A 72089-nucleotide genomic window follows, 5' to 3' on the forward strand; every position below is an offset into this window, starting at 1 on the left:
CATGTATATGTGCCTGCGGACTGAGGGGCGCGCTGTCATGATTGCCAGTACCTGGTGTAGGCAGCGTGACTGCGTGGCCTGTGAGACCCCCCCCACTATGGCAGTGGTCCGCTGAAACGACCCAGTGGCCAAAAAATGCAAGACATTGAGCAGCTTCTCCAAGGGGCTCAATGCTTGGGAGCAAAGGGTGGGGGATGTGAGGTCATCTTCCCACTCCCTGACCAGGTCTAGGATGATATGGGGTGGAAACCTATACTTGCCGTAGACCTGGTCGTCAGGCATCCCAAAAAGGCTTGTCCGTGGTCCAAAAATGCGTGCCCTGGCTATTCTCCTCCTCCTGCGGTGTCCCACGATCAGTGCAGCAACAAATGGGGCATTCATCGTCGCTGTGTATACGCGTTTGTTGTTTGCGCGCACTTTTATGCTGTCCGCGCTCCGTGTGGGCGGACTCGTTGACGCCTGTGCACGTCTTTTGCCATGCACGTGTTTCCCGTATTCGGGTGTCATCGCGTGTGATCGGAGGGGAGCGAGCGTACACGCGATTGGCCTGGGTACGTGTGTTTCCGGGTGCGCGGGTAGTTCCACACGCGATTGGCCTGGGTACGTGTATTACAGGGGTGCGCGAGAAAATCTACACGCGATTGGCCTGGGTACGTGTATTACAGGGGTGCGCGAGAAATGCTACACGCGATTGGCCTGGGTACGTGGATTTCAGGGGTGCGCGAGAATATCTACACGCGATTGGCCTGGGTACATGTGTTCCGGGGTGCGTATGCGTGCAGACGCGCTTACGCGCTAAGGGCCTTTCCTCGAATTACACGCTGACGTGCAGATTTTTCACGTGCCAAATCACTCCGTATCAAGCTGGCCACGCGAATACACACGGAAGACCACGCTCCTGCCCTGAAGGCCGAATCACTGCCCCCCAGTGCCCCGAGCAGCCTCCCACGTGCCATCTGCTGCTGCCTGACTGCCTGCCTGCCTGCCTGCCTGCTTCCACCGTGCCCTGCCGTTTGGTGCCTGCACATCAGCCATCTGCAGGGGTCCAGTTGCTGTGTTGACCCCTGCTGGAACAGTAGACTCCCGACTGGGATACCATCGCTCCACAGCCCAGCCCCAGGACCCAGTTGCCCACCCACGCCTGCCTCGGGGGTCGCCATGTCGGGGCAAGCACCATCTGAGACCAGTGGCGACCCCCAGCCAGAGAGGCAGAGGGCCACCAGCTGCAGTGAGAAGGAAGTTGGTGTCCTGGTGGAGCATGTCTTGGGGCATTATGATGCCCTCTTCGGAAGACCACGCGCCAACAAGGAAGGACGGGAGAGGATCTGGGACGATGTAGTGGTTGCCATCAACGCGGAGGGGGTGGCAACCCGCAACATCAAGCACATCAAGAAGCGCTGGGAGGACTTGAGGTCCAGGACCCTCAATAAGGCCCGGCGCCTCGCGGAGGGGGGCCGGGCACGCCTGAGTGACATCCAGATGAGGGTCCTGGAACGCGTAGACCCAGCGCTCCACGCCCAGATCCTTCGGAGGCAGACCCATCTGGAGTTGGCCGGTAAGTGGCCAAGCATTACTGTGTGAGACAGGGCATGTTGCAGTGTGCTGGTTGTCTGATACCTGCCTGTATTTGTGACATAGGCCATGTACGTATGTGTGTGTGCAGGGACATCATGGTCAGGCATGTGAGTACAGTGATGTGTGAACCACATGGTTGTTGCATGTGTTCTATTGCAACATGGGGGGCTCTGTGCGGAATGGACACATGGAAGCATGGCAGTCTCTGTTCCTGGACATGGGTGGGGGTGAGGGATGGGTGCTGGTCCCATGTACACGTATGGTGTCCATGTGTGTGTGTCTGACCTGCGTGTCTGTGACTTGTAACTGCCATGGATGCATGACACATGTCTGTGACAATGTTCAGATTCACTGATGCAGCCTAGTCATCCTTGTATCCACTGCGTCTGTGGTGTACGAGGCCAGATGGATGGAACTACGGTGAGGTGTGTGCATGTGATGGCAAGACCCATGATGCATGTGAGTTTAAAACCAACATTGTATGAATCATGAGTCCCTTGGTCATGTATGCCAATGTCCATGGCATGCGCCATGCCTGTTACTGTATGTGTTTTGCCTGCACTGACCCATGTGTTGTGGAGGGACATGATGGAAGTGATGTATGACAGTGCCACTCATCTGCTGTTGCTTCCTGTCTAGGGGACCATTGTACAGTACCCTGATGCTTGTGTTCTATGTCTCCCTCTACACAGTGGCAAGTGAAGAAGAGGGCGGAGAAGGTGCTGTGGAGCAGAGCGGCGGGGAAGCCACCACGGCTGCAGCGGAAGGGGTGGGTGAGCCCCCACAGGGGCTTGCACCGGCAGAAGACGGCGTGGAGACATCCAGGTTGGTGGTTTCCACAGAGGGGGATGAGGCCGCTACTGAGCCACACATGGGGCCTGGTGGGGGCATCCCTGCTGGTGCAAGTGGTGCAGTCCAGGGCCAGGGGCAGGAGGCAGCACAGGTCGCCGTGGAGGTGCCTGTGCATGTCACTGTCCCTGACACTGTGACTGCACCACCATGCACCAGCAGGGATGCCCCATCCCAGGCCCGTCCGCAGGTAGGGGAGATGTCCATGTCATCTGACTCTCCTCTACCTGCGGACGAGGGGACCCCTGGCCGTGTGGAGAGGGTCCTGATTGGTGTCGCGTTGCGCACGGCTGGCATTCGTGATGAGGTGCATGCTTCCCGGGAGGAGCATGCACATCATCAAGAAGAGCACCGTGCGTACGTGAACCATTTGGGAGCCGCCATGGTCGGGGGTTTCCTACATGTGTGTGGCCTTCTGGCGACCCTCTCCTCCTCTGTGGTGGCTATGCGCCAGTCGTGCTCCATGCCGTCTTCCGGCCCAGATGCCACCAGGGCCCCCTGTGGACCTGCCCCGACCAACGCAGCCAGCTCGGTGGGGACCCCATCCCTGCCACAGTCGGGAGTCGAAGGTCCAGCAGGGGTGGACACACCAGCAACTGTCCCCCTGCAGATGGAGGATGTGCCGGCATCATCTGGCAGGGCACGTGCACAACGGCATCGGTGGATTCCATCAGCCTGGATGCCGTCGTGCTGGCAGAGGCAGTGGCGTCGGAGGCAGCAGCAGGCTCGACGTGGGAGGCATCATGGCTCGGGGCCATCAAGATCAGAGGGGCAGGCATCGGCCGGAGGGCAGGAGAACCCTGGGATGGCAGTGTCTTCCGTGTGGGAGCAGTTGGTCCAGCGGATAGGTGCGGAGCGGCAGCGGGCGGAAGAGGAGTGGCTCACCATGGTCAGGGCGGAGTTCTCCATGCGTCGGGCGTTGAGGCGGGCTGAGTGCCTCGAGGAAGCTCGCAGGGAGTTTGAGGTGGACACGGGGTTGTCCCTGCGAGACCTCGGGGCCAGGACAGAGTCCCGCCTCCGGGACATCGACATGGAGTTCGAGGATGCCCTGGCCGGCAACATCACAGAGTGAGCCGCATGACTTGCCCGCTGCCATTGTATATAGTTCTTTAGTTAGTTAGTGTTAGGTTTCCTTTATTTTTTAAGTTTTTTTTGGACCGCTCGGACAATGGCCACTTTTCTGTATATATTTTTATTATTAGTTAGTAGTAGTAGGTTTAATTTATGGTGTTGGGCTCATGGACCCTGGGATGTTCTTGTACATAGTTTGATGTTTGGAAAACATTTGTTGGATTTATATTTGTGTTCACCATGAGGCAATGGTTTTTCCTTATTTTTCCCCCCATTATTTTGCTTTGGACTACATTAGTTTTTGGATTCCTTTGTTTTTTGATTTTTTCTATTAGTTCTCGGACATGGACCATTTGTTTTGTCATCCCCATTGTTGTGTGTTTTATTTCTTTACTTCATTTTCATCTTTAATACATCTATTTATTACTTATATTTGTGGTATTTTCTCATTGGTTTCATGCATGCCATGATATGGGTTTTGACATTCACTTGCACCCATTGTGTATGTGTGTGTGAGGGACATGTGTTCATTTACATACTTGCCATTGGGGTTGTATCATGTAATTGCATCTACTATGTGGGTGGATGCAATCCTTGGCTGGGTGTTTGTGCTGGGTATGCTGCCCATTACTGCCATGATTGCGTTTCATCAGGACCTGGGGGCAGGGGGACATGAGTGGGGGCCTGCAGGGGGGTGGGGGTGCAAGGGGACATGAGTGGGGGCCTGCTGGGGGGTGGGGGTACAAGGGGACATGTGTGGGGGCCTGCTGGGGGGTGGGGGTGCAAGGGGACCTGAGTGGGGGCCTGCTGGGGGGTGGGGGTGCAAGGGGACATGAGTGGGGGCCTGCTGGGGGGTGGGGGTGCAAGGGGACATGAGTGGGACATGGTTGGGGGCCTGCTGGCAGGTGCCCCACAGTGCTGGGGGGTGGGGGTGCAGGGGGACATGAGTGGGGGCCTGTTGGGGGGTGGGGGTGCAAGGGGACATGGTTGGGGGCCTGCTGGCAGGTGCCCCACAGTGCTGGGGGGTGGGGGTGCAGGGGGACATGAGTGGGGGCCTGCTGGGGGGTGGGGGTGCAAGGGGACATGGTTGGGGGCCTGCTGGCAGGTGCCCCACAGTGCTGGGGGGTGGGGGTGCAGGGGGACATGAGTGGGGGCCTGCTGGGGGGTGGGGGTGCAAGGGGACATGATTGGGGGCCTGCTGGCAGGTGCCCCACAGTGCTGGGGGGTGGGGGTGCAGGGGGACATGAGTAGGGGCCTGCTGGGGGGTGGGGTGCAAGGGGACATGAGTGGGACATGGTTGGGGGCCTGCTGGCAGGTGCCCCACAGTGCTGGGGGGTGGGGGTGCAAGGGGACATGAGTGGGGGCCTGCTGGGGGGTGGGGGTGCAAGGGGACATGAGTGGGACATGGTTGGGGGCCTGCTGGCAGGTGCCCCACAGTGCTGGGGGGTGGGGGTGCAGGGGGACATGAGTGAGGGCCTGCTGGGGGGTGGGGGTGCAAGGGGACATGATTGGGGGCCTGCTGGCAGGTGCCCCACAGTGCTGGGGGGTGGGGGTGCAGGGGGACATGAGTGGGGGCCTGCTGGGGGGTGGGGGTGCAAGGGGACATGAGTGGGACATGGTTGGGGGCCTGCTGGCAGGTGCCCCACAGTGCTGGGGGGTGGGGGTGCAAGGGGACATGAGTGGGGGCCTGCTGGGGGGTGGGGGTGCAAGGGGACATGAGTGGGACATGGTTGGGGGCCTGCTGGCAGGTGCCCCACAGTGCTGGGGGGGTGGGGGTGCAGGGGGACATGAGTGGGGGCCTGCTGGGGGGTGGGGGTGCAAGGGGACATGATTGGGGGCCTGCTGGCAGGTGCCCCACAGTGCTGGGGGGTGGGGGTGCAGGGGGACATGAGTGGGGGCCTGCTGGGGGGTGGGGGTGCAAGGGGACATGAGTGGGACATGGTTGGGGGCCTGCTGGGAGGTGCCGCACAGTGCTGGGGGGTGGGGGTGCAAGGGGACATGAGTGGGGGCCTGCTGGGGGGTGGGGGTGCAAGGGGACATGAGTGGGACATGGTTGGGGGCCTGCTGGCAGGTGCCCCACAGTGCTGGGGGGTGGGGGTGCAGGGGGACATGAGTGGGGGCCTGCTGGCAGGTGCCCCACAGTGCTGGGGGGTGGGGGTGCAAGGGGACATGAGTGGGGGCCTGCTGGGGGTGGGGGTGGGGGTGGTGGGAGACATGGTGGGGGGCCTGGTGGAGGCTGCCCCTGGTGACTGGAGGGGTGGGGGTGGTGGGAGACATGGGTGGGGGCCTTGTGGAGGCTGCCCCTGGTGACTGGGGGGTGGGGGTAGTGGGAGACATGGGTGGGGGCCTTGTGGAGGCTGCCCCTGGTGACTGGGGGAGTGGGGGTGGTGGGAGACATGGGTGGGGGCCTTGTGGAGGCTGCCCCTGGTGACTGGGGGGTGGGGGTGGTGGGAGACATGGGTGGGGCCTTATGGAGGCTGCCCCTGGTGACTGGGGGAGTGGGGGTGGTGGGAGACATGGGTGGGGGCCTTGTGGAGGCTGCCCCTGGTGACTGGAGGAGTGGGGGTGGTGGGAGACATGGGTGGGGGCCTGGTGGAGGCTGCCCCTGGTGACTGGAGGGGTGGGGGTGGTGGGAGACATGGTTGGGGGCCTTGTGGAGGCTGCCCCTGGTGACTGGGGGGTGGGGGTGGTGGGAGACATGGGTGGGGGCCTTGTGGAGGCTGCCCCTGGTGACTGGGGGGTGGGGGTGGTGGGAGACATGGGTGGGGGCCTTGTGGAGGCTGCCCCTGGTGACTGGGGAGTGGGGGTGGTGGGAGACATGGGTGGGGGCCTGGTGGAGGCTGCCCCTGGTGACTGGGGGGTGGGGTGGTGGGAGACATGGGTGGGGGCCTTGTGGAGGCTGCCCCTGGTGACTGGGGGGTTGGGGTGGTGGGAGACATGGGTGGGGGCCTTGTGGAGGCTGCCCCTGGTGACTGGGGGGTGGGGGTGGTGGGAGACATGGGTGGGGGCCTTGTGGAGGCTGCCCCTGGTGACTGGGGGGTGGGGGTGGTGGGAGACATGGTTGGGGGCCTGGTGGAGGCTGCCCCTGGTGACTTGAGGAGTGGGGGTGGTGGGAGACATGGGTGGGGGCCTGGTGGAGGCTGCCCCTGGTGACTGGGGGTGGGGGTGCTGGGAGACATGGTTGGGGGCCTGCTGGCAGGTGCCCCACAGTGCTGGGGGGTGGGGGTGGTGGGAGACATGGGTGGGGGCCTTGTGGAGGTTGCCCCTGGTGACTGGAGGGGTGGGGGTGGTGGGAGACATGGGTGGGGGCCTGGTGGAGGCTGCCCCTGGTGACTGGAGGTGTGGGGGTGCAAGGGGACATGAGTGGGACATGGTTGGGGGCCTGCTGGCAGGTGCCCCACGGTGCTGGGGGGTGGGGGTGCAAGGGGACATGTGGCTTGGCTGGGGGGCATGCCCATGGTGGATGGGCTGCCTGCGGGACATGACCAGGGGTGCAGGGTAGTCCCCTGTGGTGTGGGCTGCCTGCAGAGGTCGTGGAGGGGGTAGAGGGGAGACCTGGGAGGACCCACACTGGCAATTCACCTCTTCAACTTCCCGCACACCTACGTAATACACTGCCCCACTCGCACAGGCCCAATCGCGTGTAGGATTTCTCGCGCACCCCTGAAATCCACGTACCCAGCCCAATCGCGTGTAGATTTTCTCGCGCACCCCTGAAATCCACATACCCAGGCCAATCGCGTGTAGAATTTCTCGCGCACCCCTGAAATCCACGTACCCAGGCCAATCGCGTGTAGAATTTCTCGCGCACCCCTGAAATCCACGTACTCAGGCCAATCGCGTGTAGAATTTCTCACGCACCTCTGAAATCCACGTACCCAGGCCAATCGTGTGTAGAATTTCTCGCGCACCCCTGAAATCCACGTACCCAGCCCAATCGCGTGTAGATTTTCTCGCGCACCCCTGAAATCCACGTACCCAGGCCAATCGCGTGTAGAATTTCTCGCGCACCCCTGAAATCCACGTACCCAGCCCAATCGCGTGTAGAATTTCTCGCGCACCCCTGAAATCCACGTACCCAGCCCAATCGCGTGTAGATTTTCTCGCGCACCCCTGAAATCCACGTACCCAGGCCAATCGCGTGTAGAATTTCTCGCGCACCCCTATAATCCACGTACCCAGCCCAATCGCGTGTAGATTTTCTCGCGCACCCCTGTAATACACGTACCCAGGCCAATCGCGTGTAGAATTTCTCGCGCACCCCTGAAATCCACGTACCCAGCCCAATCGCGTGTAGATTTTCTCACTCACCCCTGTAATACATGTACCCAGGCCTATCGCGTGTGGGGACACCCGCACACCCCTGAAATACACGCTCCCCGCTCTGCGTTTGCTGCTGCCCTTTGCGCTGGATTGGGGATTTTGATGGCTTTTCCCTGCGCAAGGGGCGTTCTTGGGGGCGTAACTGACGCTGCTGCAGGGTCGCTGCGCCACTCTGCGCCACAGCTGGTTGTGGATGTTGGAATCCATGAATACGCTGTGCGCCTGAATGTGTTTCGGCGCACGCGGCTGGCGCAGACTACCGCACGCGCACACTGTGCGCCAGCCGCGTGCGCCACTTGTGCGCCGAATTCTATGAATTGGCCCCTATACGTGTTGTCAGGATTGTTTGCTGCATTTCTGTGAAGTACTAACATTTGCAAACACAATGGGTCTACACTGTGTAAGTAAATGTTGTCAACAATTGGTGGTAATTGAAATAGAATATTCATTGCTACATTTGCGTAGCAACATACACCAACTATATTTGAGAGTTTAAATGGAACATGTAGTTCTGTATCTGACTGCTTTTTTGGAGTTTGTCTTCCTTCTTTGAAGAAGTACCTGGTTTACTTTCCCTAATTGATTCCTTTTTGATTGTGGTACTTGATGAAGTTTTAGTTTCATTTGCTCTTTTTGGAGGATTTGCAGTGACATCCTGTTGCATTTCTGTTTGATTTAGTTTTCTTTTAAAACATTTTCCTTTTTGTGGAACAGGATATGTTTGTAGATGGGGGTGTATAGTGAAGGAAGTCTATTGTATTCTAAAATGCAAGGAATATCAGCGTTTATTTTACTTGCATCAAAGTTGATTAGAAATAGACCGTCAAGTGTACGTAAGCATAATAGTGCTACGTAGCTCATGCCTTCTTTAAAGACTGTGTTACCAATGTCTATCATTGTTTTGTCTAAGGTAAGACCTTGTGATTTATGAATGGTGACTGCGTATGCAAGAGTTACAGAAAATTGTTCTCTGCGTACATAGATGTCTTTGAAGAGAAGGAATCGAGCTGTTGATTCTGAACTTCTGAAAGTTTGTCAAAGAGAATGTTGACAAGCTGAATTTTGTTGTCACGTGGGTATGTTTGAAAGCCAACAACTGTACACATTGCTCAATTAACTAGTCCTTGGTCTACGTCAAGGTTACGTTTCAACATTACTCTGCAGTTTAAGGATAATTTTAATATCTTTTCCAAGCCTGCTGTGTTTGAGATTCATTTTTCTAAACTGTTTAGTCTTGCTGTGGCTTGGTCACACATGGGTAGTATCATTCCATGTACATCTAGTTTGTCTGTGGTGCTAATTTCCATTATTGGTTGCATTTCTTTACTTAACATGATTTCATTGAATTTGAAACAGCTTGCAAGAGTTGGCATTAAGGCCATACAATTGACATTGTTGTAGGCTAATTGCTCCATAACATCTGTAGCACATGTATTATCACCATAAAGTGCATGAATGTGCCGGGTTTTCAATATTGCTTCTGCTTCTCTAGAAAGTATACGAACTCTGATACTTTTTAAGATGTTGGCATAAGTGAGATCTGCAGATTGGCGCATGTTTTGTATTAATTCTCTGTATTGGAAATGTTGCCAAAGGTTGACATTTCCAATGCCGCCAACAGTTTTACGACAGAGTTCGTGTCCTAATGTTTTAAAAATAGGCTCACCTTTTACAGGTTTCAATTGAAGAAGATCTCCGAAAACAATAATGTGTTTTCCTGCAAAGAACTCTTCATAGTTTGTTTTGAGTACTTCCTGTAATCTGAGGTGAATCAAAGCCAACATTAGGTTGGGCACCATGCTCACTTCATCTATTAGTAGCATTTTCATTTGCTTTAATACTCTGTGTAGTTCCATTGCAGATTCTGCAGAAAGTTTGTAATAATCTAATTTGTTTTGGTGTTCTACTGGCAGGAGTAGTAATCGGTGTAAAGTGACACCACCTATGTTGTAGACAGCTAAACCTGTGGGGGTAGTGACAATAGCTGACAGTTTGTTGTTTGTGAATTGTTGAAGGAACTTACTGATGATTTTGATTAGGAATGTTTTGCCAGAACAAGCTTCACCACTGACATACAGTAGTATAGGTTTGTAATTTTGACAGGTGCATTCTTTGTTTTCATGTTGTACACCATGTGCAATTTCTTTTGTTACTTCTTGAAAAATTCTACGTTGCTCATTCTTTAGCTTTGATTCTAGTATAGTTAAGTCTTCTTTATCTTCATACTGACACATGGTGTTTTGTACTTCCATCATAGCTAATTCTGCCTCATTTGTTATTAGTGGGTCTCCCAGTGGTTCTTGGCTTCCTGTGACAGATGGTTGACTGCTGTCAGGAGTGCCCTTATCTAGTTGGGCCTGGAGTTCTTCTTCGTGTTGCTGTTCATTGTGCAACATTGTTTTGTACTGTGCAAAGTTTACATCAGTTATACTGCTTTCATATGCTTTGAAAGCGTCTTCATATGAGTCATAGTTATCTAGTATTTCTTCTTCTTTTCTCCATGGTTTGAAGAGTTGTAGCAGGGACATGTAAGATACTTCTTTATGTTGAGGAGTCTTTAATGAAAATTTGATATGATTAATTAAATTTGGTTTGGTGAGTTTTACTAAGCTGCCTTCACAGTTTGTCACTTTGTATTTACGGTTTTGTTCATCAGGTTTTATATTATTTTTGTATGTGTAGTTTTGGGATATGTGGTATAGACTCATGGTTTCCAAAGTGGTACTCCTGTTTGGGTAGTATGTGTCCAATAAATTGTTTTTTAAAATGTCTTGGCTGTTGGGATCATGTTTGGCTATTGTTTCTATATCTTCGTATGATTTTAGAACTCTTTTTCTAGATTTAGCTGGACCAAGACTTAGCCATACTATATTTGCAGATTTACCATACAATACAGTACCAGTTAATCGATCAGCTGCTTCATAGGATCCACATTCTCTATGGGACAGCATTTTTATGCCCAAACTGTATAATATCTAAGACACTGTTTTATCTGAAGACAGGTCATTCCAGAGGTCTTGGAGCTCGGTCTATTCTGATTTGGTTAAGTATGCTGTGACATATCGTGCAACTGCAGTAGAATTGTCTGCAATGTACTGCACGTCTATGTTTGCATTCCATAAGTAGGCAATGATTGCATTGTAATCATTGATATATTTTTCTTCTTCTTTTCTTTTTATGCAATATGTATTTTTAGGTGACTTACTTTTAACACTATGTCTAACTGAAGACATGAGGTTGTTCACTTGACCTGTATTTGTGACTGGTCTAGGGAAACCAAATCGGCATTTGGTGTAGTATTTCCCTTTGTTTTTGTATTTGCGATGACAATATTTGCCACATTTGTGTCTTTGGAATTGTAAAGTTTTTGCATGAAGATCACTATTTGTGGATTCTGATGGAATTTCACAAGTGACATATTTTTCAATAAACTGTAAAACAGTGGCATCACTGTCTTGACCAAATTTAGGAGAATCTTTAATCCATAAAAGCATGTGGATATGTGGTGCTCCTCTGGCTTGGTATTCTTTTCTCCAAAAGAAGTGTTGCACTTCTCCAAGGGCAGGAATAGTTTTGTTACAAATAAAATGTAGCATAGCAATTAAGCGATGGTGAAAATATTGTGAAACATTAACAGAATCCTGTGAACAAAGTTCTCCAGGTGTTAGTATATCTATGTTTGTTTTGTTTACGTTTGATATGCGTAGGAAAGCATGTAAATCTTCCCATGCATATTCTGCGCAACTTAATGTAACAAACCAAGTGGGTGGGCCAAGGTTTCTGATCATACAACGTACATCTCCATGACGTCGAAACCAGTACTCTTTAGTACCACGCATATTTGCTAATAGATTTGTAAGATTTGCTTGTAAAACCTCATCTTTTTGTTGAAATTTTTTTAATAATTGTGTAGCTGTCATATTTTGAAAGTGTGATCCTGATTTTAATATGTGTGCAACTCCGTAACATAAAGTTGCTAGTTCACTTTCAAAGAGTAGCTGGAATATGTATTCCACATTTTGTCGAAATCTGGGATATTCAGAATACATTCGTAATGAGCGATATTCTGATGCTGATATTTGAATAGGTCTATCATCGTATCTTCCTCCTTTGCCAGTAGGAAAGAGTAGAGGAAAAGCATGTGCTTCTATACTTTTTTCCCATATGCTGATTGGTGATCCTTTTGTTTGACGCATTTGGTATGTTTCCAGTGCATCTTCTATGGTGTCATTAGACTGCAATGGATGAATTGTATAATGGTCTAAAGTGTTTGATATTGTAGCAGGATCTAGGAGCTCAAATTGACCAGCTTCTTGTGTCTGTTCAATTATTTCACTTGTATCTTGCAAGTTTTCTTCAGTATTAACTTCTTTGTAATATTCATTGTTCTCTTTAAGATATTGTAGGGCTTCTATAACTTTATATAAATCTACCAGTTGTTGCCAATTTTTTTTTGTCTTTTGTAGGTACTCCATTTACCAAGATAATTAAAGATTGCTGAATTGGACGTTGCACTACGAGAGTGTGCACATTTTCTTTTAGATCTAATGGTAAATACACTACTTTTCCACAAATACCTTTCACTAATTCAGAGGGAGGTAATTTTGCAGTTTTTGGTTGAAGGCGTATTATTGCTTGCAATGGGTGCACTGTTTGAATTATGATGCTCTCATATAAATTAAGTTGTTCAAGGGGTTTTGGTAGTGGATACAATTCCAAGTTATTTGTGATAGCACGTGAAGGAGTTTGGCTGTTGTCAAGTTTTGTAGTGCAGTAACTGCAAAGTATTATGTGGTCAGTTATTTCGTATTTGTTTTCTGCTATAAGGTAGAGAGCTAATTCAAACCATTTAGAATCTTTATTGTGTTCTATTTTGTATGGTAGGTCTATAGTTTTTGTGCTACTTTTATATAAAGTTCGGCGGCAACATACACACACGTGGTTTGGTACTTCAGCTGAAGTGCTTTCAAATTTTAGTATTTGTTTTTTGTATGTTTGTAGTGAAAGGTTGCCATGCGCAGAATTGTTACGAAGTTGGTTGACAGCTAATTCATCTTGTAAGTGGGTTTCACTTCCAAAATATTTTGTCTGGATATAGTCGATTTCTTCTACGAGGTCTTTTGCTGTACCATGTAGAAGAATGTTATTTAAATTGGCTAGTACTAAAGCAGGACTTTTAGCATAGTACAGTTTATAAACTAGATTTCTTATACTTGCATGATGTGTTGATATCCTTTTGATATCATGGAAGGGTGTTTTGCAAGTAGGTCATGTAATGCAGGCCAAGGAATGTCCTTGTAGTCCTGTGTACTTGTGTATTGGACAAGCATCCATATTTTGCAGTAGTTTAATTTTGATTTTGTCTTTGCTTTTCACATATTGATTGAGGAATTGGCGTAAAGACTTGAACATTTTTTTGGGAATGTTACACATTGACGTGCATGGCCATGTGTAAATTAGATGTTCTGATTCAGTTGAATGGAGGGGTAAATCTAAGTTTTCAGGGCATATTTTTAAAAGGAGTACTTCTTGTTCCATTATGGTATTATTAACTTTTTCATAACCTCGACACCTGCTATGTATGGCAATTGTATTTGTTTGCTTTTGTTTGTATGCTTCTTCATTAAAGTCTGGTTCTGTGCTTGTAGTGTGACTCCATTCACCTCCACAGATATTTAAAAAGTTATTTCTGTTGACATTTCGTTTATTGAGAAGTCTTTTTTGTAATTTAGTTATTAGTTTTGTTAGTGGTTTCATTCTGTTTAACACTAAAGTAAATAACTTTGTTTTGAGAAGAAGTGCACTGTCTATCAATGCTTCTAAGATTACTTTCCTACGATAGGTTTGAAGTCTTGAACCTGGTTTCTCTCCTGTTTTCATAAGATTTTGAAGGACTTTGTGACAGAACATTTTGGCTAAAATACTTTTCTTGGTATGCTTACTTTGTACTATATCAAGATTTATAGAAGATGTTTTATTTGTAGTGATAGTTGATTTTCTGTTAATTGTTTTTTGGGTTGTTTTACTTTTTGATAGAGGAGGGAAAGTTTGTGTACGAGAAACTTCTTTTGTTTCACTACATGACTGTATTAGCTGTTGTGTTTCAACTTTTTTTTACAAATTCTGCTATAGATGGATGTTTATGTTGGAGACTTTTCTTTTCATTTGCTCTACTTCTGCGTCCCTTTCTACGGAGTTGCTTTTTGGTAGGCATTCTTTAGGGTCTGTTGAAAAAATACAGAAGGTATGGGTTGGGGTGTTCTGCAATGCATGTGTGGTGTGTGCATGAGTGTTTGAGTAAGGTGATAAAGATGTATGTAATGGTGTGTGGTTGTGCATTGGGAAGTACAACTAGTAGGGATGGCTATTCTTGAATTAATGTGTTACTAAACTGGGGTTCATATGACAGAAAAAAGTAAACTAGTGGTGTGGAGAAGTATAAATAGTATATCTAAAGCTATACAATTAAAACAGTTGTTTTTTCTACAACATCTAAATTCTAGCGGCTGAGTTGGGTAATTTGGGTGTCGAAAAATAGGAATTTGTGGGGCATTCTGCCAGTAAATCACTGTTTAAGACGGGGGGATTTTTGGTCAGAATGGTGCAGAATCTCTATTTTTAGGCACAGAAATGCCATGAATTAAGCTTACAGTGTGAGTAATAATTCAAATATTATGGTAACATTCTCCTTACTTTTTTCTAAAATGAGCAGTTTGATTCTTAGTTGTTCTTTGTAGTTCTAATTTGGCTGCTTCTTTTCAGGAGAATGGTCTTCACTGCAATTGTAAAAGAAAGAAATTAGTAATTTGGTTTGTATATAGCACTCTTTTTAATTTAGACATAGATTTTTTAAAATTGAAATGCTCAGCGCCTTCCTTAAAACCATTAAAACTATTTTATGACTAACTGTAGGAAAGAAAATATCTTCACTATGGCTTGTTAAATTCATAATGTACCACTGTATACCACTATTCCTGCAACTAAGCTTTTCAACGTAATAGTGAGTCCGTGTCATAGCCTGCTTTTCCACATAATAGTGAGTGAATGTCATAGCCTGCTTGTGCTATATAAATTTTAAGTAATTATATAAACTAAAAAAAGTAAAACCAAATATGTGTTTGTACAAATATTATTCTTTGAGATTTGATCATAGAGTGTGCATGTAATTTTGTTTGATTATATGTAGTCTATATATTTTATTTGAAAAAGATTAGTTTAACATTATTTGCGTGTGTGTGTGTGTGTGTGTGTGTACGAAGAAATTAAACGGTATAAAGGTTTGTAAGTCACAGTTCATTTTAGGATAATGAAAAAATGATTGTAGATTCATTTTACAGATTATACAATTTAAAAGTCGGTTAGAAAATGTGTTCATGTACTGTATAGAAAATATGCATACCTGTAGTTTGTGTGGACGAAGCTGCAAGTAGAAATCTTGGAGATTTGTCTAGTATTTCTCGTAGATTGTGCTTGCCAATGGTATGAGACTTGTAGTCCGAGAGATTCACCGTACATTTGCAGTGCTGATCTATGATGATGCAGTTACATGTAGAGGTCGTGGATTTGATTGGTGGATGGTCATGTGATTTCTTAGCTACATCCAATGAGGGAATGGCACAGAGAGTGAAGTGGAAATGGTAGAAGGGCTGTCCATGTTACAATACGTTTGCGGACATGGCGGTAGTTCCAGGACACTGCGTATTACAACCGGAGAATTTGGGGTGGGGAGGCATGCAAATGAGATTGAATGTAGCAAGGGATTGGTCAGTAAAGTTTAGTGAGTGTGTTGTGCTAGGAGAGGTTTTCTCTGATATTCTTTTTGGTGAGAGAAGAACAGATAGCTATGGCTGAGTGTTTCAAAAAACAGATTGTGTGGATTTTGGGAGACTCGTGGATACATTGGTTGAAGGTGCATGCAGAAAGCTGTGGTGTATCTATAGATCTTGGATTCCCACATGTGGAAGTGCACTGGCATGGAGTGCGTGGAAAGAAGTGGCTGGACTTGCTACCTCTCTGTGCAACTTTGAAGATAGAGGAACATCCAGACATAATTGTAATTCATTGTGGAGTGAACAGTTTAGGACATGTGTCTGGAATTTCTTTGCAAATTGCAATGAAAGAAGGACTTCAGAAGATCAGGGATATGTTTCCAAACTCCAAAGTAATTTTTTCACGGATTGCGCAGAGACAAATGTGGCTTCGTTCTTTCTAATATGGTCCACAAATGGAGAAAGCAAGGCGTAATGTCAATAAGGCTGTTTGTGCTTTCCTAAGAGATTTTGGCATGTTCTCTTTTCACAATGAAAATATTATGTTTCGTAGTACATACATTTTTCGCAGAGATGGAGTCCATCTTACTTATGCTGGCAATCAGATTTTTCTGAGAAATGTACAAAATGCATTGCGACCTTTTTTAGAAATGCAGCATCTATTTTGAAGTAGGTGTTAAGTATTTATAATTTTTGACATACAAACACCTCCCAAAGGCTCTTTTCAGAGCCACCACTTCCTCCCAGAGAAAAAAGCAATGGTTACAATAGGGCAGAACCCCAATTTTTTTTATTTTCGCGAACTGTCCGTGGACTTTCAAGAAATAGAAAGGGCTCTGCATTCTTTATCGTTACTTCTATTTTTAACTGTGAAAGGCGGCTCTGAAAAGAGCCTTATTTTTTTTTTGATTTTTGTTATTTTGTATTTTTTTGGTTTTTTACACACGACATACTAGGAGAGGAGGGGAAAGGAGGGGAAAGGGGGGAACACCAACCACAGGGATAAGAAAGGGCGAGCTGAGAGAGTAAGATGTAGAGTGGGTTTTATTTGGGTAGTGAGCAGGTCTTCTCGTGCTCTGAGACGATAATCTCAAAAGCACTCCGAAGTCGCTCCCCCCTACAGAGTACTGTGTCACAGTACATACATACAACTGTGACCCTCGAAAGGTAAGGGTCATCAGAATTCTGTATGGCCTGTGAGGCAGCTTGAGGAAGACGCTGTCCCACAGAGGTGTTCCTTGTGGTGACAGGATCAGAAACGGAGGATGAAGTAGAGGCAATCAACCTACTACGCTCTTCGCAAGGTACAACCTTGCGAATGGCCCCAGTGTGGAATGAGTTCAGGTGTCGCTTCATGGTCGTAGTCCCAAAGCTATACGAACCATGCCTCCCGCGACTGAGTACCATTTTGCACTCGTTGCAGGTGACACGGTTCGCACGAGCCTTAGGACCATTCCCATGAACGGTAAACAACCGCCACACCCAAGAATCACGCCGCGGGCGGCTAGTAGGGATTTCCTCTACCTCATTCTCGTCATCCTCTTCTTCCTCCTCTCTATCCTCACTCCTGGTCCCCTCTTCAGGCCCTTGGGGAAATGGTGGTGGTGGAGGGGGTGGGGGTGGTGCTGAGGCAGATGTAGCACCATGTGGTAATAGTCGAGCCATGGATGTCATAGGCTTGGAGATGGAAATCTCAAAATCTGCAGCAAAATGCAGTGTGCTGTGTGGAATAGTCAGAAACACAATGAGAATGCGCTCTAGGGTGTGGTCTTATATAGGGGTGCTTGTGCGCGGGTCGCGGACATGCGGGCCGTCCGCAATACAGATCATGACATTTGTGATGTAATCTTTGATGTCCTGGCTGTTAGTGTTAGCAGTGCACGGTGGCGCGAGTTATGGTTGCTTATCTTACCATAACTGCCGAATTTCAGGGGTTTTTCGGTTTTACTTTGAACCATAATGTCCCTTTAACAACATTTTTTTACTGAATTTCATAGGTTTTTCGTAGTGCAACTTAACCATAACGTCCCTTTAACAAAGTTTTTTCACTGAATATATATATGTGTATATATATATATATATATATATATATATATATATATATATATATATATATATGCGGTCAATTGTGAAAAGGTCAATTGTGACCCTTTAAATTCGGTCAATTGTTCATTCGAACAATTGTAAACAAACAATTTGGGTAATACCGCTGCAAGCAGGGTGGGGTGAGTCCAGGGACTTTGGTGGGAACATAGTCGGAAGAGCCAAAGGTCTGTGGTGGGGTGGGGAGAACCTACGGACTGGGCTAGGAGCGGGATGAGGGAGTCCAGAGACTGTGATGGGAGCGGGTCGGGCAGCCCAGGGACTATATTGGGAACAGGGTGCAGTGATGGCGTGCAATAGTTCTTAGCAATTTGGATTTAGTATCCATTTGGCATTTTTAGGGGGGCCCTGCCGACCTACATTTTGCTCAGGGGACATCCAGGCCAAACTTGTTGAAGACCATTGCCTTACATTGACTGTTATGTGATAGCAAACACCAAAACAACTTATCAGTCAACACCTGGGTTCAGGAAGCTCATCACGTACATTGCACCCTCCTTCCACCATTCTATAATTTCTTACTCCCCATCTTTCCCCCGTGCCCCTCACAATGTGGAGAAGTTGTGGATTATTCCAAGCTTATAATAGTACTGTTCTCTCTCGCGTACATGTTCCTGAAATGGAAGCCATACTCGTTTCCCATAGCAAAAGCAGTCATTTTTCCCTTTGCTTAACTCACCACTGTGCTAGAACTGGGCCACTGTTAGTTGTGCCGCTGTCAAATAGTGTGTCAGTAGTGTTGACAAGGCCACCTTCATCGGATATGACCCTTCCACATCATTACCCAAAACCAGAACCAGCGGATCAAGAGGAAACTCAATGCTTGTTATCTCTTTAATATGTCCAAAGATTTACAGAAAATCTGGGACTTCTGGCATGTCCACCACATGTGCTCCAGGCTTCCCACTTCCCTGCATCCCCTCCAGCACAGCATCAAGACCTCTGCATTAATTCCATTAAGTCTCTGAGGAGTGAGGTACCACCAATAGCACATTTTGCAAATTGTCTCAATGCTGCTGCACCTCTATGGTCTAAGTGCTCTTTCCCAGATGTGTCCCCAGTCCTTCTGTGTAACAGTCAGTCCCAGCCCCTTTTCCCGGCATATAATATAAGGCAACTTATCCTCCAGAGGAACCCCGTCCAACAATTTATATGCTATTGAGAGCCTTGTTTGTTCTATTCTCTATTCAATGACACTTCAATACCTGGTGGGGGCCTATTTCCTGCTTGCCACACCCTCCCATTTGTAATCCAATGCCTAATCCCGACATATCAATGGGCTCTTCAATTATGGATCACGGGTGATGAGACAGCATTTGGAATGATCTCACTTTGCATTTATTTGGATTTTAGATAATATTAGTGCTGGTGTTATGGTGTGTTTGACCGGTATTAGCCTACTTGTTCAAAAAACATTTGACCTTTTACAATTTACTGAATTTTCTTGATTGTTTTCTTGGTTCAAATGCAGTAAAATTGTATTAAATATGTATATGGGATGGGGTAGCATTGTACTTGCTAGACCCAGAACACCCTATCTAACAATAGAGTGCTGGAGTATCACTTAGTATCCCCTGTGTCTAAATGCTCATGTAACATCTTATATGTTACACTTTCCTCTCAGAATGGCTGGTGGCAGTGGTTTTGAAATGAACTACCATGATTTACCCCGACCGCAAACTGTTCACAGCTCCGGTAACGTTAAATCTCGGGAGACATGTTTTTCAAAATGGCACTGAGCCTCCTTTTTTAAAATTGTCCCTGGTCTTCTTTTTGCCATTTCTTTGTGCAAAGGTCCTTCTCGAGTTTTTCTCTGTGCGCCAAACCAAGTTTGGTCTCTTTGTTTATTCGCCTTTCTCAGGCTTCAGGAGTGAGACCCGCCTCTGGCACCAGAGTTTCTGAGGTAGGCAGGAAGTGAGGGAGGTGCCCGAAACTCCCTGTGCTTAGTCTCTTAGGAGACCCAAATTACCTCTGTAACGATTGGCTGGATGACTGTCCGGCAAGGAAAGCCACCCTGTGGGGTGAGTGGCAGCTAGGCTGGAATGAATGGGCGAGAACTGATTAAAAGGTGAGTCTCTTGGCTTGGAAGGCAGAGTCGACCACTGGACGAAGGAACCGAAGAAGAGGACGGCGGCTGCAACTTCTGGACCGTTGCTTTGGCCGATGAAGCCCTGCTGAAGGTCCGAAAAGCCAAGTTTGCATCGACAGAGAAACCCTGCAAGGACGATTTCTCCCTTTGAGTTGGTGGGACCAATCAACTCCCAAGTAAGCCACCTGGACGCCCATCTCGGAGCTAGTTGAATTTCCTCAGAGTTGCTGCAGGAAACCATAGAGCCAGGGAGAGGGACACCAGATTGTGTGCATTGCTTGTAAGCTGGCCTAAAGCTTTTGGAAGATCCTCCAGACTCCCACAAAGCAGGACTGGCCAAGCCTGACCCCCCTCAGTTGAGTGCAGGACCTCAGATGTGAGGAAAGTCCACCTTGACAGCCAGGAACCACGGTTTTTGCTATTTGCCATGCCGCAAGGAACTTGAAATGCGAAACAACCACTGGAAGTAAAGATTGCCGGTTGCCAGCTTTAACGGTGCCAATACGGTGCAGGAGTTCCCCACCATACTCCCTCTTGTCCCCACGACTGAGGCCCAGGAACAGTGTGATTTGCAGAGCTGTACAGGAACAGAAGTCTTCAGCTGCATCTTTTTCTTCTTCACTAAGGTATTGTAACACTAGCCTAAGAGAAGTTACCTCTTACTTTGGAAGTGCTTGTAACTTCTACAACCCACAAGTCTAATCAGCTTGTGGCCCTACATTTGATTCTTCTTTTCACCAAAGACTCTTAAGAACTTGTGCAAAGACTTTTCCATTTACTTACCTGAAGTGCTGCATCCTATACAAAGACTTTGGCCTATTGACTTTGGCTTAACCTATTGAATTGAATGACTCTTCTAAGTCCTATCTGAAAGGATGTGCCTTCCTTCTGAATATTTCCAAATTCTTGTGTTCTGATAACCTTTGCCTTTTATTTACTTGTTAAAAAGTATTCTGAATGCCAACAGTAAGGTATTAATCCCCCCAGCACCCTTGTCACTGAAGTCACCTGTGGTTGTAGGTTGTGTCTGTGGGCCATCCCAAAAGGGCCTTGCCTGATCCAGAAACTCAGAGTGTACAGTAGTGAAGTGTATTTGTGTGTTACTGTTGTATTGCTCCCTTCTGAAGGCTTTATCGCTGACTGATACATAAATTATTAATTGTTTATGCAAGAAACCTTGAGTGTAAGAGTTTATTTGAATACCTCTAACTATGAATCTTTGTGTAACTCCACAACAGCTCACACTTCCCCTCTTGAGATAGGCCTGGCTGCTCAACACGCTACCAAAACTGTGTAGTACAAGCGTATACCAAAGGTTGGGTTGCCTATACCTGTAGTCATAGTTTTTTGTAGTGTTCCCAGAGGGTACTGCATACAAACCTTGCCTAACATGCAGCCAAGGCATAGATATTTTGCACCCAGTGTCCCAAACCCACTGAGTGAGGTACTTAAGGATTTTGTCCTTTTACCGGGGTAATGCTTTGCATAGATGGATAATGAGAGTGACACCCATCAAGTTCACAATTGAACTTACCAGATCTGTTGTTTCAATTCTAAATGACCCTTGTTTACCTCCCTTGCACTCCTTTCCCTAACAATACAACTAATTCTTCTACATTTCTTTCTTAGAACACTCCTTCTACATCACCCAATATTTCAGAGCAGCACCACAAATGCTGGCCACCCCAAACAACCCCACCATGCTGTACCTTCAAAACCTTGTGAGTGACACCACAGCCACCACTCCCCCCGAGCAGCCCCACATTGCTGCTCCCACACCAGACCACACTCCTCAGTCCACACCACAACTTCATGACCTCCAAAGTATACATGAATATACACAAAAATGTCACTTTTCACAAAACCTAAGCTGTCTTATAACATGCGGCTGGCGCCAGCAGCTGCTACATTAATAAATACACTGCAGCTGTCTTCTCAACTCCTGGTGAGGTTATCCTTCTCTTTATTATTACCCTGTAATGAGGTGTACCATGTGATCTTTCCTCAGCCTTCCCTAATGCTATCTTTTCATCTTTAATCTTATCATTTCATTATTCTTTTCCAATATACAAAACAATCCCATGCCCTCATTTTGCCAGGCCTATGTCATACTTACTAATCCATGGATCCGTTGAGGGTATTTGGTATCGGATCTCCCTTAAAGGCCAGCTGCCCTTCGCCCTACGGGTCGTTTTAGGGATTCCAGACAAGAATTTTCTCCAAGGAACTCCTGCGGACATCTTCTCTGTTACATGTGATACTATGCTCCCTACAAATCACCTCCGCAATCATTGGGCAGCGCACTGTGGGAAACCCTCGACAATCCGAGGACTCTAATGAACCATCACCTCTGCTACCATTTGTAAAGATGGCCTGGGAAGTCCCCAAAATTAAACAGAGGTTCTGGTGCTAGAGAAAACTAAGCACAATAACGGAAATAGACAATGTGCAAAGCAAAATCCAGCTTTACTGACAACAAAATAAAGCAGGGACCGCAAACAAGCATACAAATCTTGAAGCTCTCCGTGTGCTTATCAAAAACAATTTTAAAAAAATATATATTTTTATTGATTTTTCAACATGTAAATGCATAAAGAACGACAGTTCTTAACAATACAATTTCATTTAATTGTTCCCCCCTCCTCCGTAGCCCCCTCTCCATCTCCCCCCTCATTGTCCAGTTCAGGGGGATCCTGTAGATTTCTCCATGAAAGCATCACCGCCGCCTGAGCCGCTCTGAAGTACCTGGACACAGAGGGGAGGCCCAGGCCACCCAGCTCTCTCCCTCTCATCAAAAGCTTGCAGGGAACCCTCGGTCTCTTTCCCTTCCAAATAAACCAATTTATCTCCTTGTGCATGTTTATGAGCTCGGATTCAGGAATGGAGATTGGTAATGAGTGGAACACATAAAGCAGTCTCGGGAGAAGTGCCATCTTAACCGCAGTGATGCGGCCTAGCCATGAGATTTCTTGGGACTCCCACCGATGTAACCATTCTTTTGCCTCTTTAAACAAGGCAGGGATATTCGCTTTATATAGGCCAGCATAAGTCGGGGTCAACTTTATCCCCAAGTACGGAATTTCCGTTGAGGACCATTGAATGTGTGATGTTGCCTGTGTGTCTTTCAATCTATTGGGGTCTTCAGTTACAGCCATCCCTATGGATTTGGTTGGATTGACCTTGAAGCCAGAAATCAAGGCAAACGCACTATGAGGTCCAAGAGGGGCGGAATTGAATTAGAAGCATCATTCAGGAAACAAAGTAAATCATCCGCACATAAGGCTACCTTATGGCACTGCCCCGCTACCTCAAAGCCCAGGATATCTGGGTGCAATCTAATATGTTGGGCCAGGGGTTCCATCGCCAGGGCTGAAAACTAAAGGCGACAGGGGACAGCCCTGCCTGGCACCTTTGCCAAGCACAATCTTCGGGGTCCAATTCCTATTTACTTTGACTTTGGTTGAGGGGATTTAAAAGTTTGAAAGTACTAATTTAGAGAATCTTGGGCCAAACCCTTTAAAACCACCACTAAGTACCTCCAGGACATACTATCAAATACCCTGTGGGCATCCAGGGATAACAATGATAGCCACCCTGGGATCCTCGGTGCGAGAGCAATCAGGTCAATAGCTCGACGGACGTTGTCATATGTTGATCGATTGTGTATAAACCCTGTTTGGTCATTCATTATCAGGGAAGGGAGAATCCCACCCAGTTGCCCCGCAATTATTTTCCCAAACAGCTTTGCGTATGTGTTTAATAGCGCAATTGGCCTGTAAGAATCACAGTCTGTGGGGGCCTGCAGCATCGTAGTCGACTCAGCTACTACTCCAGCCTTCCAGATGGTATTAAAAAGCTTTGTTAAGTGAGGAGTGAGGACCGCTCTAAAGGTCTTGTAAAATCTATTTGTAAAACCATCTGGCCCCGGGGCTTTACACAGCGGAAGGGAGCGGATCGCCATGTCCGTCTCCTATGTTGTGATCAGAGCTTCCAAGCTCTCAGACAATTCTGCTGAAATACATGGAAAGAGTGCCTTTTGTACGAGATCTCGGGCCAACTGAGGGTCAGTCCCATGCGGAGCTGATTAGACCCTGAAGAAATATTGTACTATCTGGAGTTTCTCTGGCTCCACATAGACTTGCCTCCCATCCGCCCCTCTCAAGGAGTTTACTTGTTTTTTGAGTTTGGCTGCAAGCAGCCGATTGGCCTTGTTCCCTTTTGAATAGTAGTATTGTTTAGTGCGCATTAACCCATATGCCGCCCGGTTCATGTGATGAGCCTCACGTGCCTTCTGAGCCACACGAATGTCTCTGAGGGCCTGCCGCGAAGGCCTATTCTTATGTATCTCTTCTCTTCTTTGGACCTCTAATTCCAGTTGGGTTTGAACTCTCCTTTTGATTTTCTCACTTTCTACTGTCTGAGCTATAAGGCCCCTGATCACTGCCTTTGCCGCATCCCATACTACTGCATAATCCATCCCCTCAGTGTCATTTTCTGTAAAGTATTGGGTTATATTATCTGAGATGCAGGAGCAGAACTGAGGGGCTCCCAAAATTAGCTCATTCAAGCGCCAGGCGTGCGGGGGGTCTACCTTGTCAGTAAACAAAGCCATGGTTACCAGTACTGGGGCATGATCTGACGGGGCCTTTGGGAGAATCTCTATGCCCATTGTGTGAGGGTTAAGATTATCTGAGAGGAAGAACATATCTAGTCTTGAGAACCCTCTGTGCACCGCCAAATAAAAAGTGTAATCCCGCTTCCCTTGGTGAAAGAAACGCCAAGCCTCTTTTTGTATTTGTATTTGTATTTATTTATTTATTTGTATTGCGCACCTTGCCCTGGGGCATCTGGGCGCATAATTGACATACAAGTGGTTACATACATGAAAAAATGGCTTTCATCAAGGAAAGGGCAAAATAACAATGACGGTGCAATTCCTAAAGGACACACAAGAAAATAAACTAGTACAGTGAATGAGTGGTGACTATTAAGATTGCTAGGAACTGATAAACAGTAGATATAAGTAAAGTACAAGTGTGGCTAGGAAGAAGCAGCTGCATCACACTCATGGAGCCATAGTTTGGTTTAGTTATTAAAGGAATTGATGGAAGGTTCTGTTATGAGTGTAGTGGGTATGGTGTTCCAGAGTTTGGCCTCGAGCACTGGGAAACTGGATCCCCCAGCTGTCTGAAGCTTGTAACTGGGTATAGACAATGTGTGTACCTGGGCTGACCTCAAAGGTCTGATTGCTGTGTGCCTTGTGAAGTGATTGTTCAAGTAGGTGGGAGCCAGATTGTTCTGGGCCTTATGGGTTAAGGCAAGGGTTTTTAGCGGTATACGATGGACAACAGGGAGCCAGTGTAGATTGCATCTTGTTTCCGAGATGTGTGATATCCTCGGGAAGTTGAGGGCCGCCCTGATTGCATTATTCTGGGTGACCTGTAACTTATCAATGTTTCTTTGGCTAGTCCCTAAGTCCCTAAGTAGAGGGCATTGCAGTAATCAATTTGTGATATAATGAGAGTTCTTGCGAAGATAATGCAGTTGTCAGTCGTCAAGAAGGGTCTGCAGGCAGTGATAAGTTTTCAAGTGTAGGTTGAGGCCGAGAAAACAGCATTCATTTGTCTGGTAAGGGATAGTGTCGGGTCTAGGTAGATGGCAAGTGTTTTCGTAACGTTAGACACTTTGATAATGTTGCTGTCGAGCATGAATGATTTGCAGGCTGGGTCAAGTTCAGAGATTTTGTGGTGAGAGCCGAGGACAAGTAGATCAGTTTTTTCATCATTGAGGCAGAGCCCATGATGTGCCATCCAAGCCTGGATAACTGTGTAGACTTCATTGAGTGCTTTAGAGTCAATTACATAGTCACCTGTGATAGGGATGAGTATCTGGGTGTCGTCAGCATTGTTGGTGTATAAGACACCCAGATAGACAAGTATGTCAAAGAATGGCTTGGTAAACACATTGTAAAGTGTGGGAGATACACATGATCCTTGAGGTGCTGGTTCAGCAGAAGGTGAAAAGACCCTCATGATTCTGTTAGCCAGGAAGGAGCTAATCCAAGATGTGTCTGAGAAATGGGCAGCTAGTTTGAGGTGATGACAAAGGATTCGATGGTCTACCAAATCAAAAGCTGCTGAAAGATCAAGGAAGGGGAGGAGTGCCAACTTGCCCTTGTCTTTTAGATCCTCGATTTGTGTTTTTAAATCAATCAGGGTGGTCTCTCTCCCGTGTCTGGGACGGAAACCTGATTGTCTAAGGCCCAGTGGTTTATTTGTTTCGAGGTAATCCTGTATTTGTAAGTATGGCGCTCGGTCTAGAATTTTTATAAGCACGGCACAGTAGTGATAGGCCTGTAATTAGATGGGTTACTCAGGTCAAGAGTAGGTTTTTTGATTAGTGGGATGACCCAAGCATCCTTGAGGTTATACGGGACAATACCAGATTTGAATGATGCGTTTATAAAGGTAGTAATAAAAGGCGGAAGATCATGCACAGCCTCCTTGATGATAGGGGCAGGGCATGGGTCACCTTGGCAGTTAGATGGTTTGAGCTTATTGATAATATTTTCAACTTCCCAGATAGAGAGAGGTTCAAAGCTGAATGGTTTAACGGCGTGATTAGGCGTGGGGAGGTTGTAAAAAGGGGTTAAGTGCAGAGTCTGCAAGGTTTCTACTTTTAGCATTGATTTTGGCTTGAAGCATAGAGATTTTTGTATGTTAGTACACCAGGCAGTGTCAGGGGTGCATGTGTCCAGAGGAGCTACAGGAGACTCTAATTCCTTGAGGATCTTAAAGAGTTCCTTGGTGTTTAATTGTGCTAGCAGTATGCGTTTGTTATATACATCTTTTTTAGCTGACAGTAAAGAATTTTTGTTGTAGAGGTGGCATTGGTCAGGTTAATTTTGTTAACTAGTGATGGTATACTTTTCCAATAAGACTCAGCCTTTGTCTTTTCTTTTCGGAGGTCTCTGAGATGTGAGGTAAACCAGGTATTGAGGTGCAGGCGAGGTTTTTGTGTATGCAGTTTTAGTGGTGCAATGGTGTTGAGGGCTTATAAGTATCTACTAGAATGTTCCCGAAGGAGTGTGGTAATCGCCTCAAAATGGCTTTTGTCAATCAGGGTAGGTGGAAGGAATTTGCCCTCTAACGGATTTATCACTGCGTTAAAATCTCCCCCTATTATGAGGTCTCCCTCAGAGTGCTCATGTAACATCTTTGACACAGAGGCAAAAACAAGTCTTGACGAGCATTCGGTGCATATAACGATACCAGTGTCACTCTTCTCCCCTGAAATGTGGCTATCACTAAAATGTATCTCCTCTCTTTATCCTGCAAGGTCTTATGAACCTTTAAGGATGCCCCCCTTACGCACTAGAATGGCTACGCCGCATTTCTTTAACCCTGAGGAAGCGCAAAATTTAACGGGATAAAGCCATTAAGTCGAAATTTGTCAATGGGTAACAAATGAGTTTCTTGCAGGAATAATATAGTGGGATTGAGTGTGGCTAGACGCTGAAATAGAGCCTTTCACTTTAACGGAGAGTTTAAACCCTGTACATTCAAGGTAAGGCATGTTACATTCAGAGTAGCCATTCCAGTGGTGACCTAATTCCCTTACATTTCAAACATAATTGGCTCCTCATGCATACTTCCACCCAAGCAGTACCATTGTTCCCCCCCTTCGGCCTGGTGATCATAATTCTGAGTTTACTGAAGCTTCCACTATATAACCTTTTCCAGATTACCCAAGCTGACGAATGAAACATTTCACTTTATGAGATGCCTGCAATGAGGCGTAAGCATTTCCAATCCCGTGGACCATTCCTCCGACCAGACTCAGCAGTAAAAACCCATGTAGAGGCAAACTTAACATTAACAGAAAAGAAAAAGGAAATAAAAACCAGCATTATTATCCAGAAATTACAAGTTTCAGTGTTGTAATCAATAACTTGTACCAAAACGTTATAATGGGCACAATCTGCGTGGTGGGCGCCCGTCCATACCCGCTTCTGTGTACACTTATGTCTCTGTTGTGAAGCAAAGCGTAACTGAAAATAGTGGTGTGCAACATTCAACTCGAACCGTCTATTAACTTTAAGTGGACAGTTTCTGAACTTTTATGTGAGCTCCCTTAGGATCTTTCATTGTAGGTGGAACCGGGGACAGCCAGGGGCAAATCAGGTGGGGTCTGTTAACCCTTTCGAAACACCCGCGGCCCCCTTCACCGTCTGCCAAACTTTGGGCTTCCTCCTTACATCCTTCAGCGTAGGACTCCTTAACCGATCATCCAAAGAAGAATTTTTCATCCCTGGGGATGCGTTTCCCTCCCCCTCTTCACGTATTAGTTTATTGGCCTCTACTTCAGAACGAATTACATAGGTGTGGTTATGATATTCGAACAGCAGCTTGCATGGAAACACCCATCAGTAGCGGTTCTTCCTCTCTTGAAGCCATGTCGTAACATTCTGAAGTCACCTGCGATCCGCTAGAGTAGAAGAGGAGAGATCCTAAAAGAGGATCAGTGTGGAAATCCAGAGTTTCACTGGTTCTGCTTTCTGTGCCGCCGCCATGATTTTCTCCTTTTGATAAATAAAATGAACCATGTTGAGGACGTCTGGGAGGACATCTTTCCTTTGCTGAATAGTACAGTAGACTCAATGAGTCCTATCCAGTTTTAGCTCATCTGTTTCCTCCAACCCCAGGAGGGATCTGAAAAGAGCCCCAAAGTTCTCCGGGAGATCATGGTCGGATATTTGCCTAGGAATTCCAGGCAGCCGGATATTGTTCCTTCTAGATCGGGTTTCCTGATCCACTTGTCTTGTCCCTAATTCCTCCAGACGGTCTTCTATATTTTGCTTTCTTCTGGAGAGTTCCTCATAATCCTGTCCTTGTTCGCAGGTCATGTTTTCCAATTCATTAACTCTATCTTCTAGGCCTTTAAATGGGAATCTATAACTGTGATGGATTGTGCCAAGGAATCTCTGGAAGACTTGATTTCTAACTTTATTTCCTGCATGATGTCCATTTTTAGGGTTCTCATGACCTCCTCGAAATATTGCTTGGAGAGTGTAGGCTCCATCAGGGAATCTATCATGGGTGGGGAGTGTATATCCGCCTTTGTTGTCTGCATTATCTGCTCTCCAGGACCACAAGGTGTCAAATATGCAGTGATTCCACCTTTCTTGTGCTTTTGCACATATTTGGGCATCACTGTATCAGAAGATCAGGCCAATCTTCACTGAGTTCCCAGACAAGTGATGCGAGTGATGCCTCAGTAGAGCACGCGCATTCCCAGACAAGTGATAGAAGTGTTGCCTCAGTGGAGCATGCGCCAAAGTTCGCGGGCTTGTTGGTTGTACAATTTTGATCTGAGTCATGTCAGATATTGCCTCGCCCCCCCCTGCATTTGCAAAGGGGCAACAAAATGAACAGGGATTGCTGCAGTTGTTGGCCTGCCTAAGCAGCCCCCACCAGTCACTGTCTCCCAAAAAAAAACGTTAGTGCGCAATGTCTCTTGTTCTCCCCCGGAGCACTGTAAAGGGCTCCTCCCGCCTCCTTCCAAGTGCCCTTAGTGGTGCATGCATAGGGGGTTTGGACTGGGCTGCGCCCGCCACGCAGTCTTCCGTCCTCCAGAAGAGGGAGGAGAGGATACGCCGCACCCTCTCCTTACCTCCGACGGTCTCCCATTGCGGCCCGCGTGTTGATTCTCATAGCCGAGCACGAGAAGCTGAGTACATGCGCCCGCTGGGGTGGATACTCTGCCACCAATCCGTCCCTCTATGAGCCCACTCGTTGTGCTAGGTATGGGGCTGGATATGTTTCCACGTTAGGATCTGGACCTCCGGAGTCGCCCCGCTGTGCGCCATGCTCCACCTGCTAAAAGCAGGTGTTAAAAGCGCCATGGCGCTAAGGGACCTCGTACTCAGGCGGTAAGGGTCAGCGCTGTTAACGCTGCCGTAAACCCCTTACCGCCTGGGTCGTAATGAGGCCCTATGATTCACTCGACCCTGGCTCACAATGGTCGGTTGTGCTCTTCCAAACTTTAATTAGACGGGGAGTATTCTTATGTCCTGGGAACTATCTAGTGCCTTTTCTTCAGTGTTCTGACCTTCCCTAATTTTTCAGTAACCTTGACTCTGATTACCAGCTACTGCCTTAGCTCTGCATGAATCTATATTTCTGTGATTTAAGCATCTTAAATTCTCGTGAAGTCTTGAGGCCTTTTATAAACTTAAAAGAAAAGATGGCTGCCCATTACTATTGTGTTTCTATGTTAGTGAGCTATATTTGCATGTCGTTTATGTTGAATTCAGCTCATACATTGCTTATGTTAGTATTCTTCATGTCTTTATGGAGGCCATGTTAATATTCTTCATGTATAAATGCATATTTCACCCAGTGTGCGGATTCTTCACAGTGAGTGCATATCTGCTTTGTGTCTAATGTATGCACATGTAATGTTGCAATGTTAGCTCGGTTATACTCATGCCATCTGCAGCTTAAATTGTGCCCATCTCCTGCTGTACCTGCTTCGGGTATATTGGTAGTATAGTTGTCTTAGTGAATAAGACTTCTCACCTGTGCGATATTGGGCAGGGGGAGGGGCAGTAGTTATGTATGACATATTCACTTGCCTCGCAACACGATTACGAGCCCTTCTGCTTACTTAATGCTTTTGCCATTGTTTCAGTGGCTACCATTGTTCCCAAAAACCCAGACAGCCCCCCTCCAGACTCGATCAGCCCAGCTCTTTTCACCACTAGGAGTGCTTCCAAGCGGCAGGCCCATACACCAGCTCCCTCTTGCCTGCTATTTGATGACCTGCTCTGGTGCTATTCCAGTTTGTTTTCCAACGCCGGCTCTCAACTAAAACTCAAGTGCCCGGGGACCACTCCACCGAGTTCCACAGGTGGCTCCCAGTTCCATCTTCCCAAGCATGTCGCCACACAAGAGGGTATACAGAAGGGCATTAATCTGCCCCAGTGGACTCGTCCGCAGGCAAATCAGAGCCCTCAAGGCATACCTCCATAGTTCTGCGCCATCAAGGGCAGACCGGTCCAACCGCGATATGCGGCCGCAATCGTCCAATGGGTCCAACAGCTTTCTCCTCCCGACTTCCATGCAGTGTCCACACTGCTTTATCCTATCCTCGGGTTGAAGCCGCCCCATCAGCCAGCACTTGAATGGCAAGGAAAGGAGGCAGCCCGTCAGACCACCCAGCAAATCATTGTGACACCCTCCCTCACGTCTACTCTGCGGTAAGCGTCCTGCCGCCTCGTTGCGTGAGCACCGTTTTCAACACCTGCTCATCTTTGCTCAGTTGGGGGGCATTGCCATTCAATTACACATTGGACAGGGCTTCCCGGGATCAGCAACACATCCGAGGAGGCCAGAGCCATCTTTTTATCCCAACAGCAGCTTGCAGGGCCCCCATAGGCATGGGGTTCACAGAGCTCCCGTAAAAAGCGACTTCATAGCTTCTCGGTTTCCACCACCCCCATGCTACTCTTTCCTCCCCTACCAAGCACATACAAATACCCCCAGACACACACTGTCACACACACACTCTCACAAACACTCAATTTATGTACACACTCATTCAAAGTCTCTCACTCGTCTTGTTTTAGGCGTACCCATGTTTTCTTGTGGCAGGTTCTCTCTCCACCCATACTGGCTCTTTTCATGTGACCAGGTTGCAGGCGTCAGCGTGTACGTGTGAGGAGGTCACCTCTCCTTCAGCGAGCTTACGAATTAGGCTAGGAGTACTGTCACAGTATAACCATGCACTCTGCAAGAGACAGGCAAGGAGAAGTCTAGATCTTCATCGTGCCCCACGGTACCGCGTTCTTAAGTGGCCACCAGCCAACATGAAGACTATGACATCATCGTCATTGCCGAGCTGCTCTCTCGAACTTCATGCATGTGCATGATTCTGATTCACAACTGTTTTGCTGTTCTCCCAACCATAGCTTTTTTGTTATTGTGCAAATGAAAGGCTCTCTCAATGCAAATGCAGCTCGTATCCAGAGGGTCGCAAGAAGGGGAGACATTCCCTCCTGTTGCCCATAATCAGGAGTCGCCGCCAATGGGCCACTGTATTTGTGTCTGTAAATTCACTTCAGAGCATTTAATAAGTGCAACATGAAAACGCCTTAGTCTATTACATGTGTTGTGGTCGGTATCCTTATGAAAAAAAATCACTTTTAAAAGACACAGCATACAGACCATACAGGAGAAACGTAAAAGACCTTTTTAAAATGGACATATGTGTTGCTACCTGTCGTTTTTCTCACTCCTGTGACTTGGATATACATTTCTAGATCCATAAAATTACATTACAATTTACAATGTGTATTTTGAAAAGCTCTTCACATATCGTAAAGAGAAATGATGAATTTTACCAGCACATGCATTGAAAGGAAGTGACAACACGTTATTATTCAGACCAGTGCTTTTGCCGCTGGTTGTAATCTCGAAATGCAAAGCTGAAGCATGCAAAGTGATAATGGAACACACTTCTGGAAATGTATTGTTAGCGTCTGGCTCGATGGATAGGATCAGGTGTTGTTGTCTAGCTGGAAGCCACAATCAGGAAAGCGGGGAAAGTATGCAAATGAGAGGAGCCTCCAGCACGCGACTGAATTTGGAACAGTCATAAAATACTAAAGTGAGAAATCTTATAACTAACCCCTCCTTTTAAACTGCACCGTGATTCCGCCACAAGTCCCAGGCATCAGCAGAGTGCTTTTCAGACCGGATGTATGCTTTACATACACGTCCAAACACGGATTGAGATAGAATTCACACGACTTTTCAGAAGCAGACGAAACTACTTTCATAAGATCACACAGAGCGCTTTCTGAATTCTTTTTGCAATTCCCATGAAGCATCGGCCTCATTCGCCCATGTACCAGATAACATACGGCCTTTTGGGGGGCCTGCTCCGGGTCACCGACGAGTCCTTTTGTGTGGCGATCACGCAGCGGATAATGCAGTGGGGATCACCCCATTGCGCTCCAGGTCACTGGAGGCCACAATGGGCTGGGGACACCCAGCACACACGGCCCCGGCTCTGGGGGCACCCAGGCCGGTTGTAGAGACATCGCGAGAGCCCGCGCTCTCGCGAGATCTCGCCACTGCATCAAGCTCCACCCCCGCGCACTTCGGGCGCATTATGGGACGAGCGGGCGACGCGATAAGGTGCGTCCCACATAGCCCTCCTGCTACGGGGGCCCGCTCCTTAGACGGCTTTCACTTGGACCAACAGGAACTTTCTCTCTGCCACTTTAGGCCCGTTGGTCTTTATTATTAATGCACTCACGTTGGGTGCATATTGCATAAATCTGGTTGAGTAAATAAATACATCTACACCAGATCAGAGGCTCCTGTTTTCATTGAGATAATTATACTACATAAATTGGCGACGAGGACCACCACCAGACCCCACGGAAGAACATGCAAGGAGCAACGCCACCGCCGCCATTTCTCCAGACTCCAGGTAGGCCTGCCATTCCATGGCCACAATGGCAGCCCCTATTCACGACATATGTGGAGGCCCTAGGAGGGGCGGGGTTTTCAGCGGCGAGGCGCAGGGCCATGCTATTAAATGCCCTGGGGGTGGAAGGACAGAGAATATTCGAGAGTCTCACCCCGATACCAGTGGCTGGCGACAATGATGATGTTTTCAAGGAGGCGGTCAGGAAAATCGTAAAAAGGTTTGCCAGTAAAGAGAACACAGTGCTCCACCGAATACGGTTTTACACACGAAAGCAAGAAATATCTGAACCAGTCGACGATTACGTCACCAAGCTGAGGGAATTAGCGGCGCTGTGTAACTTTGGCAACAACGCAGAGAGTCTCATTTGTGACATGTTGGTCATCCACACTAACAGCCGGAAGGTCCAAGATAAGTTTATAATTGAAAAAGAACTGCAGTTGGAGAAAGCGATTGAGATCGCCAGGGCAGTCGAAGAAACGGCAGGAAGACGTAAGGAGCTTACTGGGGCCCAGAGTTCGGCAGAAATACAAGCAGTGGGTTACCATGCAAGAAGAGAGAGGCTGGCTGCTGACACGAAAGAAGGGAGAGGGAACAGAAAAGAACCCCTAAAGTGTCACAGGTGCACCAGCACGAAACACCTGGCGTTTGACAGGGAGTGCCCAGCCAGAGACAAGGAGTGCTCCATTTGCAAACGCATTGGCCATTTCTCCATCGTGTGTCGGTGGAGGAACAAGAAAGTCTCCAGCCTCAATGCAGATCGCAATCCGGAGAAAGAGTCATCCTCCGACAATGAAGGGAGACCCACTGTCATCATGGTTAACAGCATAAGAGCGAGGAGAGAGAAGCCCCACTGCATGATCAAAATAGATGGAATAGAAACTAGGGTCATGGCGGATTCAGGGTCCGATCTAACGATCCTCCCCCTTCGCACGTATAAGGACATGGTGGGAAAGGAAAAGGTGCAAGTGCTCACAACAAAGCACAAACCCACAGTGTTTGGAGGGGCGTCAGTCGATCTATTAGGATACATCAACGCCAAAGTCGAATTTAAAGGAAGGGAAACCACGACCAGGGTCTATTTCAGTCATGAAGGCCCAGCAGTGCTAGGGTGGGACGACCAGGACAAGCTGAAAATCAGACTGGATCCCAGCACTGAAGAACAAGTCCTGTCAGTCAGGGCGACAAGAGGACCCGTGGTCAAAAGCGACTACCCAACTCTGTTCTCAGAGGAGCCGGGGCACATCAAGGGATTTCTCCACAAGATAATATTCAAAAAGAATGCTGTCCCTGTAAAGCACCGAGTGAGGCCAGTACCAGCCACGGCAAGGGATACCCTTAGAAGTCAGCTGGAAAAGATGAAAATGGAGGGCGTCATAGAAGAAATCGAAGCATCTGAATGGCTGAGCCCTGTCGTGCTCATAAAGAAACCCCAATCACAAGAACTCAGGGTATGCATAGACTTACGCAGCTTAAACCTGGAAGTCGTCACTGATAACTACCCCCTTCCAAGCATAAATGAACTCATTCTGCTAATGAAAGAAGCCAAGATATTTTCGAAACTGGACATGAGGAATGCATATCATCAAATACAGCTACATGACGAATCGAAACCCCTCATGGCATTCATCACTCCATTTGGCACATACCAATTCACCAAAATGCCATTCGGGTTGTCATCGGCAGCGTCAGCGTTCCAACGCATGATGGACGTCTTGCTGAAGAAAGTCAAAAACGTAGTGTACTTCCAGGACGACATCCTCGTCTATGCGGAGGATGAACAGACGCACGATGCCACGTTGAGAATTGTCTTAAACAAACTACAAGAGGCAGGGGTGCGGTTGCGCTATGAGAAATGTCTGCTCAGAGTCAAAGAAGTTGCATACTTAGGATATAAGATTTCAGAAAAAGGGATCAGTCCCAAACAGAATCTCATGCAAGCAATCATTAAAGCACCGGAACCAGTCAGCAAAGAGGAAGTAAGGTCATTTCTGGGGCTGGCTGAGTACTATGCGAAGTTCATACCAAAGTTTTCCAAAACCATGGCACCCCTTAGAGAAGTTCTCAAAAAGGGCTCGGAATTTGTGTGGCAAGAACCCCAAAAGACAGCAATGGTGAAGATAAAGCAGCACATTGTAGAAGCACCATGCCTCCAACCGTTTAATCCCGCGTGGGAAACAGTTGTCACCACCGACGCCAGTGCCTATGGACTGGGAGCAGTGCTAACACAAAAGAAAGGCGACACCGAACATATGGTGGCCTTTGCATCGAAAGCATTATCAGAGGCGGAACAGAACTATTCCACCATCGAAAAAGAAATGTTGGCCTGTGCATGGGCGGTGGAACATTTCAGGACATATGTATGGGGCACCAAATTCAAGTTGGTGACGGATCATAAGCCCTTGATCCATATGCTTAGCCCAGGAGGCACAAAAGTATCCACGCCCAGATTGGCACGCATTGCAGCCAAGCTGCAAGAGTACACGTTCGAGATCCAGCATATTTCAGGCTGGAAAAATTCACAAGCCGACTGCATGTTGAGACTGCCGGAGGGTAAGGATAAAGCCACCACTTTCCTCCATGGAGAATGCATAGTAGCATCGATTATGGACGTGAGAGCGCCAGAGTACCTGGAACTCAGTGAGAGACACTGGGAAGAGGAAGATGGAAAAGACCCCACCATGGCCATGATCCGCAAATGGACAAAGGAAGGTTGGCCAAGTGAAAAGGCGTTACCCGAGGGCATGAAACCCTACTGGAAGGTGTCGAATGAACTATCGGAAACAGAGGGAATAATCATGAAGTCAGACCAGATTATTCCTCCCACAGGAATGAGAAGAATCATCCTAGGTAGAGCCCACGCGGGCCACCTGGGAAACACCATGACCCGTCACAGAGTGAGAGAGGCCTACTGGTGGCCATCCATGGACCAGGAAATTCGATCCATGATAGAACGTTGCCATGAAGGCCTCAACAGCGACAAGAGACTCAAGGTTCGCCAAGCACCCCTTATACCCACAGAAATTCCAGAAGCGGTGTGGTCAAAGGTCGGCATTGACTTCATAGGACCTTTGGAAGCAATGGCACCTGAACACCGGTACGGTGTAGTACTGGTTGACTACCTATCCAAATGGGTGGAGGCCGCGTTTGTCCTGAACATAACCACGGCAACGGTTATAGAAGTACTTACAGACATTTTTCAGAGGGAAGGTCTTCCAAAGGAAGTAGTCACCGACAATGGGGTGCAACTAGTCTCGAAAGACATGGAGGAGTTCTTAAAAAGAAACCACATAAAACAAAAGAAAGCAGCCCTGTATCACCCACAAGCAAATGGGCTTGTCGAAAGGGCCAACAGGTTCATAAAGGGCGCCATCCAATTGGCGACAGCTTCGGGCATGGACCCGCTCAAGATTACCAAGGAGGCCATAGCAGCCCACAGACTCACACCCAATGGGATCACCCAAATATCCCCGTTCAAAATGTTGAGAGGGAGGAGTGCAGCATCCACGCTGATCCCACCATGGTTGTCAAAAATACGAGAGGATGAAGCGGTGGACATGGCAGAAGTAGTCTGGAGAATCGAAAGCGATAAGGCACGCATGAAATCATGGAGCGATCGAAGAAGAAGGACCAAGCAGACGGCAGACATTGGAGAGGGAGACTTGGTTAAAATCCAGTTACCGAAGAAAGATCAAAGCACAGGGTCTCGGTTTAGCCGACCCATCAGAGTGACTCACAAAGGGGCAAACCACATTCGCACGGAAGACGGGCGAGCGTGGAATTTAGAAAGGGTAGCATTATACCAAAAGAATCGAGGAAGAGCGAAGACACCAGAGAGACCACCGGCGGAAACCGAAAGGGACTTTGAAGCAGGCGAGGAAGGAGAACCAGAAGGAGACGACAGAGAGAGGGGTGAAATAGAAGTTGAGCTGGAACCATTGAGTGAAGATCCCGATCAGGAGCAACAAGAGAATTTCACCCGGACTGTTGATCGTCCCAGAAGGGAATACAGAAGACCGGTGAGATATAATGACTATGTTTTACAATGAGTTTGACTTGCGTTTGAAAAGGGGAGATGTGTAGAGACATCGCGAGAGCCCGCGCTTTCGCGAGATCTCGCCACTGCATCAAGCTCCGCCCCCGCGCGCTTCGCGCGCATTATGGGACCAGCGGGCGACGCGATAAGGTGCGTCCCACATAGCCCTCCTGCTACGGGGGCCCGCTCCTTAGACGGCTTTCACTTGGACCAACAGGAACTTTCTCTCTGCCACTTTAGGCCCGTTGGTCTTTATTATTAATGCACTCACGTTGGGTGCATATTGCATAAATCTGGTTGAGTAAATAAATACATCTACACCAGATCAGAGGCTCCTGTTTTCATTGAAATAATTATACTACACCGGGTCGTCCGCAATAGCCATGATCACATGGCCCGCAGACAGTGGAGGTCGGCATTGCCCAGCAGGGGCGCCGGCCTCATGGTGGGCCCGGTCCTTGGGCCTACACCACGCGGTGTTGCGCCAGGCAGGCGCACGGAAAGAACCACACCGGAGTCAGAGTATGGTGTGACTGCCGAGCCGGAAGCCAGAAGCGGCTCGGTACTTTTATTATGTTGGTGACAACATCCTGGGAGCTACCATGCTCCCAGGAGGGGCACTACGCAACACGGCCCTGCCTGCCCCAAAGAGAAAGTGTTGTAACATGACATGTAGGTGTTTCTGAACTTAGCCGAAAATGAGTATTTTTATTTGTGGTTCTCTCTCGGTTCGTACCATTGCACTTTCGACTGCTATCTGTTTGAGCGGATAGAGATATTAGACAGCGTCTCCATTTAACGAATAAAGGAGCTGTGTGTCAGCACTCTCCCTGCAGTGCATTTCCGCAGACACCCATACGTCTTTGCCAGCGTTTCTAACCAATTGCGCTGTACGTAGGAATAGCGCTGCTCAAGGAAGAAACCCCTTTGGGGTGGTGAGGCTTTTTTTTCTCGTTGGACATTATGCCGGTTATCAATACGTCCAAGGTCTCGTTTCAGTTTTGCTGCCGACAACCATGAGGTGTTGCGCCAAAGTGACGCTCTGTGGCCCATGAGGCAACTCTATGGACACGACTGCTGCAGATAGTACATGACAGTCACTGCACTACTACTATTATCCCTGGACGGTATATGACTCGGCGTGTGGATGTTTTCGCACAGGGTTTTCTTCACGTTCAGCAAGGAAGTGCAAGTTCACAATATATGTGCAATAATTTGGGACATTTGAAGATAACAGTCTAGCCAACCAGGCAGTGTTCCTGGCTGCTAGGGCACATCGTACCCAAGAGTGGATTGTCCATTAAACAGATCTGTCATTCGGCCAGTGGGACAGCAGCATCAAAGACACCATGGCTGGTATAAGGCTGCCACAATGCATGTGATCACCACTATCCTTCCCTTTCAATCCAAGCAATGTCTCATCAGGGACAAAACTATTGAAGTAACACATTAGCATAACTAAAGGGCCTGTGAGAATTTCTGCAGCACATCCCTCTTAGAAGGATTGCCAGAAGCCCTGTTTTTTAAACTATTTTTTATTAATAATAAAACGTGAGTCATTTTATCTTGGAAAGAGTGGTTTGCTAATCAGGCCTCCCTTTTATAAAACTCAATGCCAAATGCATAGTCTGCATCTGCCCCCTGCTGCATCAGTATCCCGATCTGCAGCACCTGCTCTCCAGTGGCACACAGCAAGTTTAGAGGTTACAGGGATCCTCTTGGCAGCAGGGGTGACACCAAAAGTCACTTCTGTATAGAGGCTGCATTTGAAATATGCACCCCTTATCCCAAACTACATAATTATAATGAATTACTATCCTGGTGTCAGTGTAAACATAAGCCGTACATGTGTTTAGGGTATATTAGCTGGCTTTCCTATGGACATAGGCTGTGAGTATTCTTCCTAGACTGGCTGTCTATGCTGTATCCAGCAGGACCATATCCAGTGGGAGATACCCCTCTGTTGATCATTTGTGCGTTTGGGTAAAATATCTCTTCAGCATGAAAGACCCTCAGCAGAAACTGTCCTGGGAATCAGGATCAAAGCGCATACCCTACATAAAAGGACGAGATACAAACCAGGGTGTTGTATACCAAAGGGCCTTTGAGGCTTTTGGTCTGGGGAAGGGGCAGAGTTAGTGTAGACAGAAAGTGCTCAACACTGTTGTAGATGGATTCCACTTTCTTATATCTCTCTGTACCTCTTTTTCCTTCCTGTCTCCTTCACTTCCGTTAGTGCAAACCGTTTTGGTATGATGCAAGATGACAAGAACCACTTGTCACAAAGACAGGAATTTAGCACTTAAAAGCATGTTGTTGTTGTTCAATTCCCTGATTAATTGTGTCTGCTTTGATTCACTTTAGCACCATCTAGGACATAAGGAAAAATTAATTTGTAACTATTTTGGGAGAGTGTGTTCTTTCCAAGATCCTCAACTGTTGACACAAAGTAGGAGTGCTCCAAGGCAAAGACAAGCTCTGCTCCCTACCCAACCCCAGGATACATTGGGGTAAATTTTGCTAGTGGCCCAGACCCTCTTCAGCAAAAAATCCCAAAGTTTAGAGAGCAGAACCTTAAAAGACTCAGAGCCCCTGCAGGTCTCACAGAATATGGAAAGACAGAACCACCAAGATCCCTGCTCCACCACACCGAACCACATGTTTACCTTGCTCACCACACTCAAATGAGAGGGAACCACTTCTGCTGCTTTTGGCACGTGATCGAACTTCAAACCACCTCTGCTTTGCAACTGTCGAACCAGCTCTCTGCTCCATTTTGCGAAGCAGAAAATGCCACCTGTTCAGCTCAAACAACACACTCCCTGCTGCAGACAAACTTTAACTGCTACCTGTACGAACCCAGGCATCGGATAACCATGCTCATGGCATCAAATCAAAGCGCACACCCTACATAAAAGGACTAGATACAAACCAGGGTGTTGCATCCCAAAGGGCCTTTGATGATTTTGGTCTGGAAAAGGGCAGGGTTAGTGTATACAGTGAGTGCTCAGCACTGTTGGAGAAGGATCCGACCTTATAATTTCTCTCTGTACCTCTCTTTCCCCATCACCTCCTTCAGCACAAACCCCTTTGGTATGATGCAAGAATACAAGAACCACTTTTCACAAGTACAGGAATTGGGCAGTTGAAAACATGTTTCTTAAAAGAGGGGGGTCTCCTACTCCTGCTTTTATTCACCTTTGGACCATCCATACACAAGGATGAATTAATTTGGACCTCTTTTGGGAGAGTGTGTCCAGGGGGAACCACTTGTGCTGCTTTTGGTACTTGATCGAACTTCGAACCACTGCTGCTTTGCAATTTCGAACCAGCTCTCCACCGCATTGTGCCAAGCAGAATATACCACCTGTTCAGCTCTAACAACACATGCTCTGCTGCAGAACTACTTCATCTGCTACCTCTTCCAACCCAGGCATCGTATAACTATGCTCACGGCATCGAACGGAGGGACCTTGACTCTCAGCGTATCACTTGTCCACACAAGCCAGCGGTTACCAGTGCTACAACAACTGAACACTCAAACACAAGAGATCCTGGTGACCTATATGAACATCACAACCCAAATGCCAAACTAGAGCCGCACAAAAATCTTGCTTCAATCCAACTAAATGCCAGCTTGCTGATTAGGAACAGCATGACTCGCCGCATGGTTAGATGCGCACTGGAGTATAGCTCGAAATCTGGTTCACCAATGTCAAACAATCGAACATTGGAATATGGTACCGTGAACTGACTCTGTCCCCTGGTCCACCTTTTGGGTTCCTAGATATGTGCTAATCCTTTTTGCACCTTTTTTCCACTAAGAACATATGGAAAAGTGATTTGTTTAGTAAAGTATATATATTTTTAAAGAACTTTTTTATTGGACCTTCTTCTTTTTTGGAATGTGTTACTGTTTTACTTTGTTGTTTGGGTTGCTACTTGATCACATTCATATCCGTTCTGAGAGTATAGGCTTTCTTCTGATTGCATTATTGCAAACGGCAAAGGAGGTATATCTCTAAGCAGTGCCAGTTTTACTTTTATGATTGGTTTGTAGAAGTGTTGAGGCTGAGTAGGCATTTCAGCCACTCCTCACCCTTCTACACATGCAGAACAGAAGCCATTTTGTCAAACCATTCCACAGACATCAGCGTAAACACTAGTCAGTCACATCTAAACATCTCATGTTCACACAAAAAGACTGATACCTCACTGTGTTAGGTGCTTGCTGCTAAGAGTCATGCTTATCCAAACAGGTGCTCCCCTGCTCCTGTAGAACTATTAACGACAACATTGCCTCACTCTCCCCCTCACTTGCTGAGTTCTGTAATCACTCTTTCATCACTGGTATATTTCCATCAATCCTCAAGCACTCCCTTGTGCACCACCTCCTGAAAAAGCAGTCTGCAGATCCTTCCTGCCCGGCTAACTATCACCCTATTTCCACTACCCCTTTCTCTGGAAAACTCTTGGAAAAGTTGGTCATCTTGTAGTGATTTCAACCCGGCACTCCACCTAAGTCAATGCCTAACGTGTGATGCACAGCTGGAACCCTTAATTATATATTTTTGTCTATAAGTTCTTTTATTTCTGAATGATGTACCCTTATATCACACCCCTCTCTTTGAATCCCCCCCCCCCCGGTCTCACTGTACCAGGAAGCAGGCTGTTTTGCAAAGTTAAAAGATTTATTTTATGAATTTGAACAATATATATATATGACACTATTAATATTTCTACAAGGATCACCGTTGGGGTAATGTTACAATCAGCAATCTCTTTAATCAGAAGGAGTATGGATAGGAAGAATAATACAGCACAGAATAATACTTTGTGTGGGTTCAGTCAAATGCATTGTCACTCGTTCCCCCTGCACACTACTCAGTCGCCCCCCAATATGCAATATAGATATGGAAAGAGAGAACACAGGTTTCAGGAAATCAAACTCAACAAATACAGTTCGATCTCAATTTCCCCCAGCAAGCATAGAGAGAAAAAAAAATGATTTCAAACAGGTCAAATGATTTTGAATGTGGCTTGGAATGAATGGGAAAAACACTGAAAAATTGATTTAATTCACTTAATTGGATTCAAAACTAGTGGGAGCCGCTTTGTATAGTTTCAGATAAACACTAGCAATGATGATTGAATAACTATCAGATTGAAAACTGAATTCTGAGGTCAGATGCAAAGAACTTTTTGGCGTGCGAGAAACGCAATTGCGGGAAAACTATAAGGAATTGGAATGCGGTTTTCGATTTGTTGGAAAGCTGAGGATGTTAGCTTCAATTTGACACTTTCGAGCATGCACAGTACAGAAGTTATGAAGGTTTTAGTAGAGGTTGTTTTTTCTCAGAAAGAGTCAAGATTGTCAAATGAGTCTATGAAGCCACAAGCTACACGACAGCACAGCCACCAATTCACCAATCCACCAATCCAGAGACGCCTCCGGATGGTTTCTACCTGCCGAGACGCTTGTCTTTCTTCAGCAACTATATTAGCGCAAAGATGATATTATCACTACTATTACTAAAGGACCATATGGATGAGGGAAATATTCAGGAAAACAAGAGATTTTACAATGCAGCTCTGGATATGATAGGATGGTTTGGATAGGATTACTTAAGGATAAGATACTGGCTATGGGCAATTCTATGCTATAGATACTCACAACTACTGTTTGTAATAGGCCCGTCAAGGATCTGGTCAAAGTGTTCTGGACTGGAATTCTGCTAGCCCACCGGACAGGATTCAGGGCACTCGGTTCCGCACTCAGCATGGCACTCTGGACATTGCAAGGCCTCTAGACTGGATCTGATGGGTTGGTTCTATGTTGCAGCTATCAGGGTACAGCTCTGCTCTACTGGTTTGGATCTCTGGATTCTAGCAAGAGTTCTTGTCGAGAAAGCAGAAACAGCACAGCCCGGCTGTTCTTTTTGGTGTTCCCCTTGGAAGGCTGGGGTAAAATCAGGTTTCAAGATTTTAAAGGCTGAACTGAGAAGGGTTCAGCTTTGGAATTGGGCCTCTCTGCTTTCAAAGTTCTGGAGTCTTGGGTATGGGTTTCTCCTGCAAAGTGCTTCGCCAGTAAATCAGTTGATGGGTGAATCTGTGTGTGTGTGTAGGTCCTAAGCTGTGCCTATTTAAGTATTTCCCAAAGGGGTGGGTAGGCTGAATTATACTAAGCACGCCCTCTAGGAACCCTATTGGTTAGGGTATTTCCCCTCTCCTGATTTGAGAAGGAACTCTGGTGCCATGGTGATGCTGTGTTTTACAATCCAGGGAGTACCTCTCCTTTGTTTCTGTACAGTAGATCTATTTTTCACTTAAAGCATATGTACAATGTAACCAACTTGCTAACAATACATATTTACATCACAGATTTAGTAGAGCAAGTATCTGTCCAAGTCCCATCTCGGTGAGAGCTTTACTTCAGATTTGACAGCTTTTTGCGCTTTTGGTTGGGTAGCCAATGTCAGATTCGTCCACATTTTTCTACATACCTGCGCATGACATCTGGGCATAATCCTGTGAAGTTTCATATTTCTAACATCATCACAATTGCTACAAAATCAAAATTTCGGTAGTCCTGTCTCTGAACATAGCACAGGGTTCAGAGTAGTTTCAAACTGTGAGCAGAATTTTCATGTTAACAACCCATATTTTACAGATTTTTTACAAATCTCAATCCAGGAAGCCTATTGTCTCTCCCCAGAGAAGCAGAGCAAAATCTCTTCCTCCTTGAATTAGCATCTAACTGAGAGTTCCTGAGCAGAGAGCAAAAGGAAGGCACCTATGTTTGGGGCACGCTGTGGAATTTGCCTTTGAAGTTCTGTGGCCGGCATCAGTTCACTTTAAAACGCTTTGTTTAAAATTGTCTCTGCTAGAATAAACCTTACATTTTGAAAAGTAGACACACAGATCTCTAATTCCAGTCTTTTGAAAACATAGAAATTGAATAGTAGCAACCTATATTGTTTTTGATGGCAGGTCTCTTCTTTTCAACACTTTGATCTTAATGTACAAGTTTAAACTCCCAGTGTAAGTTAATGACAGCTTTGACACAGGCGGCCAGCGGTACTGCGCCCATATTCTGACAGGTTTCCACAAGCAAGCACACTTTTTAATGTGGATATTCTCTGATAGATTCTGCTTTTCCTGACATAGTGCGCTTATGTGGATTCCTTAAATAAGGTGATGGTTAACACCCATCAAGGATGTTGGATCTTTTCTGATGTTTGGGAACCATTATTTAGCAATTTCAAAAGCCAAGGAAAAACAGATTTTAGAACGCTCCTGGGTTTTCCTGGCAATGAAGAACTGCCTTTACAGGTAGTTCGATTTCACTCTGTGGGCAGCCCAATGACAGGTTTTGGCAGTGTGGTCTCCTGTTCTACCACTGACACAGGCAAAGTAGATTGGCAGCCTATTTTTCCGGTTTCCCTGCACACTTCTCAGAGGGCTTTTTGGTGGCCATTCTGTTGTTTCTGGTGAAAGCAGCACACAGTGATGTCGCATGCCAGAGCCTAGTGGGTCAATGCATCCCACAAGCTCCCAATTAATCCAACACATTGAATCTGTTGGTTGTCTTTACGACCACCAGTCAGGCTTCAGAGCAGCCAGAGGCACATAAACTGCTCTCCTGAACACCAGTGATGACCTGCTCTCAAACCTTGATTCCAACTCCCCCTCTGTTCTCATCCTCCTTGATCTTTCCTCCGCCTTCAACATGGTCAACCATTTCACCCTCATAATTCAGCTTCCTGAAACACCAGGCATCACTAGATTGGTTGACCTCTTTCCTCTTGAATATGCCCTCCCAAGTTCAATTGGGCGTGTTCTTCTCTATCTCACTCTCCACTTGCGGCGTCCCTCTGGGTTCTATCCTCTCACTGTGGCTCTTCAATATTTACCTGGCCTCTCTCGCCCACCTGATCACCTTCTCTCCTCATTTTCAATGCTATGCAGATGACACTCAGCTCTCCTTTAAGCTTCCCTCCTCTTCTTCTTCCTTCTCCTCTCACATTCCCGACTGTCTGACTGCTATTCAGGCATAGTGTGCTTCCAACAAGCTCTGTCTTCATGCCATTAAGACTGATATCCTTTCCATTACTTTCTTGCTGCCCTCTTTGGGACCCCTGCCCTCATCCTCCTGTGTGTCAAAAACGTAGGCGTCATCTTCGACTCCTCTATATCCTTCTCACCTCACATTGCTGACCTTGTCAAGAAGTCTCACTGTCAGATTCATATCCTCAGAGGCATTCTCCCTTTCCTCACCTTCCCTCAGAAACTCAATGTCTCCAGAGCTCCAGTCATCTCTAGGTTTGACTACTGCAACAGCCTCTTCTTTAATCTGCCTCTTTTCTCCCTCTGCACTCTTCAACTAATCCATAATAGGACTGCAAGACTTATTGTTGGCCTCAAGCCCAGGGACTTCATTTCCCCAGGCCTAAACACTCTCCACTGGCTCCCCGTGGCTGCAAGGATCAAATTCAAGAACCTCTGCATCGTCCACAAAACTTTCTGGGCCTGGGACCCCACTACATCCACCTCTCTCTCCATAAGTATCTCCCTGCTAGAATTCTTCAGTCTTCCAGCTCTAACTCTCTGCAAGTCAGATCTTTCTCGAACCAGAGAGTGGGGGGTAGAAATCTCTCGTTGGCTGGGGACTCCCTCTGGAATGGCCTTCCTGCCCCTCTCCATCTTGAGCCGGATCTCCTTAAATTATGTAAGCTTATCAATACCTTTCTCTTTTCCTCCTCTTTCCCCCTCCCCCTCCCTTGCTAGAGCCACCTGTGTCTGTCTGGTTGCCTGGAATCCTAATGAGCCTTCGGGGCCAGGCCTACCCGCAAACAGTCTCCCCGCACCTCTTAACAGCACTTCCCTCTGAGCCCCCTTCACCGACTAGCCTTTTGAGTCTGGTCCACCCCCCTCCCTCACACTCTTTGTCCTTCTATAGCACTTGCCCACCTGGGCCACCCTTAGCACTTGCCCATCAGCCATTCCTCCACTCTGCACTTCACCCTCTTCCCGCTCCCTGCATTTCCTGTTTGTACTGCATGGTCCAAATGTCACAAGGCCTAGTAGGACAGTTACTGTTTCTTTCCCCCCCTGTATGCTCCCCATTGTCTCGTGGTGCTGGGAAACACTTTCTGATGAATAGATGTCATACAAATGCTCAATAATTAAAATAAAATATTGCAGATAACACGCTGAAGTCCAGGAAATGCCAAATCAGTTTTGCTTTGCAGTGTTGAGAAACAAACCAATGACGAGGGAAGGCACACCCCTAAACGCTCACACCAGAGAGAATACAACCCGCTAGGGAAGAAAGGCACAAGTTGATCTTGTAAGGATAACAAGTTTTAATCTCACACGCAGATGAGAGCAACAACAAAGAACTCTGCTGCCAAGAAAGTTCTGCCAAAAAGAGGTACAAACAGAAACTTTAAAGGTACACAGCATCATGATGATGTGACATCATACAGCAAAACCACTGTGGCCGATTGAATGGACCCTATACATGTACCACCTTTATCCATAAGGGATGGCAGTTTATTGGTCCCAGCCCAGTCGGTTCGTCTTCCATCATGTGCGTGCTGCCTGGTTCATCTTGTTCTCACATCGAAGGTCAGAAAACAAATTAATTATACTCCTACTATATAGCTTGTTTTATCACTCATACTGTGCACTTGGCAGGCCTTAAGATGGACAAAAAGGAAGTTCTGGGGCACTCTAACCTTCACACACATATTTCACTCACTTCCTCCAAGCCATCCATCTCCAAGGTGTCCACCCTTGTTTTGAACTATCATTTATCCTTCCGAGCACCTAGAAATACAAATCACATGATTGTCACTTTGCTGATATGCCCTGTCAGTCTTCTTAGAAAATGTCAGGACTTATTACTTTGGGGTTGGTTGTCAAAGGGCACATGTTGCCATAGAATATAGGGGTTTTAGGGTTTAGTCAGTTACATGAGTTATATAATTCATGGTAACCCAGGAATGGGCCGGGTCATGCTTTGGCCAGTGTGAGATAACATGCACACCAGGTGCCAGACTCTAATCGTGACCTTGTAGGGCACATTCCACTTGGGTGAAAAACACATCTTTGCAACAATGAATAGACGTTGTGGTGGTTGGGGGTGTGAGCTGTCCTTATGGGAGCCGGGGCATGGCTGGGAATGTCTGTGGTCTCCAAAATTTAAGGCTAGTACATGCAATGCCACTTTTACAGTGCAGGCTTTCCCATCTACCTATGATCACTAATACCTACACAAGATAGCAACACCGCTAACACCCTGGGCCACCCCACGTATTTAGACTTTATTTGATTATATTAAAATGGGGTCCTGTTAAACGGGAAGGCGTCCCTTTCACTGTTCCTCATCCCCCCGGCCCATCACAGTGTCTCAAATGCATCTTGCCTCACTTTAAAGTGCCTGAGGGCAGAGCTGTCCCTTTCCCAACATTCCCCCCTTTCGTTGCTTCTACAGTAACGACTTCTGAAATGCATCTGCCCCCCATTCCCTCATCTCTGCATCCCCCTTTATTGGCAACCAAACCCTACACACTGATCGCAAACTCTCCCCCCTACATGCATATTCCTCAAGTGAACAAGTCATATAAATGCATCCAAACTCACCCGCCAGGTCTGCCCAAACCTTTGTGTAATTTTCTGGATTAAGGGGTGGGGAAATGATAGTGTGGTATAGAGGATCAACTTCATCTCCATACAGGATGGGGAACATTTCATACTTCGGGCCAACCTGTGGGACATCAGTTTGTACTTCAATATTGTTTGTCTTGCAAGGTGCTTTTGAAACCCCAATTGATACCATCATTCTGCCACTATCAGGTGCCACAGTGGCACAGCAGACAAGTGCAGAAAATGACCAGGATGATCACAATGATGGCCATTAACATCTTCAAAGTCGCTCTCAACCATGGCCGGGCCCAGTTAAATACCATAGTCAGCCAATCATTGTCCTGTTTTCCTCCCTCCTCCTTCATGCACACACCCATGCCATGGACAGCTGCAATGATGTGGGATAATGATGCTCTCTCTCTGTCCTCTGGAGGCACAAATGTACAGCAGGAATTGTCCAATTGTTTTGTTAACCCCACCCTCCATTGCTGTTGACATGTCCATCACGAAGCGGTTTTGTATTGCGTAAGTCTCAATGCCCGCAGCTCAACCTTGATCATGTTGAACTATTCTCTGTGTCGTTCGTGAGCAGGACCAGTTCCCACCTCACTATTTGCAACCATTGGCATTGGATGCAGCCTGCACTCCCGGCAACAATAAAGATGAAAAAAAGTATTCTGCTGAGCTGAAAAAGCTTGTATTCTGCTAATTCAGCAAGCAATGTGGAAGAGTCTTTGGATATGTAATTCGATCTTTTCATCCTCTGCGGTTGTGGGAACTGTCCTTTTCCTAGCCGGATGTGGAGCTCTTATGTGGGTACCACACTCTTATCTTCATTTGCGACTGTGGGGATTCTTGTTTGCTCCTTTGCAGGCAGTACTCTCCTTTTCAGGTGTACTTCTGGGATAACTAATGGTGCAGAGTGCAGTGTGGCCAATGAACAACAGCCCCTGCATGATGGTGGGATGTGTAAGTAAGCTGTCGGCCACAGACCCAGGAGGACCCATCAGCGCCACATTTCCTTTTTTCATGTCTGTGCTCAAGAGGGTTTTATTGAAGTGTTCAATTGTTGCTGACAAAGACTGTACCCTTTGTTGGGGAGAAGCTGGACCCCCACCAGGGCTGTGGGGGGCCAGCAGCCATACCCTCACCAGCTATGGGAGACCCCAACACCTCCCATATGGCCCACAGAAATGCAACAGAGACCCCAGCAGGCAGCCACATGTTCCAAACTGTGTTTATTTCTGGGCAGCAAAAAAAGAAAAAAACATGCAGAGCATCGTGCACATCGAGAGTTCAGGTGCCGTCTCCCCCCAGGGTGGATGTTAGCCTTTTGCGTCAGTGGGTTGGTTTAGCTGTGCCAGCCCCCCATTACCTAATTCTCACTTGTTGCATTATGACTTTGTTCCCATAACTTTTTAGCTGAAGCAAGCAGTTCGCACCTGAGCTCTGAGCGCTGATTGGCTGGGCTGAGCCATTCTTGTTACAATTATGTTTCAAATGTTGTGCGAATCTTTGCGAAAATGTCTTTCTTTCCCAGAAAGAAAAGAAAAAAACAAACTGGGTTGCCGTGGTTTATTCGCATTTGTGGAGAATTAAAAATGTTTGTCTGCAGAAAGCAATCATATCTTGAATGCGCGACCTTGGCTGCTCGTGGGTTTTGCGAGGAGCATTGCTGAAGGCTTCTGCAGCCAGTGTTCAGTGAGAGAAATGAACTTGGCTGTAATTTTCCTGAAACATGGCTTAACACTGTGCAATTAGACCATGTTAATTCTTATAGGCATTTGCAAGCCTTTAAACAGGCATTTTTGTGTTTGTAGATTCTGATATTCCAGCATTGATTCTAATGTAGCATGGAAGTTGCACTGTTGGTGAAGTGGGTGTGTTTCAGCATATTTGTCACCCATGGGTGCGCTGGGGCCTGGTTCAAATGATAAGTGCGCTCCTTGTTCTTCCTGCTGTTCTTATGTATATGCGCCTGGGGTGAGGGGGCATGGGTTTGATCTCGATTTTCCCTCTTCAGTCCCTCCTCTGGTCGAATTTGTCGACCACACCACCAAGCAACATTCACCTCCTTCCGGTCTGCATATCTTTGTCAATCCCTTGTAGTGTCCATAATTTTTTGCATTGTTGTTGATGAACAGTACATATAGGAGTGTTCTCCTTCTGTGTTCCACCACACTCACTTCCCTTCGTACTTCCTCTGATCACAGGGAGTGGCCACCTTTATTACTGCTGGAACCATATTGCACACCGCTATCTTCTCCCTTAGTCCGGCTCTTCCTTTCACCATGTCTCTTATTTGCATTCCGATGTCTTCTTCTGTTGTTCTCTTACATCTTGCAATGTATCTCTATCTTGCACAATGATGCTGTGCTCGGTACTAGTCCTTCCGTTATCACCTTCAATCAACCAGGCAGTCATGATGTCATCCATTACCATGCAAGCACTAGCTAGTTCTTTGCTTTCTCTTTTCAGATGCATTTTTTGCTGATCATTCTTTAGTATGCTGGTACTTCACCCAATCATTCTTCTGTCTCGCTCGAGAAGTAATTCCCCCCTCTTTTTACTCCTCTGTCTGTTTCGCTTCTTCCGTTGTTTTCCATCTTGGTGAATGTGTCACTCTTCACATCTTCCTTGGTCAACACCAACAAGGGCATGCTGATGCGCACCAATGAACACTCTCCTCCCCAATTCAGTTGTAGTTTCTCTTGATCTTTAGATGCATGTGCTCAATAGTAGTCCATAAGAAGTGATGTTCCTACTCTCATCTCGCAACTTCTCTCAACCTTCTTGCATCCAGAATGATTGTCCACTTCTTGTCACTGTTGTGCTGGTAACATAACGCTGGTACCTTAACAGTATACGTCGTTCTTCATTCTCCACCCAAGTGACCATCTTCGCTCTTTTGTCTCACTCTGTTAGGCACTTATCATATTGTTCTCTCTTTTATTTTATTTTTTCTTCTCTCTTTTTGTTTTTCTTTCTTCTTTTATTATTTATTTATTTATTTATTCTTTTTTTTTTCTCTTGCAGCTTGCTCACTTGTGCATTTGCTCGTTGTTTCTTCTCTCTCTGGTCACTTTCCACATACAGTTGTTCTCCAATTAGCTGCTTTATGTAATCATCTTCCACAGGGGATTACCCCCCTTTTTCTTTTTTAAATGTATTTTTTTTTTTTTTTTAATCAATGTTGCTGTCTTCCCTTGCAATCTTCTTCGCACCTTGGGATACATGGGCGTCGTGCTCTGCTGTAGTAATTTCTGTTGTAATCAATTCTCTTCCGGCATATGTTAAAGAACAGTCAGGACAGCTTTCTCCAGTGGTGTCCCTACCAATTTTGTACATGTGTGCATGTTGTTGGTCACTTCTGCTATGTGTATTATGTGTATGTTTTACTCCCTTTGTGTCTGCCCTTAACTCTCCTTACTTTAGCAGCAGCTTTTCCTCACCCACTGACGTGGTAACTCTTCGTGCTTAGGTTAGGGAATGTTATCAGGGGAAACAGCGGTAATGCTCACTATTACAAATAATTTTCAAATTACCACTCCCATTATTTCGTTCATCATTATTAGTCCCATCGTGAAGGTAAAAGTCCTTATTTGCTTGCCCATAACCACTTACGCTGCTGGGTCCTTGCAGCTGATGAGATGATAAAGTTGCCTGCCTGAGAATCGCAAGAAAGGCGTTAGTAACTTGTTAGTAACCTCAAGCTCCGCGAACTAAACAATCACTAAGGGCAAAAATCAAACCTCCCCCTGGACATTTCGTGTTTTCAAAATTTCTCAATATGGGTAGGGAAAATCTTGGGCTGTTTATTCAATGGAAGCAAGGAAATATACTTCAGGGAAACATGCTCTAAGGGGTCTGAGGTTCCTGATAGGGTGGGCAATTGAGTGGGGAATGCTTCACGATCCTTTAATTAGTAGTCCTCAGTGTTACTAATGGAAGATAACATTAAGGAAATTTCCTACACATTTCTAACAGCATACATACGCAACAACCTGCATGTGCGGGGAAAAGAGAAGGAACAAAACAGTGTTACAGCTGTAGGTGCACAAAATGTAATATGAAACTCAATTAAACTTTGGACATGGGTGTGTCGGTCCCTATTCTAGTTGCTAGTGTGCGTTGGACCATAGGATGGCCATGTTTCCCTAACTCGGGAGTGTTCGTGCTATTTTGCAGTTCATGAAAATCTCTTGCGTTGGCCCTGTTGATCGTTCCTCCCTCGTTGCCAGGGTGGCCACCGCTTTGTAGGGCTTGACGCCTCACACATCTAACAAAGTCTGTCAGGAGGGGAAAATGTCCCACTGTAGCCCATAGCCATTGGGTGTTGGTTGTCCGTTGTCTTCAGGCCTGCCCTGGGTCCTTTATATCTGGCGAGAAATTAAATGGAAGCGCTTGAGACCTGAGCATTTACAAATTCTTCATTTTCTTGACCTAACCTCTCTGCACTACTCTTGCACTATTCAGTGTCCTAGTTGGAGGAGCCAATGGTACATTTATGCACCATCCTGTCATCACCTGGTGGCGTTCAATGACGGTCTGACCGTAACTTGTTGCGCTATTCGAAATGTACCCGGAAAATGGGTAGGCACTTAATTTATGTGAAGATACTCATTGCACACTTGGATCATGTATATGCAATTTAGGTGCTAGTGTACAAATGGGCCTTTGGATCTTTATATTTACTGCGCTTTTGTTGTAAGCTATTTATAGTGCGTGCCTGTGTCCCGTGGGGCACCAGGCACTGACAAGCTAAACAGGGAAACATCAGGGTGGTAAATTTGTCATATAGGGTGGCTGTGTTTCTAAATTAAGTGGACCGTGTTACTTAGTTAAGATAATCGCAAGGGTTTTTAAATCTTTTTTTCTATGGCTCCTCTCTCAACTTCTCAGGGCGTGTCTCACAGTGAACTGCAAGCACTTTCAGCCGATGCTAATGAAATTCACTACCAATTATTCGCTACCTGTCCCTCCCCCCACTTTGTATTTTATTTATTTATTTATTTATTTACTTCCTCTTTTCTTTCAAACCCAACCGTCACAATTTACTCCCATTCTCTCTATCCCACCCCATGTCCACTTTTTAAACCCTACCTACTCTGTTAATTACTCATTTAGTCTAGTATTTTATTACTCCACTACTGTAATTACTGTTACATTTAAACAATGTATTTATCCCCCCATTATCTGCTCTCAAATTTTAATACAACCATCATTCTCCAGTTCGTGCAGCAATGACCTCTTTCCTTATGTGTGTTGGCTAATGCATTTGTGCCAGTGCTATTTTCAAAAGCGCTAGTGGCATTACCACTTGCAATGTTATTTTGTTGCCAAATTCATTCTGTTGGGAACATGGATCATCCACCCTTTACCCCTATTTCTCTCCTCCCGTGGTGAACTGTCAATGAAATGTAGTCCTCCCCCCTCAAGTGCACCTTCTTCCACCTTGTGTGTCTCATTTAATTGTTCTGTGTTATTCGTGTATTCATGAGCAGTCTCCTCGCTGAAAGATGTGTGCTCAAAATGTAGCTAAATGTACTCTCTTGTGATGCACTATCATTGTGCACCCCCCTCTGTACCGTGCACCCCCATTATGCTTAAACAATATTCCTTACTTTCAACATGTGTATGCCTGGTGTTTAACAAGTTATGGATTTCTCCGTTAATAAGGTGGTCATATCCACATCGCTCATGATGTCACAAATGTCTCTTCCCTAATGCATGGCCTGGTCGCCCCACTGTCACCCAGAAAAGAAAATGTTTTGATACCTATCACCACCCCTATGCAATTGTCCTCTGCATTATTGAGTGTGCGTGAGTGTGTGTGTCGGCGTGCGTCTCGCCGGCTCTGTCGGGGAGGTGGAGCATGAGTGTGTGTGGCAGAGTGAGTCAAATCAAGTTTGTCTTGGGCTGTCCTATTAGCGGTATAATGTCAATCTATGTCCTTTGAAAGGTTTGTTCCCCATCAGGAAGACCCCTCCCAGTCATGTAACCGGTACCATTGCTATTGTGTCAGTGTTCTGTATGGGTGCTGGCTGCTGTGCAGTGCCCCTGTGTTGTGATTCTTGTCAGTCCTGGGGTAGTGGTGCTGTCATTTGTTGTGTATGTACATGTAGTGGTGACAGTGCCTGCGTTGGTGCTTGTGGTGTCTGCTGAAATGATCCCGTCCTGCCCCATGTATCCTCCCCACATGGGCGGTGCATATTGTGGTGGTTGTTGACACTGCTATTGTGATACTTGTGCGTGTGTGTTGAGGCTGTTTTTAACTGCCCCTCCCATTGCATACTTAAATAATTTATTTTGTGCCTACTTGTCCTCATCTGCCTTTCTCTGCCCCTGCCGTTTTATTTATTTATTAACCGTCTTCTCTTGCCACAATCTACAATGCACACAGTCAATGTCTAGTGCGCTATCCTTCCTTCCTCCCTTCCATAACCCCATGCATGCTGCACCACCCCTTACTGATCCTCTATCATGTTTGGCTGTGCTGTCTCGTTCAGTCCTTTTCCCCTCCTCCAATCCCTTTCTTCCCTTTCCAGTTCCCCCTCTCTGTTGCTATTGTTACTCCTTGCACCTCCCCCGTTATCTTCCCTTTAAATTTAATTCCTCTGTACCTGTGCCTTCAAATATGCTTCCATGCACTGCAGCCCTCCCTTGCTCACTCCTGTGCTGCTAGTGGTTTGTTCTGCACCTTCCTGTTTGTTCACTTTAGTGTATTGTGATTGTGTGTGTGTGTGTGTGTGGTGTTTAAATGTCCTTCTGCTGTTTTCAGTTCCCTCATGCAATGCATTCCTTGCTTACCATCTGTGTCATCAAATATTACACACCCGGAGGTTCAGAAGGGTGAGTCCCCTCTTACCTCTGCTCGTGCTGGTTCAGCATCAGCTGACCCCTCGCATCTTCCCTTTCCTTCGTGCACACAGTTCAACTGTAGCCATGTGCTTTTAAAGCTATTCCCGTGTAAGTGCTGTGTATGTGTGTCCTTAGCGATTGCTGCACGCTTCTGGAGAAGCCGTCTATGAGTAGCCATGGTCTTTTTTAATTTACCTTCAGTACTTTTGAATCTTTGCACACTATGTTTTACTGACTTATTTCGGCATTAAGTGTGCTACACAACAGGTGAAGGGGAGTCATGTCTGTATTGTGTGATACATTTTACCTCTATTCAATTTGAAAATTTCAATAGTCCGCTGTTCAGGGAGCAAAAGTTAGAAGATAATTGAACATTTTTCAACTTCTGTGAGCCTTCTTTGCTCCGCACCTTAGCCAGGGCACTCCACGTGCAGCCCATCTTCACCAAACCATTGTCTTCTCCGGCACACCCCCACAATCTTGCGCATGTGTCTTCCACACACCGCCTCTGGGTCACCTATTCTCCAAATCCAAAACCACACCACTATCTCCTCACCATCAAAACTCTGTGTCCTATGCATCAATCTGATGGTGAAGTCACCAAACTAAAAACACAGTGCAAATGAACAGACAAATGTGCATACACAGAACAATAACCCATTTCTCCCAACCCCACAAAAATCCCAAAATAAAACCCCACAATCCACACAGCTGTCTTCCTGTCTCAACTGGAACAAGGTAAACCACAATAAAAACTCTTATAATTGGACTGCGCACACTGCGTCGCCTCACGTGTGACACGCCCCTCACCAGGGGAGCTTAACCAGTCAATTATCTTCCGCACTCGGGAACAATCTAGCTACCTCCTGCGGGGAAACATCATCCACTCATTGAACTAAAATGCTCAATTAGCAGGGAACCTCATCTACTCATTGATCTATAACGTCAATTCAAAGGAAATACAGACCCCCGTACATGAAATCGCCATCCAGACCTACCAGCGCGACACTCCTGTCCTATATGTGGGGAGTCACTACCCCACCCAATAGGATCAAAAACACAAGAAGGGACCACTGCCACCGCCCCAGTCCCAACTACAATTCACGTGCCGATCACCACCAATTCGCTGAATTTTGCGACAATGTACAATCTCCCACCACCCAATTTACAGTGCCTCCCCCCAGTTTCTACCCAAACAAAAGAACTTAAAATATCTGCAACATACTGATCAACAATACATCATGATACTTGAAACATATGCCACAATCACACCCTCCCCTCAAAGCCCATGTTGCTGGTTAACTTACATTTCCTATGCTGCACTGGCACTTGGTCTGCTGCTGGACACCCCCTCAAGGCGCTTCACTGGACCCCTTCTCCTGCAGGGCTCTCACCTGCCCTCAATGCCCTCAAGCGGGGTATTTCCAAGTGGCCCCCGATGCCTTTAGCCAGATATGCATTTTCCGGTGATCTTCAGGTGCAGGCGAGGGTCCCACAGCTTCCTTGAGTCGGTGGCAAGGAGTGCAGTTCAACATAGGGCTTGCACAGGCAGTGCTCATTCACCCATGTTACAATGAGCAATGAGCCTCACAGAGGACACCAACTTGTTGGGGAGAAGCTGGACCCCCACCAGGGCTGTGGGGGGCCAGCAGCCATACCCTCACCAGCTATGGGAGACCCCAACACCTCCCATATGGCCCACAGAAATACAACAGAGACCCCAGCAAGCAGCCACATGTTCCAAACTGCGTTTATTTCTGGGTAGCAAAAAAAGAAATAAACACGCAGAGCATCGTGCACATCGAGAGTTCAGGCGCCGTCTCCCCCGGGGCTGGCTTGCAAGCCAGCTTTGTAATCACACTGCAGGCTGACCTCACAGAATTGGATCAGCTCCCAGAAACCTATCTCCTCCTGCTATTGGCTGCTAAGTGATAGGTTACCTATGTATCCCTTATAGAGAGCCTGACAATTGGATGTTAGCCTTTTGCGTCAGTGGGTTGGTTTAGCTGTGCCAGCCCCCCATTACCTAATTCTAACTTGTTGCATTATGACTTTGTTCCCATAACCTTTTAGCTGAAGCAAGCAGTTCGCACCTGAGCTCTGAGCGCTGATTGGCTGGGCTGAGCCATTCTTGTTACAATTATGTTTCAAATGTTGTGCGAGTCTTTGCGAAAATGTCTTTCTTTCCCAGAAAGAAAAGAAAAAAACACACTGGGTTGCCGTGGTTTATTCGCATTTGTGGAGAATTAAAAATGTTTGTCTGCAGAAAGCAATCCTATCTTGAATGCGCGACCTTGGCTGCTTGTGGGTTTTGCGAGGAGCATTGCTGAAGGCTTCTGCAGCCAGTGTTCAGTGAGAGAAATGAACTTGGCTGTAATTTTCCGGAAACATGGCTTTACACTGTGCATTTAGACCATGTTAATTCATATAGGCATTTGCAAGCCTTTAAACAGGGATTTTTGTGTTTGTAGATTCTGATATTGCAGCATTGATTCTAATGTAGCATGGAAGTTGCACTGTTGGTGAAGTGGGTGTGTTTCAGCATATTTGTCACCCATGGGTGTGCTGGGGCCTGGTTCAAATGATAAGTGCGCTCCTTGTTCTTCCTGCTGTTCTTCTGTATATGCGCCTGGGATGAGGGGGCATGGGTTTGATATCGATTTTTCCTCTTCACCTTGTTGCAGAAACAGAGTCCATATTCTTTTTCTTGTGCACTCACATTGGCTTTTCCATTGTTGCAATCCACGTAAACTTTGTGATATGCTCTGTCCAGATTTGCACGCAGAAAATGGCCACTCATGCAATCCTTTCATAGCTATATGTTACCAGTCCGTCTGTTAAGCAAGGCGCATTTGGAAGTGCGTGAAGTGTGCTGTTGGGCTGTGGACTCTGCCAGACCCACCAGACCTGCCAGACCTGACTGACTTCCTGCTCCTATTCTACAAGCCATGTGAGGACAAGAGGAAGGACCGTAGTTTCTTTCAAGCTGAAACATGAGTTTCAAGGCTACGGACTCTAAAGACCAAAGTTAATATATGGCATCAAATCAAAGCGCACACCCTACATAAAAGGACTAGATACAAACCAGGGTGTTGCATCCCAAAGGGCTTTTGATGATTTTGGTCTGGAAAAGGGCAGGGTTAGTGTATACAGTGAGTGCTCAGCACTGTTGGAGAAGGATCCAACCTTCTAATTTCTCTCTGTACCTCTCTTTCCCCATCACCTCCTTCAGCACAAACCCCTTTGGTATGATGCAAGAATACAAGAACCACTTTTCACAAGTACAGGAATTGGGCAGTTGAAAACATGTTGGTTAAAAGAGGGGGGTCTCCTACTCCTGCTTTTATTCACCTTTGGACCATCCATACACAAGGAAGAATTCATTTGGTCCTCTTTTGGGAGAGTGTGTCCAGGGGGAACCACTTGTGCTGCTTTTGGTACTTGATCGAACTTCGAACCACTGCTGCTTTGCAATGTCGAACCAGCTCTCCACCGCATTGTGCCAAGCAGAACATACCACCTGTTCAGCTCTAACAACACATGCTCTGCTGCAGAACTACTTCATCTGCCACCTCTTCGAACCCAGGCATCGTATAACTATGCTCAGGGCATCGAACCGTGGGACCTTGACTCTCAGCGTATCACTTGTCCACACAAGCCAGCGGTTACCAGTGCCACAATAACTGAACACTCAAACACAAGAGATCCTGGTGACCTATATGAACATCACAACCCAAATGCCAAACTAGAGCCGCACAAAAATCTTGCTTCAATCCAACTAAATGCCAGCTTGCTGATTAGGAATAGCACGACTTGACGCCTGGTTAGATGCGCACTGGAGTATAGCTCAAAATCTGGTTCACCAATGTCAAACAATCGAACATTGGAATATGGTACCGTGAACTGACTCTGTCCCCTGGTCCACCTTTTGGGTTCCTAGATATGTGCTAATCCTTTTTGCACATTTTTTTCCACTAAGAACATATGGAAAAGTGATTTGTTTAATAAAGTATAAATATTTTTAAAGAACTTTTTTATTGAACCTTCTTCTTTTTTTGGAATGTGTTACTGTTTTACTTTGTTATTTGGGTTGCTACTTGATCACATTCATATCCGTTCTGAGAGTATAGGCTTTCTTCTGATTGCATTATTGCAAACGGCAAAGGAGGTATATCTCTAAGCAGTGCCAGTTTTACTTTTATGATTGGTTTGTAGAAGTGTTGAGGCTGAGTAGGCATCTCAGCCACTCCTCACCCTTCTACTCATGCAGAACAGAAGCCATTTTGTCAAACCATTCCACAGACATCAGCGTAAACACTAGTCAGTCACATCTAAACATCTCATGTTCACACAAAATGACTGATACCTCACTGTGTTAGGTGCTTGCTGCTAAGAGTCATGCTTATCCAAACAGGTGCCCCCCTGCTCCTGTAGAACTATTAAGGACAACATTGCCTCACTCTCCCCCTCACTTGCTGAGTTCTGTAATCACTCTTTCATCACTGGTATATTTCCATCAATCCTCAAGCACTCCCTTGTGCACCACCTCCTGAAAAAGCAGTCTGCAGATCCTTCCTGCCCGGCTAACTATCACCCTATTTCCACAACCCCTTTCTCTGGAAAACTCTTGGAAAAGTTGGTCATCTTGTAGTGATTTCAATCCGGCACTCCACCTAAGTCAATGCCTAGCGTGTGATGCACAGCTGGAACCCTTAATTATATATTTTTGTCTATAAGTTCTTTTATTTCTGAATGATGTACCCTTATATCACACCCCTCTCTTTGAATCCCCCCCGGTCTCACTGTACCAGGAAGCAGGCTGTTTTGCAAAGTTAAAAGATTTATTTTATGAATTTGAACAATATATATATATATATATCACACTATTAATATTTCTACAAGGATCACCATAAGGTAATGTTTTTTTTTTAATTTATTTAAGTGTATATGGTTTATTTCAAACCTTTCACATCAGTATAGGGTAATGTTACAATCAGCAATCTCTTTAATCAGAAGGAGTATGGATAGGAAGAATAATACAGCATAGAATAATACTTTGTGTGGGTTCAGTCAAATGCAATGTCACTCGTTCCCCCTGCACACCACTCAGTCGCCCCCCAATATGCAATATAGAGATGGAAAGAGAGAACACAGGTTTCAGGAAATCAAACTCAACAAATACAGTTCAATCTCAATTTCCCCCAGCAAGCATAGAGAGAAACAAAAATGATTTCAAACAGGTCAAATGCTTTTGAATGTGGCTTGGAATGAATGGGAAAAACACTGAAAAATTGATTTAATTCACTTAATTGGATTCAAAACTAGTGGGAGCCGCTTTGTATAGTTTCAGATAAACACTAGCAATGATGATTGAATAACTAGCTGAGGATGATAGCTTCAATTTGACACTTTCGAGCATGCACGGTACGGAAGTTATGAAGGTTTTAGTAGAGGTTGTTTTTTTCTCAGAAAGAGTCAAGATTGTCAAATGAGTCTATGAAGCCACAAGCTCCACGACAGCACAGCCACCAATCCACCAATCCACCAATCCAGAGACGTCTCCGGATGGTTTCTACCTGCCGAGACGCTTGTCTTTCTTCAGCAACTATATTGGCACAAAGATGATATTATCACTACTATTATTAAAGGACTACATGGATGAGGGAAAGATTCAGGAAAACAAGAGATTTTACAATGCAGCTCTGGTTATGATAGGATGGTTTGGATAGGATTACTTAAGGATAAGATACTGGCTATTGACAATTCTATGCTATAGATACTCACAACTGGTGTTTGTAATAGGCCCGTCAAGGATCTGGTCAAAGTGTTCTGGACTGGAATTCTGCTAGCCCACCGGACAGGATTCAGGGTGCTCGGTTCCGCACTCAGCATGGCACTCTGGACACTGCACGGCCTCTAGACTGGATCTGATGGGTTGGTTCTGTGTTGCAGCTATCAGGGTACAGCTCTGCTCTACTGGTTTGGATCTCTGGATTCTAGCAAGAGTTCTTGGCGAGAAAGCAGAAACAGCACAGCCCGGCTGTTCTTTTTGGTGATCCCCTTGGAAGGCTGGGGAAAAATCAGGTTTCAAGATTTTAAAGGCTGAACTGAGAAGGGTTCAGCTTTGGAATTGGGCCTCTCTGCTTTCAAAGTTCTGGAGTCTTGGGTATGGGTTTCTCCTGCAAAGTGCTTCGCCAGTAAATCAGTTGATGGGTGAATCTGTGTGTGTGTGTAGGTCCTAAGCTGTGCCTATTTAAGTATTTCCCAAAGGGGTGGGTAGGCTGAATTATGCTAAGCACACCCTCTAGGAACCCTATTGGTTAGGGTATTTCCCCTCTCCTGATTTGAGAAGGAACTCTGGTGCCATGGTGATGCTGTGTTTTACAATCCAGGGAGTACCTCCCCTTTGTTTCTGTACAGTAGTTCTATTTTTCACATAAAGCATATTTACAATGTAACCAACTTGCTAACAATACATATTTACATCACAGATTTAGTAGAGCAAGTATCTGTCCAAGTCCCATCTCGGTGAGAGCTTTAGTTCAGATTTGACAGCTTTTTGCGTTTTTCGTTGGGTAGCCAATGTCAGATTTGTCCACATTTTTCTACATACCTGCGCATGACATCTGGGCATAATCCTGTGAAGTTTCATATTTCTAATATCATCACAATTGCTACAAAATCAAAATTTCGGTAGTCCTGTCTCTGAACATAGCACAGGGTTCAGAGTAGTTTCAAACTGTGAGCAGAGTTTTCATGTTAACAACCTAAATTTTACAGATTTTTACAAATTTCAATCCAGGAAGCCTATTGTCTCTCCCCAGAGAAGCAGAGCAAAATCTCTTCCTCCTTGCATTAGCATCTAACTGAGAGTTCCTGGGCAGAGAGCAAAAGGAAGGCACCTATGTTTGGGGCACGCTGTGGAATTTGCCTTTGAAGTTCTGTGGCCGGCATCAGTTCACTTTTAAACGCTTTGTTTAAAATTGTCTTTGCTAGAATAAACCTTACATTTTGAAAAGTAGACATACAGATCTCTAATTCCAGTCTTTTTAAAACATAGAAATTGAATAGTAACAACCTATATTGTTTTTGATGGCAGGTCTCTTCTTTTCAACACTTTGATCTTAATGTACAAGTTTAAACTCCCAGTATAAGTTAATGACAGCTTTGACACAGGCGGCCAGCGGTACTGCGCCCATATTCTGACAGGTTTCCACAAGCAAGCCCACTTTTTAATGTGGATATTCTCTGATAGATTCTGCTTTTCCTGACATAGTGCGCTTATGTGGATTTCTTAAATAAGGTGATGGTTAACACCCATCAAGGATGTTGGATCATTTCTGATGTTTGGGAACCATTATTTAGCAATTTCAACAGCCAAGGAAAAACAGATTTTAGAACACTCCTGGGTTTTCCTGGCAATGAAGAACTGCCTTTATAGGTAGTTCGATTTCACTCTGTGGGCAGCCCAATGACAGGTTTTGGCAGTGTGGTCTCCTGTTCTACCACTGACACAGGCAAAGTAGATTGGCAGCCTATTTTTCCGTTTTCCCTGCACACTTCTCAGAGGGCTTTTTGGTGGTCATTCTGTTGTTTCTGGTGAAAGCAGCACACAGTGATGTCGCAGGCCAGAGCCTAGTGGGTCAATGCATCCCACAAGCTCCCAATTAATCCAACACATTGAATCTGTTGGTTGTCTTTACGACCACCAGTCAGGCTTCAGAGCAGCCAGAGGCACAGAAACTGCTCTCCTGAACACCAGTGATGACCTGCTCTCAAACCTTGATTCCAACTCCCCCTCTGTTCTCATCCTCCTTGATCTTTCCTCCGCCTTCAACATGGTCAACCATTTCACCCTCATAATTCAGCTTCCTGAAACACCAGGCATCACTAGATTGGTTGACCTCCTTCCTCTTGAATATGCCCTCCCAAGTTCAATTGGGCGTGTTCTTCTCCTCTATCTCACTCGCCACTTGCGACGTCCCTCTGGGTTCTATCCTCTCAATGTGGCTGTTCAATATTTACATGACCCCTCTCGCCCACCTGATCACCTTCTCTCCTCATTTTCAATGCTGTGCAGATGACACTCAGCTTTCCTTTAAGCTTCCCTCCTCTTCTTCTTCCTTCTCCTCTCACATTCCCGACTGTCTGACTGCTATTCAGGCATAGTGTGCTTCCAACACGCTCTGTCTTCATGCCAGTAAGACTGACATCCTTTCCATTACTTTCTTGCGGCCCTTTTTGGGACCCCTGCCCTCATCCTCCTGTGTGTCAAAAACGTAGGCGTCATCTTCGACTCCTCTATATCCTTCTCACCTCACATTGCTGACCTTGTCAAGAAGTCTCACTGTCAGATTCATATCCTCAGAGGCATTCTCCCTTTCCTCACCTTCCCTCAGAAACTCAATGTCTCCAGAGCTCCAGTCATCTCTAGGTTTGACTACTGCAACAGCCTCTTCCTTAATCTGCCTCTTTTCTCCCTCTGCACTCTTCAACTAATCCATAATAGGACTGCAAGACTTATTCTTGGCCTCAAGCCCAGGGACTTCATTTCCCCAGGCCTAAACACTCTCCACTGGCTCCCCGTGGCTGCAAGGATCAAATTCAAGAACCTCTGCATCGTCCACAAAACCTTCTGGGCCTGGGACCCATCCACCTCTCTCTCCATAAGTATCTCCCTGCTAGAATTCTTCAGTCTTCTAGCTCTAACTCTCTGCAAGTCAGATCTTTCTCGAACCAGAGAGTGGGGGGTAGAAATCTCTCTTTGGCTGGGGACTCCCTCTGGAATGGCCTTCCTGCCCCTCTCCGTCAAGAGCCGGATCTCCTTAAATTATGTAAGCTTCTCAATACCTTTCTCTTTTCCTCCTCTTTCCCCCTCCCCCTCCCTTGCTAGAGCCACCTGTGTCTGTCTGGTTGCCTGGAATCCTAATGAGCCTTCGGGGCCAGGCCTACCCGCAAACAGTCTCCCCGCACCTCTTAACAGCACTTCCCTCTGAGCCCCCTTCACCGACTAGCCTTTTGAGTCTGGTCCACCCCCCTCCCTCGCACTCTTTGTCCTTCTATAGCACTTGCCCACCTGGGCCACCCTTAGCACTTGCCCATCAGCCATCCCTCCACTCTGCACTTCACCCTCTTCCCGCTCCCTGCATTTCCTGTTTGTACTGCATGGCCCGAATGTCACAAGGCCTAGTAGGACAGTTACTGTTTCTTTCCCCCCTGTATGCTCCCCATTGTCTCGTGGTGCTGGGAAACACTTTCTGATGAATAGATGTCATACAAATGCTCAATAATTAAAATAAAATATTGCAGATAACACGCTGAAGTCCAGGAAATGCCAAATCAGTTTTGCTTTCCAGTGTTGAGAAACAAACCAATGACGAGTGAAGGCACACCCCTAAACGCTCACACCAGAGAGAATACAACCCGCTAGGGAAGAAAGGCACAAGTTGATCTTGTAAGGATAACAAGTTTTAATCTCACACGCAGATGAGAGCAACAACAAAGAACTCTGCTGCCAAGAAAGTTCTGCCAAAAAGAGGTACAAACAGAAACTTTAAAGGTACACAGCATCATGATGACGTGACATCATACAGCAAAACCACTGTGGCCGATTGAATAGACCCTATACATGTACCACCTTTATCCATAAGGGATGGCAGTTTATTGGTCCCAGCCCAGTCGGTTCATCTTCCATCATGTGCGTGCTGCCGGGTTCATCTTGTTCTCACATCGAAGGTCAGAAAACAAATTAATTATACTCCTACTATACAGCTTGTTTTATCACTCATACTGTGCACTTGGCAGGCCTTAAGATGGACAAAAAGGAAGTTCTGGGGCACTCTAACCTTCACACACATATTTCACTCACTTCCTCCAAGCCATCCATATCCAAGCTGTCCACCCTTGTTTTGAACTATCATTTATCACTCCCAGCACCTCGCAATACAAATCACATGATTGTCACTTTGCTGATATGCCCTGTCAGTCCTCTTAGAAAATGTCAGGACTTGTTACTTTGGGGTTTGTTGTCAAAGGGCACATGTTGCCATAGAATATAGGGGTCTTAGGGTTTAGTCAGTTACATGAGTTATATAATTCAGGGTAACCCAGAATGGGCCGGGTCATGCTTTGGCCAGTGTGAGATAACATGCACACCAGGTGCCAGACTCTGATCGTGACCTTGTAGGGCACATTCCACTTCGGTGAAAAACACATCTTTGCAACAATGAATAGACGTTATGGTGGTTGGGGGTGTGAGCTGTCCTTATGGGAGCCGGGGCATGACTGGGAATGTCTGTGGTCTCCCAAATTTAAGGCTAGTACATGCAATGCCACATTTACAGTGCAGTCTTTCCCATCTACCTATGGTCACTAATACATACACAAGATAGCAACACCGCTAACACCCTGGGCCACCCCACGTATTTAGACTTTATTTGATTATATTAAAATGGGGTCCTGTTAAACGGGTTGGCGTCCCTTTCACTGTTCCTCATCCCCCCGGCCGATCACAGTGTCTCAAATGCATCTTGCCTCACTTTAAAGTGCCTGAGGGTGGAGCTGTCCCTTTCCCAACATTCCCCCCTTTCGTTGCTTCTACAGTAACGACTTCTGAAATGCATCTGCCCCCCGTTCCCTCATCTCTGCATCCCCCTTTATTGGCAACCAAACCCTACACACTGATCGAAAACTCTCCCCCCTACATGCATATTCTTCAGGTGAACAAGTCATATAAATGCATCCAAACTCACCCGCAAGTTCCGCCCAAACCTTTGTGTAATTTTCTGGATTAAGGGGTGGGGAAATGATAGTGTGGTATAAAGGATCAACTTCATCTCCATACAGGATGGGGAACATTTCATACTTCGGGCCACCCTGTGGGACATCAGTTTGTACTTCAATATTGTTTGTCTTGCAAGGTGCTTTTGAAACCCCAATTGATACCATCATTATGCCACTATCAGGTGCAACAGTGGCACAGCAGACAAGTGCAGAAAATGACCAGGATGATCACAAAGATGGGCATTACCATCTTCATAAGTCGCCCTCAACCATGGAAGTACGAGGGAGTAAATCAGGACAATGATTGGCTGACTATTGTAATATAACTGGGCCCGTCCACGGTTGAGGGACGGGCCCAGTTATATTACAATAGTCAGCCAATCATTGTCCTGATTTACCCCCTCGTACTTCATGCACACACCCATGCCATGGACAGCTGCAATGATGTGGGATAATGATGCTCTCTCTCTGTCCTCTGGAGGCACAAATGTATAGCAGGAATTGTCCAATTGTTCTGTTAACCCCACCCTCCATTGCTGTTGACATGTCCATCACGAAGCGATTTTGTATTGCAGTAAGTCTCAATGCCCGCAGCTCAACCTTGATCATGTTGAACCATTCTCTGTGTCGTCCGTGAGCAGGACCAGTTCCCACCTCACTATTTGCAACCATTTGGCATTGGCTGCAGCCTGCACTCCCGGCAACAATAAAGATGAAAAAAAGTATTCTGCTGAGCTGAAAAAGCTATATTCTGCTAATTCAGCAAGCAATGTGGAAGAGTTTTTGGATATGTAATTCGATCTTTTCATCCTCTGCGGTTGTGGGAACTGTCCTTTTCCTAGCCGGATGTGGAGCTCTTATGTGGGTACCACACTCTTATCTTCATTTGCGACTGTGGGGATTCTTGTTTGCTCCTTTGCAGGCAGTACTCTCCTTTTCAGGTGTTCTTCTGGGATAACTAATGGTGCAGAGTGCAGTGTGGCCAGTGAACAACAGCCCCTGCATGTTGGTGGGATGTGTAAGTAAGCTGTCGGCCACAGACCCAGGAGGACCCATCAGCGCCACCATTCCTTTTTTCATGTCTGTGATCAAGAGGGTTTTATTGAAGTGTTCAATTGTTGCTGACAAAGACTGTACCCTTGTTGCAGAAACAGAGTCCATATTCTTTTTCTTGTGCACTCACATTGGCTTTTCCATTGTTGCAATCCACGTAAACTTTGTGATATGCTCTGTCCAGATTTGCACACAGAAAATGACCACTCATGCAATCCTTTCATAGCTATATGTTACCAGTCCGTCTGTTAAGCAAGGCACATTTGGAAGTGCGTGAAGTGTACTGTTGGGCTGTGGACTCTGCCAGACCCACCAGACCTGCCAGACCTGACTGACTTCCTGCTCCTATTCTACAAGCCATGTGAGGACAAGAGGAAGGACCGTAGTTTCTTTCAAGCCGAAACATGAGTTTCAAGGCTACGGACTCTAAAGACCAAAGTAAATATACCTTGCGATTAAAAACAATAGGGACATTTGGATACATGGGTGTGGGCTGGGCTTGTTTGTCCTGTGGTGGGCTGTGCCTTTCTTGCTGGAGTGGGCTGGGCTAGCGGGGGCTGGGAATGAACCATCAATTCTGTGTAAATACTAGTCCGCAGTGCAGCAGATCCATCCTAACAGCTTTGTGTTCACTTTCAGATTCATAGCGTTGTTGGACTCTGCCCCCTGGGCTCCCAGCATTCTCATTTAGACTCAGGCACTAGCGCATTTGGCACGTGCATTTGGAAGTGCGTCAAGTGTGCTGTTGGGCTGTTGGGGTCGGAGGGTGAGTGCGCTGGGGGAGGTAGGAATATTTTGGTGACTGCCTGCCTGTGATTTCCACTCCCCTGACGCACTTTAGGAGAGCGTTTTTGGAGAGGCTTTTTTTTAATATGTCCTCTGGACTTCGGAGCGGACTATTTACTGAGTTTCCACTTATCAGTGCATTTAATATTGATGCACTGGTATGTTCTGGAAATTGACCTATGTTGACCCTAGTACTGTTATTACTAATGTAGGTTTTTGTGGGGGGCCTTATATCAATGAGCATGCAGGATTTTTTGCCCCAGACTCTGCTGTCCTATGCGCCGATACGGTGGTAAATCATGAGGGCAATCCTGAAATGTATACCATCACTCAGGGCATGCACAGTGTTCAGATACACACTGGTGAACCTAATCTTGAGGGTCACGATGTAAGTTTAAACAAAGGAGGTGGTGGAGCTACTTGATTTAGAAGGTGATCTCTTGCCCGGTATCAACCCACTGAACTCATCGATGCTATGTAATGCAGCAGACAATGAGTCAGTTAAGATGGTCCGGTGGCAATGGAAGGAATGAATAAACGGATCAGACATTCCATTGGTTCAACGATCCTGTGGTTTTAAGGGGCATTTGGAAATAATAGCAAGATTGGATCCGATGAATACTGCATGACCCATGTATCATGCTAACCCTATGCCAAGGAACAAAGCAATTGCTGACAATGAAGTCCAAATGAGCATGATTGGAATGAAACAAACTGAAGCCCCATGCTCAGAAAATAATTTGCACTATACGGTTAATGATAGTATTGACCACGTTATGGATGGTGAGGTACTGAATGTAAATTCAACAACTGCATCTAATATGGCCAGTCCTTTTTCCCTTCCTGTTATCATACGAATATTGGACCCACTGGATAAGGGGCACGATTTTACTCATTTCAAAATCTGTGAGTTAAAAATCACCTCCAATGATATCTTAATGAAATTAAATAGATTGGAGGAATTTATTATGGCTAAGGATTTCTGTTGACATTCTAATGAGTTGTGGCCATCTGGAACCAACTTAAAAGACAATTGCAATAGAATTATTAATTGTGTAGAGAAGGGATCAACTATTATGAAATCCGTGCTGATAAAGGGATACCGGTTGGGGATGATCTTACAGGAAATCTGTCGCCTGTTTATCTGCCAGTTCCATTAGGTCCACATATGGAAGGTTTAGTAGATGATATCAATACCATTAAAAAAGATATAAATTACATCAAGAATGATATCTCAGTACTAAGAATCTCGATGGGGGCCCGACTTCTTAGCAGGAAGAGGTGATGCTTGATAGCCCCTCGGCCCTTATAAAAATAACAGAGGAAATGGCAAATGATGAAGAGGTGGGCAAACCCCCAAAGGAAAAGATTGTTTTTCTATCAAGATGCACTAAAGAACTGCAGTTAAGAGCAGTTAAAAGAGCGCAAAACATAGGAAAGCCAGCACTGAGCCTAATAAGGAAAATGAGAATGCAAATATAAAGAAAATAAGAAAAAGATGCAATTACCTCAACAACTCATACAAAAAGGACCAAATCCCCTGAAAACATAATTTGTGGCCTTAATACAGATGACGATATAATTAATGTGGAGCAACTTACAGAAGAGAGTCAGGCACTTCTCCTGCCTGGGAAAGTCACTTGGGGGGGGTGGAGTAGTTGGCACAGCCGGAATCAGGTACTGTAAATGACAGGTTAAATGTGCTATTAGGCCAAAAGTTGTCATTCCAGCTGGAGCCAAAGCGAATGGTGTGTGTGGTGGGAGACCATATGAACCTGGCTCTTTCGCAATTATCGACAACGAGAAAAAACAAATGAATCTTTTGAACTACTTCCCCACAGAGTTTAGGGAGCGGACATGCTTACCCGCTTTTAGTGAAATTGATTGCCAACTTGTGAATTCATTGAGGACTGCTTTAGAGCTCAAACCGAAAGCAGGTAATGCAGAAACTGTTCCACGTGCTACATATGCGGAAACATGTAGCTCCTCAGATATGCACCTAAATTCAAAAAAGCTAACAACATCACACAACTTCATAATAATTAGTGGTTCGGGGAAATCAAGTGAACTCCCTATGCAAACTATATCTGCCCACAATGTTGAGGGAAAGATGAGACAAAGTTGTGATTCAGTAACTAATGTTCCATTGTTAGGAAATGCCACTTGTGATAAATCATCTGTCTCCATAGCGAAAATGAGTGGTGATTTGATCTTGCAGTCTCAGACAAAAAATAGTGTCCAGAGGGCATCCTAAGAGCAGAATATGCCTGATAATTAGACTCCTAATGAAACCACTAATCCCTCGCATGCAGCTATAATGTGCTCCTTGAAAGCAGCTTTGGAATGTGGTGTGTTAAATGTCGAAATGCTTATGAAGGAGCTTAATTCAGCAGGGGTAAATGTAATCTCAGAAGCTGACTGTGGAGGTGATAGTCAGGAATGCAATAAGAAGGTAGGTGTAGATGGAGGAGGTGCAGGTTTGTGTGTTTATCAAGATACTGATGTTTTACGCGGCTACCCACTTGCACAGATTCTAAGATCTAAGGAGATGAATGATAAAAACCCTGTGATGGAAGCTGGATCTTCTAAAATGATGGTAGCTGAAAAAAGTGCCCTTAATATTATTGGTCTAAAAGGCAATCCCAATACTTTGCGTAATGAAAGGGTTAACCGTGGATATTTGTTCGATCTGTTTGCTCGTATCCCCTCTCTTTGAATATTAATGAATAGGGACATAGAGAGAATTTCGCTAGCATGCAAGAACAATTACAGGATGATTAGTTATGTACCAACTGCTAATGTTCTGAAATATATATGGGGTTGTATGTGGGTACCCCAACCTTTACAAATGGATGGCTTCCCTTCTCGCAACTTTTTAATATTATCTTTTTACAAGAAACTATCAGAACAGAGAAATTGGTTTTGCAAGGATTTAGTACCTTTTGCTCTTGAGCTATTAAAGCCAATGAGGGATGTCCAATGGGAGAATTAGCCATTGCGATCAACAATCATATGAATTGTACTTCAAGATATATTTACATTACTGAAAATATTCTAGTAGTGGAAATGATTGCTAATGCTAAGGTATATGATCTTATTTTGTTGATAACATTATATTGGAATCCAATGAAAGTGGCAATTGATGACATGTTTGACAAGCTGGATCACTGCCTTGAGAATATACTGATACAAAATTCCAACTATAAAATCATCATAGGTCGAGATTTCAATTCAATGTGTTCTGGAAGTAATGAGACTATAGGGAATGAGCAGTGTGAAAAGAGCGAGGCGAAGAGGTCTTAGATGGATGTCAGATGATTGGGAGATCAGCTTTGTTAATTGTAAGGAGTCATGCCACCCGTATATATGGAGGCGAGGTACAGCATCCTCAATGATTATTTTGCTATATCAAATTCATTGATCCATCGAACAGATCCAGTATACATCTGTCAAATCTCCTATGGTGATCACGCTCCCATTCAATTAACTTGGAGAATGCCGCATCTAAGTCTTGTGGTTGATGTGCTTTTACCTTTGACCGAGCCTAAGCGTAGTAACATTTAACTCAAATGGAATACAACACTTTGTTGTAAATTAGCTGAGAGGGTGCGGTGGGATCTAAATAAAGTCAATATATAACTATCGAATCCCAGATATTGTTGCTACTTAAGGGAAGCGATGGTTGTGGATATTGTCAACAACACTCTTGCATTTCTGAGGGCTAATCAGAAACTCAAAGCCCCAGTAACATCGCACAAGTTTGATTATGATATTAAACTTCTCAAATACAATAAAAATAAGGAGCTCAGAATTTTGAAAAAGTCTCACATAAGTAATTTGCAGTATCTTTTCCAAAAAAAGAAAACACTTCAAAATTACAAAAACAAATACAGAACACTTAAAATTATCAAGACAAATAAAATAAATTGTGATCTGATTAGGGTGATTTGCAAACGAGATACAAGAGCAATTTGGTCAGTGATACGCAATCCCAACTTGGGTAGTAGTGGTGTCATTAAGAATATTATTTCAGCTAATGTATGGGAGAAGCATATAACTAAGAAATCAGTTTGCCGCTTAGATTTACAGCTATTACAAATCAACATCTAATAGGTGTGGACAGAGAACGTCTAAATTGGACCAATCATGATATTGAATGGGCAATTAACAAACTTCCCCTCTCTAAAGCTCCTGGCCCTGACGGTATTCTGCCTTGTGCATACAAGGCGGACCCAACATTATGGGCAGAGATTCTTAAAAATAAATACGATATAATTTTCCAGACTTGTAACATTCCGGAGAAGTGGGGAACATCAATAATTGTACCTGTTTATAATAAAGGAGATCTGAAGGATCCTTACAACTATCAACCTATTTCATTGATAAATACAGTTGCAAAAATGTTCTCTATTCTAATTTTATGTACTTCAGAGAAGTACATTGCACAGCATAACATCCTGTCCAAATTCCAAATAGGATTCAGAAGGGATATGAGTACAGTGCTGAATGCAACCATAATGGCACATATACAAGACGGAACTAAAAAAAAGTGAGCTTGTCCAGTCTATGTAAACAGTATAGATATGTCTTTAGCATTCAATGTGGTTGTGAGGAATATGCTATGGGCTAAAATAGAGGTATTGGG

The sequence above is a fragment of the Ambystoma mexicanum genome, chromosome 5p, assembly GCF_040938575.1.
Source record: "Ambystoma mexicanum isolate Mex_15411 chromosome 5p, UKY_AmexF1_1, whole genome shotgun sequence".
NCBI lineage: Eukaryota > Metazoa > Chordata > Amphibia > Caudata > Ambystomatidae > Ambystoma > Ambystoma mexicanum.